Source organism: Sceloporus occidentalis, unplaced genomic scaffold (assembly GCF_023333645.1).
Source record: "Sceloporus occidentalis isolate IW3139 unplaced genomic scaffold, rSceOcc1.0.p SCAF_10, whole genome shotgun sequence".
NCBI classification, from domain to species: domain Eukaryota; kingdom Metazoa; phylum Chordata; class Lepidosauria; order Squamata; family Phrynosomatidae; genus Sceloporus; species Sceloporus occidentalis.
The window spans coordinates 4,660,686-4,730,278 of record NW_028316990.1 but is presented as its reverse complement, the minus strand read 5'-3'; the positions used below and the strand labels follow the sequence as shown (position 1 = coordinate 4,730,278).

The window sequence follows — 69,593 nt, the reverse complement described above, 5'->3', positions numbered from 1 at the left end:
GACTATCCAGCTGCTCTTGGCTCCCTGGAGAAGGGAAATATGTGTGAACCCTACTTTGAGAACACATTGTTACTTCTTTTCCCACCCTTGGACTATGACTCAAGAGGCCAGGGTTTGATTCCCAGCTTGGCCATGAAACCTACTGGATGATCTTGGGCAAGTCATGCTCAGTCAGCCTCAGGGGAAGGGAATGGCAAACCCTTGCTGCCCCCCACTCCTGGAACCTTCTTCCCCCACAAGCAAGAGCCATCACTTCTTTAACCAGCTTCAAAACTGAGTTGAAAACCATCCTGTTCAGAGTAGCCTTCCCAGGCATTGCATAATTGTCACTTGCTATTTGGTGTTCTTTTGTTGTCTGTTTATCAAACCATTTCCTGTATTGCTATGTACTGTATATGCATTATCCTACTTGAGAGTATGTATTTTCCCTGGATGAAGATTAACCTTCCATTATGAAGCCAAGCCCTCCCTCCAGTCCATCTGCCTTGGTCCAGGCCTCGGAGGTAGAGAGGAACTGCTGGACCTCTTACCCTTTCCCTCCACCACTCCCTCCTCCTTTTGTGTCATGTTTTTTTAGACTGTAAGCTCGAGGGCAGGGAACCATCTAACTAAAAAGATTGTATGTACAGCGCTGTGTAAATTTACAGCGCTTCATAAATAAAGGTTAATAACCCTCTCTGAATAAACCTTGCCAAGAATAGCCCATGACAGGTTTGCCTTAGGGTCAGCATAAATCAGAAATGACTTGAAGACACACACAACAATAACAACAACTGTCCAAGCTGAGAGCAGCTACTTCCCCATGGCAGAAATCATCTTCTGCCTCCTACTCTTTCTCACTCTGCTGATAAGCAACAACAGGAGGGTCCCCTCCCAATATAATAATAATAATAATAATAATAATAATAATAATAATAATATCCCACTTTCCCCCCAAAATTGGGACTCAGAGTGGCTTACAATTTAAAAGAACAGCACTGGCATTGGTGGTTTGGACATTGGACTATGACTCTGGAGACCAGGGTTCAGTTTCCAGCTCAGCTTTGAAACTCTCTGGGTGACCATGGAGAAGTCACACTCTCTCAGCCTCAGAGGAAGGCCTTGGCAAACTTCCTTGGAACAAATCTCACCAAGAAAACCCCATGCTAAGTTTGCCTTGGGGATGGCATAAGTTGGAAATGACTTGAAGACACACAAGAAGAAACCAATAAATATATACAAAGAGTGCAGAATGTGAAGGCGAGGGCTTTCACTGCTGGCATCCATGTTTTCTGTAGGGGTTTTTTGGGGCTATGTGGCCTTGTTCTGGAAGTCTTTATTCCTGACTTTTCTCCAGCTTCCTCTTAACCAAGGGTCACACAATATATATATCCCCCACTCACTTCCATGCCAGCATTCTCTGAAGATGCCAGCCATAGATGCTGGCAAAACATCAGGAATAAACTTGTCCAGAACATGGCCACATAGCTTGAAATACCCACAAAAAAAACCCTATAATCCCTGAATGTGGATCTCACCCACTGTATGCTTACCTAATTTCATCATTTTTTACATATATATTAACTATTGAAATTAATGTTGGAGAGAGAGAGTTTCATCTACAGTAGCGCAACACTGCAGTACATCCAGTGTGGTGTAGAGCTTTTTTAATGTTGAGTGTAAGATGCATCTACACTGTAGAAATAGTGCCGTTTGACACCACTTTAACTCCATCTTACTGAATCCTGGGATTTACAGTTTTATGAGGTGTCAGCACTCTTTGGCCGATAAGGTTAAATGCCTTGTAAAATTATAAATCTTGAAATGCCATAGGATGGAGTTAGAGCACTTAAACTGGTGTCAAATTGCATTATTTCTATAGTGTAGATGCACCCTAGGACTGTTCAAATCTCTGCTCAGGTATGGAAACCCATTGGGCAAGTCACACTCTCCAGGAGACCAGAGTTTGAATCTCAGCTATGCCATGGAACATGCCTGAGTTTCCCTTAGTCAAGTCACACTCTCTCAGCCTAAAGAAGGATAGCAGTCATAAACCTCCTCTGAGTAAATCTTGCCAGGAAAGCCCTAGAAAAGGATCACCAGAAGCCAGAACCAAACTCAAGGCACATTGCAACAGCTACAGTTTTGCTAAGCTTCAATACCAAATCCTACAAAGTCACTACTGATGCAAAATGATGTCCTGGAAAGTCACTGTTTAGTGCAAATTCATATATTTTCCTCTGAAGGAAAACCAGAGTATACCATTTAAAATAAGGCCTACGCTTAGTCTGCTTTCCAACAGCTCAGGTTTGGTGTATACATCTGGTGGTCAATGCACACAATGGTTTATCCTTGTATACTTTTGCATTCAGCTCAGGCTAATTCTCAAATATAAAGTGCTGTCGACAGTAATTCCCAAACTTTTGTCTTCCAGGTGTGTTGGACTTCAACTCCCATAAGCCCCAGTCAGCTTGGCCAACAGTCAGGAATTCTGGGAGCTGAAGTCCAAAACATCTGGAGGACCAAAGTTTGGAAACCACTGCCGTAGACTGACATCTTTTGGCTTGAAAGTGGATCTCCATCTAGTGGTTATGCTGAAGCAATACAACTGCACATAAAATGCGTAAGGCATGGTTATCAAACTATTTTTTCTTCTGAGTTTCCTGAAAGATCCACATGATCTGCAGTGTGAATAAGCTTCCGGATTGATTTGGATTGCTCTGTATCGTTCAAAGGGAAGTGGCTCCATTTTAACCCCAAACGATGGCATGTACGAATAACACAAGGGTTAAAATGTCTTAGAGAGATAAGCCAAACCAAAACATAATGGGAACAACAATCCTGATATCCATCAGTGCAGTGATCCACATCTCCTCAGGACAAATAAATAAATAAAATGAGTGTGGATGCCCCCCTTGTATTTATTTTACTTCCAGGATTTATATCCTGCCTTTCTCCACAATGGGATTCAAGGCGGGTTACAATATTTTAACCCCCCTTTACATCTGCATATGGATGTGGATCCTCCTCCCACTTGATATACATGAATAATAATCATTGGTTTGTTTAGCGTGCATGATTTCATTTGCACATTCATGGTTAGTCATATTTTAACATTTTATAACATCAGTCGGTATTAATATTTAATATTAATAAAATTTAGTTATTTTTTTAAAAAAATTGTAATCATTGTTTTTCACTTCTGTCTTTTGAAATTATTGTAACCCCACCTTGAATCCCATTGTGGGAGAAAGGCGGGATAGAAATCCTTGAAATACATAAATACACTCAAAACATAATAGATGTATTTCAATAAATCCAAGATTTAACTCAACACATGTGTAAATTTTACACATAAAGTAAGTTTGGGGAGAGGAGGAATGAGGGATTAGGGCCTCCAAGTTTGGGGCTTCCTTGGAGCAAGTCTTACAGTCCACCCCAGGGGTGCCACCCCACTGTTTGTGGACCACTGTCTCACCTCACTAACCCCATTTCTTTAGCAGTTTAAAGAGATGAGGGTGAAGGCCACAGCCCTTTCTGCCAAGGAAAATGTTTAGGGAGCACTGGTGTCACCCCAGCTTAGAGTGTCACTTGGTGTGGTAGCACACACCCCACACTCTTGTAGTGATGCTCCCGATCAGGAGGGATGAGGAAGATGTTCACCTGCCTACTTCAGTTGCCTCTATGAATACCATGACCTTTGAAACTACAGAAGCCAGTCTTTTACAAAGCTGATAACTTCCACTTGCCCATTCAAGGTCGAGCCATACCAAAATGTTTTGCATGGCAGCAGGCGTAGCCCACATTAATGTACTGTAGCTGGGAAAGTCCATTTCTCACTTTTTTCTACTGTGAAAACTGTAACCAAGAGGTCCAGAGTAAACCAGGAAATGTGATGCTGGAATCACCTCTGCTGATCAAAAGGTCCCAATGGTTCTATCCCTATGTGCCCTGGATCTAGCAGTACTCTTGGGCTGGAAGGGCAGGTGAGCCTGTGATCTTTGTTGATATTAACTACTCTCAAGTAGACCCTAACTCATGGTGACCCTGTGGATTAGACATTTCCAAAAAAAACCTTTGTTCCTGCAAATCCATGCCTGTGACTTTTCTGATTGAGTCTATCCATCTGACATATGATCTTCTTTTCTACTTCCCTCTACCTTTCCTAGTATTTTTGGCTTTTTATAGAATCATAGAGCTGGAAGAGACCACAAGGGCCCTCCAGTCCAGCCCCATTCTGCCATGCAGGAAATCACAATCAAAGCATCCCTGACAGATGGCCATCCAGCCTCTGTTTAAAGACCTCCAAAGTAGGAGACTCCACTACACTCCGAAGGAGTTTCTTCCACTGTCGAACAGCTCTTACTGTCAGGACATTCCTTCTAATGTTGAGGTGGAATCTCTTTTCCTGCAACTTGCATCCATTGTTCTGTGTTCCAGTCTCTGGAGCAGCAGAAAACAAGCTTACTCCCTCCTCAATATGACACTCCTTCAGCTACCTAAACAGAGCTATCGTATCACCTCTTAACCATCTCTTTTCCAAGCTAATCATACCCAGCTAACTCTTTCCTCAAAAGGTGAGGTTTCCAAGCCCTTCATCTTTCTAATGGGTTGTGTCTGCCCATGATGCAATCAAAGTACAACATCCTCAGTTTGATCATCTTGGCTTCCAAGGAGATTTTGAACTTAATTGTTTGTTCTTTTAGCTGTCCACAGTATCCTTGGCAATCTTCTCCAGCATCATATATCAAATGAGTTGATTTTCTTCTTATCTGCTTTCTTCACTGTCCAGCTCTTGCATGGTGATGGAGAATACCATCGTAGAATTAGCTTGGCTAATTATAACATTAGTGCTCATTTGTATATTTTTACTCTGTATGATCTTATGTAGTCCTTTTGTGGCTGCCCTTCCCATTCCTAGTATTCTTCTGTTTTCTTGATTGCAGTCTCCATTCTGATCGATGTTTGATCCAAGGTATGGGAACTCTTTATTAAGGAAGATCAAGGAAGAAAGTGCAAACTCAGGCTTACTGTTGAACATAAAGAAAACAAAAATAATGACCACTGAGAATCTACACAGATTCAACCTAGACACTGAAGAAATAGAAATAGTAAAAGAGTTCTCATACCTGGGATCAAACATGGATAGGAACAGGGACTGCAGCCAGGAAATCAGAAGATTAAGAATGGGAAGGGTGGCTATGAAAGAACTGGAAAAGATCCTAAAATGTAAAGAATACAGTGCACCCTTGTTTTACTCAGGGGATCTGTTCTGGACCCACCACATAAAACAACACCATGGATGCGCACGCCATTGTTTCTTATGGTGCACAGTGCTGGAAGAAGTGGCGTATGCGGAAAGCAGTGTATGATGCAGGTGCACTGTACAACTGAGCACAAAAGTTAGAATCATACAAGTCATTGTATTACCTATTACCATGTATGAATGCAAGAGCTGGAAAATTAAGAAACAAGATAGGAAGAAAATGAATTCATTTGACATACGGTGCTGGAAAAGAGTGCTGAGGATCCCATGGATGGCCAAAAAGACAAATAAATGGGTCCTAGAGCAGATCAAGTCAGAAATCTTCCTGGAACCCAAGATAACAAAACATAGGCTGTTGTACTTTTGACACATCATGAGAAGACACAACTCACTGGAGAAAAACCAATGATGCTAGGAAAGGTGGAGGGAAGTAGAAAGAGAGGAAGGCCACATGTTAGATGGATGAACTCTATTGAGGAGGTTACAGATATGAATGTACAGGAGCTAAGCAGAGGAGTGGAGGACAGAGGGTCATGGAGATGTCTCATCCATAGGGTCGCCATGAGTTGAGATTGCCTTGAGGGCAGTTAACAACAACAAACCAAAATTATCTAGGTAGAATTTATGTATATCGCAGAATAGCCTAGAAAAAGGCTATTCTGACAATGAATAAACACACATCATCCAGCAAAGCAAAGTGGTGGACTTTTATCTGGCCAGAAGATGGTGCTGTTCGTTCATTTACTGGGCTATGTCAGCCCAGTTATTCCTGTCTCTAGAAAGATCCCATATCATTCTTGTCTTCTGGATACAGCCATATGATAGCTTCCCTTCACAAAAACATTAGGGTTATCACTTCTTTCCCTTCCTTCTTTGACAGATTCCTCGTCTTTAAAATACATATCAAAGGCAATTACTGCATGCTAGTAAGAGCTACCTGGTCAAATTTTGTCCCGTGCAGATGGCTGAGCATTTTGTCTGGAACATTTTGCTTTAATTATAGCTTGCCGAGATCTGTAAATTTCTTCGCTGGGTTATAGAAAAAAACATGAATGCAAAATAAGGAACAACTGACCCATCAGTCCATTGCTACACTGTCCTGTTGATCCCTCAGCAACATTTTCCTTATCCTCCTTACTCTTAGACTCAGCTCTGTAATATTTGCAGACACAACCACAGAAAGGTTTTTAAATACCTGTTTCATGAAAGCAATAGACCTCCTCTGAGTTAGAACAATTACATTGTCACGTTGCCAGAGTCTTGGCAAATGGGCATTAACATTAATTCTTTGTTAAAAACTGGGGTTTATTTTGGCTCCGTTGGCAGTGCCTTCATAGCCAAGCAAGTTAGTCACTGTCTGGAATGGACTATTTTCCCCACCAAGAATGTCCTCAGGGCATGGAACTGAACAAGTCTGTGCTGCTAGACAATTCCCGGAAGTTGTGTTCAATTTTATTGGTTTATTGGGCTTTAAAAGTGAAAAGAGGATGGTGGCTTGCTTTGCTTCCCTGTCCTTCTCATTTTTGGATCCTATGTCTTCTGTATTCATTAACAGAAATGAAATAAGGTACGGAATGGCATTCTATAGTGAATGACAATAGCAAGAGAGCCAGCGAAGTGTAGTGGTTTGAACACTAGACTACGACTCTGGAGACGTGGGTTTGAATCCTTGCTCGGCCACGAAAACCCACTGAGTGACCTTGGAAAAGTCACACTCTCTCAGCCTGAGGAGGTGGCAATGGCCAAAAAAACCCCAAAAACTCTCTGAAGAAACTGACCAAGAGAACCTCATGATAGGGTTGCCGTAAATTGGAAATGACTTGAAGGCAGACAAGACACACACATTCAGTTTACGCTATTGTAATCCACTTTTTTGGTAATTGTGGAAGTTGGTATTCTTTACTGAGCATGCAATCACCAAATTCCTCCACAATCCAACTTGTAAATGATAACCCACCCCCAATATAGTTGTTTATGTGTTTTTGGAGAGTGTGGGGAACAGTGGAGACACGTCCAGCTGTTTTCTTGTAGTTGCATGAGCTGAGAAGATGTCATCTGCAGGGACCTCCAGAGATCCTCCTGAGGTCCCTCAAGATGCCTATAGCAGCACATACCCATGCGTTTTTCTGCAGAGGGAAATCCTCGATAACATTTTGAAACGTTCAAATGTGGAGAGAAACTAGCAAAAAATATTTGCTTTCTCCCACAGCAAGAGAAAACTATTGCTATTAGAAAACTAATAATGTGTCCTTGCATAAAAGTACTGTATAAGTTATTCAAGAATTTGCATCCTAACTCTTTGGGACATCTTTTTTGAGTTCATCAATGAAATCTCACATCTCAGGTTGGTCGATACTGGGTTGATACTTTTATGTACATGACTCCTGGGATCAGGAACGTAGCCAGCATTTTGAGAAGGGGGGCTTGGGTGTGGTGGTGGCGCGCACACCATTCATTATATTCCAGTGCAGCTTGTCGAAGGGGGGGTCCGGACGCCACGGGCACCCCCCCCCCTTGGCTATGTCACTGCTGGGATGTTGAGCCTTTGTATGCTAATACTACATTCCCTAACTGTCCTAGCAAGGCTAAGAAAGTCCCAAATAACCCTCAGTCATCTCATGTTGTCACCTGCCTTTAAAACATCCCATGTGTCTTTCTTTCCTTCGCCCACCTCTCATCCCTTTCTCCTCAGCTTACTTTAGTTGATGGAAACTAAGTTCAGAGCGCAAAAGCAATTTGCTCTCAATTCACTCAGCAGTGGGGAGAGTAAAGGAGGCGGCACAATCTGGAATGACCTTCCGGATGAGATTCGCAATATAACATCTTTGGAGACCTTTAAGAAGGCAATAAAAAATGGATCCCTTCCGGCAGGCCTTCCCAAATTGATCTCCTGAGAATTTTCACTCTTCATTTGTTTAGCTGTACTCAACGGACTTTGATCTCAATCTGTTTTATTAACCATTTTATTGGGAATTGTTTTTTTAATGGTATTTTAGAGTGGAAGGGAGATTGGAGAACTACAATCAAATATGTCCTGTTATGCTTTTATCTATTGATATTCATATTTGATTTTATTGTTCTTGTATGTTGTTACCCGCCTCCATCCAATACAGGGAGAGGTGGGATACAAATAATAATAATAATAATAATAATAATAATAATAATAATAATAATTATCCTTCCCAGTGGGTTCAGGCAAAAGCAAACAGTTGCAACCTTTCTTAGCTTTAGTGTCCTTACGCATTACAGTGGGCCCTTCCCTTACATGGGGGATCCATTCCAGATTCCCCCCCCCCCCATGTAAGAAGAATTCTGTGTATGCTTGAGACCAATTCAAAAGAATGGGTCCTGTGCCCACAGTGTGGCACACGCACCATTACCCTTTCTGGAGCACGCCAAGCCTTCTTCTGGTGCAACTTTCAGTGTATGCTGAAATCTGTGTAAGTCACGCCTGTGTATAATGCGGGCACACTGTACTAACTCCTGCCATCTTAACCACACTATGATGTCTTTCAGCCACATGTCTCCTAGTCTTCATCTATGAACTGTTGGAGAGTATTTAGTACTTACAACTTCGAGTTGAGCCTAGTGGCTCACCACCTATCATTGCAATGTTTTCACAATATTGCAGGCATTTTGCTGATCTTTCTACCTATCAGAGAGGAAACAGATGTATTAGTTGGATGCCTTAAAAACACAAATCATTTAAGGAACGGAGCATGACCAGAAATGAGAGTTATTTTTGTTCTTTATTTATACCACTGACATTTCACATACGTTATTTTATTTTCCCTTTACAAAGAATCCTCTGTGTGAAGACAAATATTCCATCAGGTTGTATGGTGAAAACATTGCCCAATGCTTTCCAACTAAAAAAAGTAGAGAGGGAAAGAGAAGAAGAGAAGAAACTACATTGATATAACACAGAACAGGAAAAAAGTTAAACATTCAGACATGGCATTTCTGTATAACACATTAACTTCAAACAAACTGGGGTTGTTGTTGTTGTTTTTTAAATGATGTTGTGATGGGTAACAAAGTGCATGAAACAGATTGCTAACTTTAAGTAAAGGAATTCAAATAATGAAAAGAGATGGTTAAAAAGAATACTTTTCATACATGTTTCTTCCCCTGCTTTATTATGTCCAGACGCTTATGGCAAAAGACTTGGGCAACCTGTGCCTCTTTTGTCAGTCTTTCCATGTTAATGTGTAAAGATGAAACAGGAACAAGGGACACAATCCTCAAAAAAAATGACCAAGCTAGTGCTAATCTCTTTCAGGGAAAGAATGCAGGATGCTTCATTTTTAGCTCAACAGAACAAAAGCTGATAAAGACTCACTTGAAACTCAGGCCAGGACTGTGTTGGGACATTTTGTAGTTGTTAACTGCTCTCAAGTTGACCCTGACTCATGGCAACGTTGTGGATGGGACATCTCCAAGACCTCCTATCCTCCACTACTCTGCTTAGGTCTTGCAAATCCATGCTTGTGACCTCTCTGATTGACTCTGTCCATCTAGTATGGTCTTCCTCTGTTTCTACTATCATCTACCATTCCTAGCATTACTATCTTTTCTAATGTGTATGCCTTCTCATGATGTGTCCAAAGTATGGCAGACTCAACTTGATCATCTTGGCATCCAGGGAGATTTCAAGCTTGTTCTGTTCAAGGACCCATTTGTCTTTTTGGCTGTCCATGGTATCCTCTGCATTCTTCTCCAACACCACATCTCAGATGAATTGATATTCTTCTTATCGACTTCCTTCACTGTCCAGCTCTCACATCCATTCATGGTGATGGGGAATGCAATGGATTGGACAATTCTAACTTTAGTGTCATATATTAATTTAGGGTAAAAGCATTTGCATTTTGTCAGAAATGGCATAAGCATGGTTTCTCACACAAAAAGGGCAAGCAAATCCTTCTGCAGATTCTCTCAGTCACTTTTGATTTGATGGCTGGGGTGAACCACATTATGTGTTGCATAAGAGGTGTGCTCAAAATCTTGGTGCCCATAACATAAATAGTTGGGCAGCTATGGGATCCAGTATACCATACACCCCAACTGTCCTGTTTTGGCAAAGAGGGCCAGAATAAATCCTCAGTTGTCCCACTTTTTAAGCCACTTTTAAAATGTCCCAGTTTCTCTGTCCACTCCTACTTTCCTGCTTTCTCCTCTTACTTCAACTGCTTCAAACTGAGCTGTGAGTGCAAAAGTAGTTTGCATTGAATTAACTCAGCAGGCAGCAAAGTAAGGGGATCTTGCCAAGTAAGATGCTGCAGTCTCTTCTGGCTTGTCTGTTCCTCCTCCTTAATTACTTTTGCTATGTTTACCATACTTTGATGGTGCTTGGCCACATGTATCTTGGTTTTCGTCTGTGAAATGTTGGAAGGTATAGTATACTTACGTCTGTGTATATTTAAGCTATGCTAAATGTGTGCAAGACCTTGGTGCATGTATGCACAAAGGCCAGATTCTAAAGATAATTTTAAATTAAATCACAGTTTTTAAAGGTCCTCTTTGAAAGAAACATATATGGACACATATAATAAGATAGCACCAGTCAAGGGCACCTAAATTTGAGGATAGCAAGCACATTTTATGTGGGCATTGGAGATTTGGAATTTTGAAGCTCAAACCTGCACTTTCAAACATTTGAGGAACGGAACAGAATTCTAATTTCTGCAACAACCAAAAACACAGATTAAAATGGCATAGATTGGATTTACATCCTCACACCTCTCTTACAAAATGCCAACTCTCATATTTGCTCCATAGACACTTATTTCAGGAAAACCAGAGGCATTTCCATACTATTAAAGCATTATGATCCTGCTTTTACTGCTATGGCTGAATCCTATGAAATCCTGGAGTCTGTACTTTGGGAGCCCCTAGAACTCTCTGGCAGATGATTCTAAATGCCCTTCCCTATAAAATAAAATCTGGTATTCTATATATCAGGACCATGATAGTTAAAAGGGGAACCATGGTGCAATGCGAAAGGGCCCCAGTAAAGCAGGGAATCGCAGGATGCTGTTTATTTTTCGAGCACCAACCAATGTAGAAAATATATAACTTATATAGCCACAACACAGGCTAGATAAGTGAATGTTTCTTGTTCCAATGTCTTAAATTAATTGAAGGAGGGGGGGGAGAGAAAGAGAAGAAAGAAAGAAAGAAAGAAAGAAAGAAAGAAAGAAAGAAAGAAGAAGGAGGAGGAGGAGAAAGCAAAGTCCTGGTGTACCCAGTATTCCCAAGCCAAAATGCGACAAGTCTGAAGCAGAACTCATGATTTCGATGGAACATCCTCCTAAATAAATGTGCTTGGTCAAATGATCTAACAAAAGAATTGTGTCAAGTAGTGGTACTTAGTGATATGGTTCCAGTTCCAGACTGGCCCTTGAATTAGCATACAGATCTATCTCTAATTACAAGTATGACATAGGACTTTTACAAATAAAAAAAGTATAAATGGGGTTTTGAGGGGGTGGGGGGGTTGGCTTTTGGTTACTAAAAGATCACGCAGCTCAGCAACCCAGCCAGTCGGATTTCACGTTGCCAACTTTGACTATCTTTAGGCTCTGATCTTCCAGTTTGAGATAGTACCAGTCCTTGAAGAAGTAGCTGTGACCTGTAAGGAAGAAGAAATAAGCCTTGATATATTTACGTGAAGTAACACTCTCTGATCATAGCACAAATGGAATGGTTTGGGGGCTGAGATGTCAGGTGACTTCCCTGTCAGTGGCGCAGTGAGAGTGTTGTGGGTTCTAGATTCAATGTTCAAGGTGCCAGTGAAGATGCTAACACCTGTCCTTCAAAATAGCTTGTGTACCATTGAAATCCAGAGTTGGTTCACTGACCTACTGAGCATTTTTAAAAGCTGGAGATGGATTATTTAGACAGCATGGCAAAGTTCATGAAAGGTTACCTTTCCTGAATTTCATTGCAGCAATACAACATTTTAAGTAGAGAGAAAAGTTTGTGATGGCTACAGGCTTTGGTGACCGTCACCAAAAAAGCATGTCTCCAAGGAATCAGATATTAGTAGACTGAAGCAGCTGATCTCAGAGGAGCAACAACTTTAAATTATTGTGACCCACCTTGAATCCCGTTGTGGGAGAAAGGTGGGATATAAATCCTTGAAATAAAATAAAATCAAATAAATAATTAAATAAAGTAACCACAACCAGCCCTTTGAATCAGATGGCCACTTACCACTTCCGCTCACATCCAACACAGCATCTAAGTTGTCTGGAACACCATTCCAAGCATCTGCAATTAATTTAGGGAAGCCAGGATCCATTTTCTTCTTTACTTCATTGTATCTACAAAACATGATTTATATTAAATACATGAAAAAAATCAGCAAGATATTACAGATGAAGATATTAACATTAAACCCAGAACTCTTCTTACTAAACATGACTTATAATACAGAAAAGGATGTGGAAAAAATACAAAAGAATATTGCTATATATGATAACAGTAGCAAGAATCATCTATGGCAAATACTGGAAAAATGCAATAATTCCATCAAGTGGAGAATGGATGATAAAGCTAAAAGAGGCTATAGATACGGACATTTTAACATCTTTAATGAACGATAAATCAATAGACAAAATAGAAAAAGAATGGGAACCGGTATAGAAATATTGGATAATAAAATGGCCGGGTTTGAATAATGCTAAACTATAATTGGCGTGAAGCAACAAATTAAACCTAGAAATTGGTTCCAAATTCCAAGTTACAAATGGTATGTGTGCATTTTATTTCTCCAAAATGCCCTGCGGTTGTAAAACTCAAGGGATGTTCCAGTTTATCTCACATCAAGCCTCAGGAGGAGGACAAAGGATGCTTATTATGACATTGTTTCTAAAATATATTCCACTTGGTTAGCAATCTTGATGCTTTATTTTGAACCAACCTATGTAATCTTCAAAGGCAGACCCATGTACAAAACTTTGCAGTAGTCTAAATGACTTTTCATTCCTTTCCAGTTAGAAAAGAGCAATCTAACCACAAAGGGCTGTTTTTCTGTTTGTAATCCCAAACGTAACGGATTATAAACCTTACTTAGCATTACGGCACTTCATCCTTGGCTTACCTGCTGAGAAAGCAATTATGTCTCACCTCCAAAATTTGTCCCCTGCAAAAATGTAGGTCTTCTTATTTTTGCTCCAGTTAAAAGCTGCATTGACACGTTGCACATCGGGAGGTAGACCCAGACTGGTAAGCCTCTTTGGATAACCTCTTTCCAAAGTGCTGGCTGAGTAAACCCAGTATTCGTTTCCTATAAGAAAATAAAGCCTTGAGTTCGAGTCATCTCACTTACAAATGAGGTTAACAGGAAATGGCCTGGGGAAAGGGGCTATTTCAATCAGAGGTTCTCAGATTTCACCAGCTAAAGGGAAAATAGAGGAGGCAAGGAATATAAGTTTGTGTTGAAGCTTTCACAGCGGACAACTGAAGGACACTGGAACCTCTTGGTCTGGAGGTGGAGAAACTCCCTACTCATATCAGAGGCTGGTGGTGACGGAGATACTATAGGTGTAATACCCTCCAACATTTCACCGAGGAAAACTGGGACCTATGTGGCTAAACAACATCAGAATGTGGCCAAGATGGCAAAAATTACTAATGAAGCTGCAGCAGTTTGCTTTTGCCTAACTAAAGCAAGGGTTCCCAACCTGGGATGTCCACACCTCCAGAGGGTACAAGATGGGATTTTAGGAGGTACTTCCAAGTTTGTGTCCTTGAGTGACATGTCACAATTCATCACTCAGTTTGCATTTGTGTTTTATGCACCGAGTTTAAAAAACTGCTGAAAAAGTGAGACAATAAAGGATTAAGCAGAACTGTCCCTGGCTGCAGTCGCACTCCAGTAATAATCCAGGTTGACATCACTGTAACTGCCAAGGCTCAATGCTATGGAAATCTGGGATTTGTAGTTTTGTGAGACATTTAACTTTCTCTGTCAGAGAGCCCTGGTGCCACATCAAACTACAATTCCCAGAATTCCATAGCATTGAGCCATGGCAGTTGAAGTGGGGTCAAGCTGGATGATTTGTGCAGTACATATGCAGCCCTTGCCAAATCAGGACACTTTTTGCATTTTTCCACTGTTGTTATCCATTTCACATTCTAGCTGTGCATCCATGCTATACACTTAAAACATTATTTATATCATTTAAACTGCCATGGCTCCATTCTATGAAATCTTAGAATCTGTGATTTGGGGAGGTAATATTACTCAGACATTTCGGCTGGAAAACGCAGTGCTACAGTTCAAAGGAGGGCATCTTTCACCAAACTACAGATACCAGGGTTCCATAGGAAGGAGCCATGGTATTTAAAGTGTAATCAAGCTGCTATAATTCTACAGTGTAAACACACCCCAGCACTTTGTATGTGTGTGTGTCTTCTGTCTTGGCCATTTTCTGCACCAAAAAACCCCTTGCTTTTCCCACAAAGGAAATCCTCACAAAGGAAATCTTTAAATGCAAGCCAACCTAATGTTTTATTTTGTCTTTTAAAATTGATTGGGATCTAAATTGTGGGTGTTATAGTTTGATAATATTGAGATCAATCAGGTTTGCTTTTTGAACTTTGAGCAATCTGCCAATTTGGATCATTTGTTGTTTTCCCTCCTTATAGCGAACTAATTGAATTTCTTTAGCAAACAGTATTGAATCCCTTCTTCGTCGTGCATTCCCCTGGAGTGCTGGTGGATGTAATGCTTGGACATAGACAAATGAGGTGTTTTGGCGACATCCAATTTATTGTGTAATACAAACTCAGCAATCATGCAGACATGTGGAGTTCATTACTGGACCTTTCCTTCCTTTGTACATCTGCATGTAACCAACCTGTTCCGCACCTTTTTATCATATTTGGAAATTTTGAGCCATGTTGAAGGATTGTTGTTTTGTTTTATGCTGGCTGGACTTTTTAAAACTACTGAAAACCTAGTCAACGCAGCTGGAACGGATGCATAGAATTACATATGCAGATACATGGAGATAAACAGTCAACGGGCAATTAGCTTTTCTCTATCTCTTTCTGCTCTCCTTGCCCTTCCAGCCAGTATAGCTGTTGAATTAGACGTTTGGAAGAGAGAACCTAGTATTTGGCTTTGGCAAGAAACACATGTATCAGTTTCAGCTCCAGTCCTTCAAATCGGGATCAGAGCTTCCAAAGGTTCCAAGTTATGGCTGGACTGCAATTATACAAAACACAACTGGCTTTTGGACTACAATTCCCAGAATCCCTGAGACAGCAAGATGGTGGATGATCAGCTGAAAAGTGGGATGGCAGAGGATTAATTGGAATTGTTCTGACACAACCAGAACAGCTCTCTGTGCGTGTGTGTGTGTGTGTGTGTGTGTATGAACTGTCCACACTGCAGAAACAATCCAGTTTGATACCACTTTAACTGCCATGGGTCAATGCTATGGAATTCTGGGAACTGTAGTTTTGAGAGACATTCAGGCTTCTCTGTAAGAGAGCTCTGGTGCCACAATAAACTATCGTCCCCAGAATTCCATAGCACTGAGCTGTGAAAACTACAGTCGCCCCTTGGAACTTGCAGGGGATCCGTTCAGGACACACACACACCCCTGAGTTCCAAATTTTTGTGCATATTCAAGCCCCATAGGCTTGAATGAGGTGCATGCCTCCAGGCGCATGCCCCATTAATGTTAATGGTGGTCGCCCCTCTACAGATTTTCAAGTCTGTGGATTTCAAGTGCACAGACTTGGATGGGCCACTGTATATTATTTCTACAGTGCGGATGCAGTCTGTGTGTATTTTACAGATCATTTATTTTGTCCCTGGCCTTGTGCACCTCTCCTTTGTGACCTCTGAGAAATTGAATCCAGCTCTCTGGTTGCAAAAGTTGATCACTCTTGCTCCAAATGGAGGTAGCAGGCAATAGGTGTAATATCCAAAAATATAAAAATAAAAATGGATGAACACTTTAGCATTCTGGCATGAGCAAAGGGTTAAAGACCCCCTTCCATCTCCAAATTTCCAAACTGGATGGCAGAGGTGTGGCACTTTGCTTTGAAATGTAAGAAGACCTTTCCCGCATTTCCTAACTGCATGGTCAACACTGCATGCTTTGTTGCCCCCTATGTTTAAGAAAACAGGCCAAAGGGAATGCTAAAGCAATGCAATGCTGACTTGTTTTCATCAGCACCTTACCTGAAAAAAAGACAGCCTTCTCTTCTTGAGGGGCTTCATAGACAGCATCAATTTTTTCCGGCACTTCAGACCAAAATGTAGCAACAAGCAAAGGACCCATAGGCCTGTTCCGTTGGTTTGCTGTCCTCCAGATGAATCTAGTCAGGGAGGGGGGGGGGAAATCACAGAGAGGGTTTACAAAGAGCTGATTCATTGCCACATCTGTTTCTCATCAGTGCTGGCAAAATGGCATGCATACATTTGTGCGTCTGTGCGTGTGTGTGTCTGTGTATACATCCACACACACTGGCACACAAAACTCATATCAGCAATATAAACATATAATTACTACATATTTTTAAAATAAAAATCACCAAAGAAAGGCAGTTATGCTTTTCTTTTATATCAATTTGAAAGAAAGAAAGAAAGAAAGAAAGAAAGAAAGAAAGGAGAAAGATGATATTCCTGAAATGTGGAATTTAACTGTTGGAACATGACTGACCCAACAGATTTACTTATTCATACTATAGCTAAAAGACTCACTTTCCCAAACTGGTAAGATATACAGTGGGCCCTTGGTATCCACTGGGGATTGGCTCCAGGACCCCCCCCCCCCCCCGAAGGATAACAAAATCCGTGGAAGCCCAAATCCCATTAAATACAATGGCTTGGTAAATGGTACTCCTTATATAAAATGGCAAAATCAAAGTGTGCTTTTTTGGGAATGTATATATTTTTGAACATTTTCAAGCTATGGATGCTTGAACCTGTGGATAAAGAATCAATAGGTACGGAGGGCTGAATGTATATTAAGCAGCCATTGTTCCAGGATCAAATAATCTTACTACTTTAGTTAGGCAAAAATATACATTTTTGGCAACGACAGCCCCTATTTTAAGGTATTTTGGCTTTGCGATTCATCAGTCAGGGCAGTGGGAAAGGGTTATTGGGTCCCCCAATATCTAGCATTGCAGAAAATGGACACTGAAAATTGTGTTTTTTGTTTGATTTCACCTCCCTCCCAGGGTTGGGGAGGAGGAAAATTTCTGCAGCGTCAGAGACAGAAAGTGCAAGTAGAACCCCAAAGTAACTTCTCACTGAGTCACTAGGAAAAGGGGTACATCAATAGGCGGTGACATCTCAGTTCATTTAGAGGATCTCAAGAGGTCCCATCCAGCTCAAAGAAGCTGGAGGGGGAGATAAGAGTCCTTGTGCCTAGAACTCTTATTTTTCCTTTTTTTGCATCCCTTTGGTCACTTTGCTTGTCGTGTGCCATCAAGCTGTTTATCACTTATGACCAAGCTGAGGTGAAAATATCACCGGGTTTTCTTGGCAAGATCTGTTCCCAGAAGGTTTGCCATTGACTCCCTCTAAGGCTAAGAGAATGTGATTTCACTGAGGTCACATAGTGGGTTTCAATAGCTAATGGTGATTTGAATCCTGGTTTCTCAGGCCTGGTACAGAAAGGTGGCTCCGTGCCACCCGTCTCTCCCCCTCATTGGTACTATAGCAGCCACACTGTGCAGCACCGATGCACTGCCAAAAAGAAGCTGCTCTAAGTGCTGTAAAGGAGAAAGGGTGCCGCCATGACGCCACTTCCTGGAAGTGACGTCTGGATGCTGCGCGTCATCGTCATCATCATGGTGGCTGCCATGTGGACAGGAGGCTGCCATGATGATGGAGTCTGTACGGACTAGGGTTCCGGAGTGTGTGGCTGGTGCGCGCTCCAGAACCCTAGAATCGGCATGGGCACACCGCTCCCTGCCTTCTGTACTGGGCCTCAGATTCGTAATCCAACACTCAAACCGAAACTCCACAGTCGCACCCTTTGCCTGTCCATTTTCTCTGGATACCCAACTACTCAAATGAAGTTTTAAATTACAGTAATGCTACAAATTTGGTGAATGAAAAAAAATCACTGTGGGGGGGATGCTTATTTGGGGGGCAACACCATCATTTTGCCCTCCTGTAGCTACATCCTTGTATTTCTGTCCAGCTGATCCCTTCATTTGCTATGCTCGGCCATTAACTGTTTTTAACATCTTTACCACTCATATTAATTCTCACTGCAGAACAAAAAGGGGAGGGAAAGCCTTTGCCACTTCAATTATCCCAGCAAATAAACCCATTTACAAGGCACTTAAAACTCTTTCAGCCATCCCCATTTCTGCACATCGAACAGATGGATATGCATTTGGCAAATGTCAACATTTGTATTGGGCACATTACTCCGGATGATTATGATTGTAGCAACTAAAAAGATCACATCTAATAATCATCTATCAAACAGCTTGGCTGTAAATGAAACCTGGAGCATTAAAAGCATTCATCAGAGAAATAAAGGGGGGTGATTGAGGAGCTCTTTTATGTAGAGGCGATATCCTCTTCCGATTTAAGAGCATATAAAAAAAACCTCTAGTTTAATTTCAGTGGGAAGGTTTAGGGCAGAAAGGGACAGAATGCTAACAGAGGCACTTTTCTCTCTCTCTCCATCTCTTCCCCTTTCAATCTCCATTTAATGAATGTGAACACTCCATTTTGTCCAAATCAGGGGAGAAAAAATAAGCTTACACTAGTCAGCCAATTCCACAAGCAACAGGTTTTCCAAGCCCCCCTGTGATGAAACAAAACTGCAATTTGGTCAACATCTAGCAAATTGATTGCCTTTCGAGCTTTTTATTAGCCTGAGCCAATTTTGTATTTTATGAAGCCGAAACAGGATCTTGGAAAGAATAAAAAAAGAACTTCGTTAGAGGCTATCACCGGAATGGGACCACATCACTGGAACAGGTCCACTGAAATGGCACTCCAAAGCATTGTGGGTGAAACATGGCCCCATTTGCTACATATCCAGTGCAGCTGTTGTGTGTGCATCCATTTCACAACTGGATGGCCAGAGGCAATCACAGTGGCATTTCGAATTTGGCTAGAACGATGACCAACCCATGCAGTGGGTTGTGATTCCTGCATTTTTATGTCCAGAGATCAGAAAAAGTTATTTTTAAAAAATATTACCAATCTTGGAATCTCCCAAAGAGCAAACTGATTTATGCATTCTGGGAACTCTAGTACAAAATGTAGTCTTTTACCCCCAGAAAGTCGGGGAAAACCAGCCTAACATTTCTTATTTTCTCACTGAGGAATCTTTGATGAATTTGAGAAGAACTCTGGAATTCCTTGGAGCGAAGCCTGAAAGCCATTGTTTGAACTTTCATTGTTTCATTGTTTGAAATATTTTGTATATTTCATTTTATGAACACCGCCTAATTATCATCTTCCAGGTTCTGTTTTCTTCCAATTCCAATTAAGTTTTATCAAACAAACCCATTTCTCTCACTTACCGGTCTTTGAAGAAGAAGATCTCCCCTCTGAGTTGAGCGACAGCATCAAATACAATGTCTTGACCACACAGTTCAGGAGTAACTGGCCCAAGGGTTGGACTTGGACCTGGACCAACATCTGTAGAACCCCCTGGAAATAAAAGAAAGATGGAATCAAGGAACTTTGCAGAGTGTACTTTCCTTTACATATTGCAATGTCAACAACAGGAATAAAATAAATTAAACTTAATTCCACATTTATATCTGAAGGAATTAGAGAAGTGACTTAAGAACACTTCATTCAATATCTTTCAGAATAGTTGTTGCAGTTGTGGTGCAGCCCAAAATATACTTGAAGTGCTTTGGACTACGGATATAATTTGTTCCTAATTTTCTTCTCAAAGGAATCAAGGAATTATTTTCTAACAGCTGTGAGAAAAACTACAAAAGCCTATTCACAATTCGGGACTTATTCAACGAAAAATTCACATGTGGTAGTTTTTGCGCAGCATTTTCTGCATCAGAAACATTTTTTTCTTCACAGGGAATGATATTTCTGCATAGAAATATGAGTTTCTACATAGAAAAAATAGTTTTATTTCTTTTGCAGAAAATCCTGTTTTCTGCATGAAACTGATTTTGTGCAGAACAGATCTCAAACTGTGAAGATTCTCATCAGCCCATTATTCTTCCAGTCAGTGTTTCTTGATATGCTAAAAACCTGTTTTTCCAAATTTTTTTGACTGATTTCAAATATTCTTTCCATCCCTACTTTGGACAAATAGAAATCATTACCATAGAGCTCCTGGATTCCTTGAATGTCATCTTGGGAAAGCCGGAAGTGCTTAGTGTAGGTATAGATGGGAGCCATGAGGGCTCCAGGATCTTCGGAGTGTTCGAGTCCCATGGCATGGCCAAATTCATGAGCAGCAACCAAGAAAAGGCTGTAGCCTGGAAGAAAAATAAGTTTTATAACCCATCTATGCATCTATCTATGATGTCAACTTCACAGCTAAGAGCTCCATCACTCGGGGCTGAAAGAGATGTGGCTTCATTATATTGCAATCAGACTTCCATATCTATTGGCTAAACCTTTGAGGTGCTATGGAATATTTACAAATATTATTTGTAATTATAGCAACGATGACCCAGAACAGATGATAATCCTTGCTACTACAGTGGAGCCTTGTTTTACGTGGGGGATCTGTTCCAGACTCCCCCACGTAAGACAAAACCTGCGTAAGCTCGAGCTCCATTCCATGTAATGGGGCTCATACTTCTGGCAGCGCGACATGCACATGCTGCAGGTGCATGCACCATTCATTTAATGGTGATGCGGCTTCTGCGTAAACTGGAATAGGGAGCCCACAGTGGGTGCACTGTACCACAAAGGGATTCCACAACTGTCCATTGATGGTTAAGATTGTTATTCTGGATTTGGGTGTAGGATGGATAATCAGGTAGGGAACGTCTTTCACTCCAAAGGCCTAATTCGCTTTCAGAGAAGTTCTGGGGCCAAAAGTACAAAATACCAGCATGTTTTAGCAAAACTCTTAATGTCTTAGGAGAGGCTTTTCAATCTTTTAAAATTGGGACTGGAGAAAGGATGTATTAAAAACTAAAAAAACAGCAAGTGAGGAAGGAGGCATGGTCATTTGAGAATCACTAGAGTAGCGGTTCTCAACCTGTGGGTCACGACCACTTTGGGGGTCGAACGGCCCTTTCACAGGGATTGCCTAAGACCATTGGAAAACACATATTTGCATGTAGCAACAAAAATAATTTTATGGTTGGGGGGTCACCACAACATGAGGAATTGTATTAAACCGTCGCAACATTAGGAAGGTTGAGAACCACTGCACTAGAGAGACAGATAGGAAGCCTAGAAAGGCTAGATTCAGCCTTAGGGCCTGAAGTTCCCCGACCCTGTTCAAAACACAGCCTCCCCAACCTTTACATGGGTCATCAGGACTACTAACTCTTAGGACAATCAATGATATGGTAAGGTGCATGTTTGCTTTGGTACTGGATTGTTCAAAATGCTGATATATGAGCTGCCATGAAATTAAATGCACTGCTGTCTTCAATCCACCTTCCATTCTTTAACTCCAAACTGGGAAAGTTTCCCTTCAGGTGGTAATGCATGTCCAATGCCTCATGTCTTTTGTTTTGTGGCAACAGGCAAGCACAACTCACCATTCCCCCAAAAGACAACCACCACCACCCTTGGATATGTATACTTATGAGAAGGACTACCTTGGTCTGGACAAAATCCCCACTTGCGGTCTTCATCATAGTTGCTAGTTGTGGAACACCACATCTTTCCATCTTGACGTCCTGAACTGGTGCAGGTCTCATACTTATTCCCCAGAAAGATGAAAGGAAAAACACAGGGTGCACCTTCTGAGTTCCCACCAACAGTGGACATTGCTGTGAGGACACATGCATGTGTACAATAATTATTTTCAAATTGTATACTTTAGTCCACACCATTCAGCTGATGTATTGTTTTGAGAGTTCACGCTGTCTAGGTTGTGCTATTCTAAAACTCTAGAACCAGAATAATTTCTTTTTTAAAATAAAGAAATAAAAATGAATACATCTAGAATTGGTACATGCACTAGTTGGTGTGGTTTCATTTGCTTCCATTTCTTTGCATCCTTTTCACCCTGCACATTATCAGTATCTATGTCTGGAATCTGGTTGTGGAGCTACAGTAACATAAGAGCCATTGTACAAATGGCTGCAGTTTTTCCAGAGGTCATGTAAGTGCAGTTCCTAACACAACCCATCATTCCACAAATGAACAGGCAAGCTTATCTTTCATTTTTGCCTTGGTGAGTATGGACCTAATTTCCCATTGCACAATGAGTGAGTATATGGCTATGGTACCCATTGTGCAAGTCATACATTAGTGGTATCCATGAGTATGGTGTAGTGGTTTGAGCATTGGCCTATGACTCTGGAGACCAGGGTTCAAATCCCAGCTCATCCATATAAACCCAATGGGTGACCTTGGACAAGTCAAACTCTCTAAGACTTAGATGGTGGCAATGACAAACCCTCTCTGATCAAACTTGCCAAGAAAACCCCATGATAGGTTTGTCTTGGGCTCACCATCTGTTGGAAACGACTTGAAGGCACACAACAACAACAACAACAACAACAACAACAACAACATAACTGTGCTGACATATATTAGTTGCTATTATATGCCTTCAAGATGTGCCCTTAATTTCTATTTATGCTGAAAGAGTGTGACTTGACCAAGGTTATCTATTTGTCATGCTGGGAGGGGATTTGAATCCTAATCTCAATTCTCAAAGCCATACAGCACACCAACATTATATGTAGGCAGAGTTATTCTACCTGTCTCTGGGCAAAATCCAAATTTCTTGTCTCGGTCATAGTCTTCAGTGGTTCCACACCACCTGTATCCATCTGTTCTTCCTTCGGTTGTACAGCTGTCATAGGTGTTACCTTGGAATTTGAAGGGGAACTTACAGGGCTGCCCATCAGAATTCCCAGCCATTGTGAAAAGTGCTAGGGAACAAAGAAGAATAAAAGTGAAGTAGTGGGAAAGCATTTGTGCATTCACCTATTGTATATTCAGTTCATGAGCAGACAGCATTCTATGTAAATGAGACATGCATCTCTTTTGGAATAATACACATTTGATGTACGGCTTGCAAACAAAACAAAATAGAAACTCTTCAGCCAAAAGGTAAGCATTGATATGAAATGATCCACCATGTAAACCCACTTTTGGGCAAGTCACCCTCACCCTCAGAGGATGGCAATGGCACCCTCCCCTAAAGAAACTTGCAAAGAAAATGCCACGATAGGTTCTCCTTAGGGTCTCCATAAGTTGGAAACGACTGGAAGGCACACAACAATGGTGTTGGGTTGGACTAGGCCTTTAGGAGACCATGGTTTGAATCCATTTCAACAATGGAAAACCACGAGGAGACCTTGGGCAAGTTACACTCTCTCAGCTTCAGAAGAAAGTAATGGTAAAATCCTCCTGAATAAATCTTGCAAAGAAAACCCTAGGATAGGATCTCCACAATGTGGTGCCAACTTGAAGGTACATGACAACAACGAAGCATTGAAATATAGGCCCATGACAGATGAGCCAAAAGCGGTGTGCCACCACTAATATTAGTAACTGCATGCTCCTGAACCCTAGTGTATAACAACGGCGGCATCATGGCGGTGTCCCATTCACATGGGCACCGCCATGATGATGTAAGCGAAGCACACCATACAGATGTCGCTGCATGTCACTTACATCACTGGTGTGCCAATGGTTCACTCGTGACATGTACTGGGCACCTTAAAAAGAACCCATTTTTCCAGGCTCTTTTTGGGGCAGAGGAATACTGAGCAGTTTGGCTGCTGCGGCATCCCTCCAGAGGAAAACCGGATGCCTCCAGCCCTCTGTTTTGGGATGGTATATACCACACCATACTCCAAAGTAGTGATCTAATGACTATATTCAGACATAATATTCAGTGAGTTGAACAATGGCTAACTCGAGGGCTATCATAGCATTCAAATTAAGCAATAGCTGATGCTCTGGCTTGTTTTCCCCTGATTAATAACTAACAATGTAGGTCAAGATAGTGCTGACAGAAGACATATTATAGTAGCCCATTTCAAATCCTTTCCTCATGAAGACTCTCCACTGAAAATCAAAGAAATAATTTTGTGGTGGGGAGGCTGCAATGAGTCATTCACTTGCTCCTTAAGCTGTGTCCAGCTGTAGGTCTGGCAGCCGCCATGTTTTAATGGGGTATTTTATTATCTGAATCACAGTGCAGTTGCAAAGGGGGGAAAAACACATATGGAAACTCATGCAAAATTGCTTCATACTGGAATAATCACTGCCAAAAGGAGAGGCTTTTTTGTTCTTTGCACAGAGAGACAAAAAAGGGAAAAAACTTTGCTAATAAGCCAGAACTAAATGCAAGATTGCCCCAGTTCCATGATGCTATGAACCTATTTTTTCCCTTGTTTCTCTTTTCAGGATTCCTTCCAAATCTCTGAGAGAAGTGTTCTGTGACTTTTGGCTTTATATATCCACAGCTCACAAAGTGAGCAACCAAAACTAACTGCCTTTTGCCAGGTTCCATAAGTAGCATTCTCTATATCCCTGGCCAAAACGATGGAACTGGATACAGAATTTCTTGGATGTGTCTATATGGTTAAGGCTTTCTCTGCTTAAAAACTAAGCATTTTGTAAAAGACTTGTAAGAAAGAAAGAAAGGAAAACACAACAACTCCAAAGCAGATTATACTGCAAAAATATATTCTAAACATACCCCAAGGTGGATTGCAAACATTGTTTTTCTCCTCTGAGAATGTGAATCTCCTTTAATAACACCATGAGATGGGATAAAGGCAGCTAAAATTTAAGGTCCCTAACTCATTTCTCGTATCACCTATAATGTAAAGTTCATCTTTACATTATAAGTGATACATATGACTTCTTTAAATGTACATATGGCTTCCTTAAATGTTGTAATAGGCAGAAATAATGTAGTTTGACAACACCAACTGCCATGGCTCCGTCCTATGGAATCCTGGGATTTGTAGTTTGTTGTGGCACCAGAGCTCTCCGACAGAGAAGGGTTAATACGCCACAAAAGTAATTTCCAGAATTCCTTAGCATGGAGCCATGACAGTTAAAGTGGTGTCAAACTGCATTATTTCTGCAGTGTGGATATAGCATTGCACACACAGCTAGTTGGCTCTCCACATTTGCGGCTTTGACTTTGTGGATTTGATTATTTGCAGTTTCGATTAGTACATTCTCTCTAGGACTCTCTAGGTCCTCCAGCGCAACTCTGCCAGAAGTTGACCATAGAGTTGCAATGAAGACCTTGAAATTCCTAGAGGTAACACTTCTCTGGGCATTTGTAGGCCCTCCAGAATTATTCTATGATCAAATTCTGGCAGATGTTGACCACAGAGTTGGCACTGGATCTGGAGATTCCTAGAGAGTTGTTCTTTCAATTTAAAAGAACAGCAGTTTTTTATTTGTGGGTTTTCCATATCCACAGGGATCCTTCATCCCTAACCCCAGCAAATGTGAAAGGACCACTGCATATTTGAACATCTGCCAGTAGTCACACATCCCCACTTAGGAAATCCAATGCACATGGATCTACCAATTGATCCAACATGGAGACTAAAAATCTAGGCTGTTCATTTATTCATGCCACACAAACAAACCTCACAACACATTCTCAAACACATTCTTCTTAAAGACAACAGTGCTATCATTGCTATGCAACTTACATTCATGGGGGCAGAATCCATATTTGCCATCCGTGTCAAAGTTGTACGTTGTCGAACACCAAAGAAAGCCATCACTGCGCCCTGCGTCCGTGCAGCTGTTGTATTCTTTATCATTGAACAAGAATGGGAATTTGCAGAACTCTCCGTCTGCGTTGCCGTACTTCACCCGAACAACTTGAAAGTAAATGAGAGAGAATCTGTCAATAATGGTCACAGTCAAAACATGGCCTTTCTCGACAGAATTTGTAGACTGGAACTTCAAAACAAGAACTTGACTGCAAGAAGAGCTAGCACAGAAATCAGAAGAAGAAAAAAATCCAGCTGGAAATGCTACTCAATGCAAGATCTTTCACAATCAGTGGAACAATATCTGACTCGGCAAGGACCCAAGGTATATATATTGCTAACTCCTTGATAGGGATGATAGTTTGAGTGCTACAGGCACAAAAGCCCAGTTTTAAGCCCCTGAATCCAGAGTTACAGAAGACCCAAGAAATATTTTGTCCTGATATTTTGTCACCTGTCTATGGTGAATCTTCTGTATGGATTTTATTAACAAGGTTTGTTCAGAGGAGGTTTACCCTTGCTTTTCTCTAAAGCTGAGATAGTGAGCCTTGGGTTTCCATGGCTGAGAGTAAGATTCGAACTCTCATCTCTAGTGTCCTAGTCCGGCACTGAAACCACTGTAAGAGGCTGGCTCCCATCTATTAGTCACAATAAATTTACCATCCCACCTCTCAAATCCTGCAATCTTTTAAAAAAGAGACATGATCTCCCATAGCTTAGAAGTAACTAGTTACAGGAATGGATTTAGGAAGTCATTTTATAGCTTGTCACAACATTTGTTCATCTAATGGACAGCAGCTTTCCAGACTTTCAGGCAATATTTTTTTCCTTATTCTTCTTAGACAACCTCAGTATTTCCTGGTGGTCTCCCATCCAAGGCCTGACCAGCTCTGACCTTGCTTAGCTTCCAAAATCAGAGAAAATTGGAGAATTGTATGGTGACAATGAAGTAATTAGTAATTTGTAATTAATTCTCTTTTCCAGTAATGAAGGTTTAATGAAATCATGTTGTAACAAGACCTTGGGATGATGATGATGATGATGATGATGATGATGATGATGATGATGATGATGATGGTGATGATGATGTCAACTAAATTCAACTGGATGAATCAGCATGAAATCCATGAGACTCACCTGACCCATATCTAGCCACAATTGATATTTCAACATATTTTAAACAAGGTCTGAAAACATTATTATTCTTTCTACCATATTAATGTTAAATCATAACAGAACATTAATAAGTTGATAATAAAAAATATAACAATTACTGCAGTGTTTGATTTGTTAATTAATTTTGGTTTCAGCAGTTCAATTAAAAATTCCATTAAACATTACTAAAATGATCAGCAACGAATTCAGGAAATGGGAACTGTGTTGACTGTTACTCAAAAGTGATGCTGTTGACATTTTATGATTAAAATAATGAATGCTTGTTTCCCCCGACTGTTTTCCAACTGCTGTTTAAAACTGAAATGGAGTAAGGGTGGTATATTAATTTTTAAGGAGTGATGTCCAAGCATATCAATGGCTGGAATACCTTGTCCTTCGCCCAAAGTCCAGAGTTCATCATCATCAAAATGTGAGTCTCCTCCCACACCTGGGCCAGGTGCAAACGCATGAGCTAGGAGTCCATCCTTGCCATCGAAAGGGTAACCATCACCATGCTCTGCAAAAAGAAAGAGTCAACTGATACGGCATCCAACAGAGTGAAACATAACCTCTAAATGAGAAAAGCAGCATTGATTTATTAGTTGTAGCATCTTTCTAGTAAAACAGGGGACCTGTAATTCTGTAAGAAGGAATAGTGATCCTCTGGTCTTCTTCCAGACTAACATGGCAAGGTCTCTAAAATACAGCTTGATGATATACTATCATGTTTAACAACCAGCCAAAGAGATGTTCTCAACTGCTACCTTAGATCCAGCTGACTTTAATTTGTTGTTGGATAAGATTAAAGTTCCTCTGGCCTTGACCAAATAACATTAAAAAATGGACTCCTTTCCCATCTCCAATGCCACCCTGGTTGATTTCCCCCAACATCCACATGTCTTTAAATGTGGATATATGAATCCGCCCATGTCTCTTTTGCCTTGAGTTTCTCCGAGTCTTGTTTTACTTCATGGGTGAAGGCCAGTTCTTGGCTTCCCCTGTTTATTTCCCTGAAAACATTTCATGGAAAAGAAACATTCTGGCAAGGGCATAACCTTGTTATTCATCACTTTCTCATTTCTGGCCTAGCTGCCAGTGCTGCCCATGGTTGCTTTGGCATCACCAAGTGCTTTCTTGGTTTGAGATGTTGCCACTTGAAACAAACCCCAGACACTTGAAACTTAGCCCTTCATTTGGCTCTGTGAACTCTGAGTTAGATGGACATGATAGGAAGGCAGGGGTGAAAACAGTAGCCCTTTCTTATCTTGGGTTACCAACCAGAAACCAAAAAATAAGGTTGGCTAATCTCTATTTTTCCTCCTTTTACTGGAAGATTGAAATAAAGGTTGGGCTGCTTTTCTTCTCTCCTGGCAGTCATGTTTTATTAATCTAAATCATCTAGAGATAGTTGTAGCGGAGCCAGGGATCACAGGATCACACCTCTGGGACTTTTGGATGAGTAGAAACAATGACAATACACTGAGTACTGAGGTTGCCTAGAGGGGCCTTTGAATTGCAAAAGTGGGACCAAAACACAATGTGAGGGTGTGGAAGTGGGATAAGATGGCACATTCCAAGCCATGTCACTTTCTGCAATGGTGGAATTATCATCCGATGTATGGCAAGACGTTTTGTTAGCTCCCAGAGCATCCATCACTACCTGAATCATGCTTCTTCTCCTTTCCCAGAGGTGCTGAATCTCAGTTTGTAAGCCTTCATATGTAATTACTATGCTTATTTACCCCACCGTCCAAAATTGATCATGATATCGGCTTCCCCATCATGAATTCGGGAGAAACTCAGCGGTGTGACATCACTCCAGACTTTGAAGGCTCGGGCAAAGGCATCATCCACAGTTTCCGAGTCCAGATCTGGTGTGTACCCTAAGATCCTAAACAATGCGAAGCAAAGAAAAAAGTGATGATGAACAATATACACTTGCCCCTCCATATTCGCTACCGTTAGGAGCACAAGACCCCTGTGGAATATGGAAAAACTGCAAATAAAAAAAGACTATATTTTTATCTGTGAGGACACCTCTCTAGGAATCTCTAGGTCCTCCAGTGCAACTCTGTGGTCAGTGTCCAACAGACACTGACCATAGAACTGCATTGAAGGAGCTACAAATGCCTAGTAGAGTATTCTCTCTATGAATCTCTAGGTCTTTCAGTGCTACTTTTACTTAAAGTTGACCATAGAGTTGCACTGGAGGACCTAGAGATTTCTAGAGAGAACATATTAATCAAATCTGTGAATAATCAAATTCGCAAATATCAAAGCCACAATGAGTGTAATGAAAGGTCAGCTTACTGTGAAGTTTAGTTAACATTTAGTTAATGTTGCCAAGAATGTGTGCACTTTAATATGTTACTCCTACCAGCTTGGTGTAACGGATTGTGCCATTTCTGAAATAGGGCAGGATTATACTTCTACACACACACACACACACACACACCTTTTCAAGTGCTGCATCAAAAGTCATCAACAGATGGTTAACTTCCATGGCAATGGGACAGTAATTCTGCTCCAGGTTTTACTCTCAAGTTAAAAGGCACTCTGTATGGTAATGAACCAATGTTGGGGATAGGATTCAGCACTGGATAACTCTAAAGGACCCTACAAGTTAAAGCAAACTTACTTTCCCTCTGCTGCTACTGCTAAAGGTGTAGATGTCTGGGTAGAGGGAAGGAGCAGGGTGTATGTTAATTTCCCCCCTTTCAGGGAAACTGATGGGATCTAAACTTTTAAAAATAAACCTGGTGATAATTACATGCACAAATAACTATGTTGCATGGTATAAACCCTCCTTGTTATCTTAAGATTGCATTTCTTGGATAGAATTCAAAGATCTCATCCGTTCCTAGGCATGTGACTGAAATTTGTCTTGAGAATTCACCCATCAGTATCTCAAAGGCTGGACACCTAAGTAAGGTATGCTCCTAACTGTTGCAGGATCTGATATTGCAAACTTATAATGCATCTATATATAGTTTTTTGTGGGTTTTTCGGGCTATGTGGCCATGTTCTAGAAAAGTTTATTCCTGGCATCTATATAGTTGTATTTAATTGGAAGCGAGTTCCACACTGTGTTCACTGGGACTTACTCCTGAATAAGAGAGCTAAGATTTGTAGCCACTGACATGTTCTCTCTCTTCGGTTTCTTTCTTCTCCCTTATTTTTTTCCTTGCCTGCATTTGTACCATTATTCATTCCAGTCTTGCATCACCGTATCTAGGAGTTTTAGGAAAAGGAGGCACATATGCAGACACTAAACACTGAGCCCTGAGGCTTAAAGAGATATGGAAATCATTAAAAGACTCCCACTGTACGTCCTGCTCCTAAAACTGATTCAACCAGACTTTTAATGGATGATGAAGTGCTTGTTAAAATATGTGCTGCCCAAATCACACTGTAATTTCTGGTCTGCTTTGTTTCTGCAGACATAACATGGCTGTGGGGTTAATATCATCTCCAGCTAAAAGTGCCAGATCATTTTTAAAGGAGAGAGAGAGAGAGGGAGAGGCAGACACTGTGGAGCCTGCGGTGTTTTGTTCCATGAACGAGCAGAAGGATTTGGAAGAAAGGAATAACCATTATTATGCTTTTAGAAGTCACAGTGTTCTGGAATAATGGGACAATCCTTGAAATGAAGAAATGGTCTTGCTAATAAAGAATGCAAAACACTTAGGATTGCTCTAACTGCAGAAATACTGGATCATATCTTGGTGCTGAAATTTTGATTTGGGAAACCTGCATCATACCCATGCTTTGCCCCATACAAGTTTGTAGACTAGGTTGGGAAGCATCTGGCCTTCCAGATACACTGGACTGCAGCTGTAGCTAACATTGGCAGTGGTGAAAAATGTTGGGAGCTGCAGTCCAACAACATCTGGAAGTCCATATGATTTTCAAGTGACCCTTCAGATGTGGTTGAACTACAGTTCCCATTATCCCCATTTTGGTGTAATCAGTGGAGATGGAAAGTTGTAGTCCAACAACCTCTGTCCACTCCTGCTGTAGATCAAGTAACACTTTCAGCTATAGTTGGACTACAGTATCTATCAGCCTCATCTGGGATAGCCAATGGAGATGAAAAGGTGTAGTCCAACATCTAGCGGAACCACATCACCCGTTGTTGCTGTAGACATGGACCTATCCAATCCATATGGTGTGTCTGAGCCTCCCTCCCTACATCTCCATTTAGGACAAAATGCTAAATGCATGGATCCTATTGTTAATCTCAACTAGAGTAGACCCAATGAGCATATGGGATTTATCTATTACCAGTCAATAACTGAAGCAATGAGTCTAGCTGGGGCCAACCAAAACGATTCAGAGCACTATGTCCCTCTTCTTTCCTGCTCTCACAATAGTATCACCACAACTTTTCTAATGGTTGGTGTAATTGGAGATGGTCCTTGTTGGGCAACTCCTAAGACCTATGCACCTTGAGAAAATCCACTGATAGATTCAGAGGCAGGATCTATCCATGGATTTTCTCAAGGTGTATAGTTCTCAGGAGCTGCCCAACAAGGACCATCTCCAATTACACCAACCATTAGAAAAGTTATCATTAACGGTATACAGTTGGCCCTCTGCATTCACAGATTCTTTATTCACAGCTTGAAAATATTAATACCCACACAGATACACACTCCAAAAAACCCAAACCTTGATTTTACCATTGTATATAAGGGACACCATTTTACTTCTCCGTTGTATATAATGGGACTTGAACAGCCACAGATTTTGGTATCCATGGGTGGTCCTGGAATCAAAGCCGAGCAGATACCAAGGGACCAATGTACTAACCGTCATCCTGTATATTAACCTTAGATCATTCAAGAATGGATAAGAGTGAGAAGATGGACCAGCCTCTTACTGTCATCTTCCCCTGAACAACTGAGGTCTAATCCATACCGCCAAAGTAATGCAGTTTGACACAACTTGAATTACCATGGCTCAATGCTATGAAATTCTGGGATCTGTAGTTTGTTGTGGCACCAGACTGCTCTGACAGAGAAGGCTAAATCTCACAAAAATACAAATCCCAGAATTCCATAGCAGCCAGCCATGGCAGTTCAAGTGGTGTCAAATGGATTATTTCTGCAGTGCAGATAAGACCTGAATAGATTGGAAACAAAGAGTAAGGGCAAGTAAATGGGTAGCTGGGACAGAGTGGTGAAAAGGGTGAGGCCATATAGAGAGGGAGGCCTCACTGATGTCATTATGCTTTTTAAAACCTGGACGTAACAATGGGCATACTGGTTCAACTGGAAAAAAGAGACACTTCATTGCAAATAATTGCACACAATCAAGTTTGAGGACAATAAAGTACCCACACGACACATTTGTAGCACTCTGATACCAACTGAATTGTTGAGGAATCTTGGTATTTGTAGTTTCATTAAGTGGCACCAAAAAGCTCTAGTGTGGTAGTTCAAGGGAATGCACTACTATTCTAAATGCTTCAACAAACTACAATAGCCCAGTTTCCATAGGGTTGGCCCATGAGAGTTAAAATGGCATCCAGTTGCTATGCTTACTCAGTATTGAAATATACCTTGTGAGATTGTGATCTTCCTTCATGGCTACGTAGAATGAAGAGCGTGAGGAAAAACAAAACTTAGAAAAAGTTACTTTTTGGGCTAAATCTCCTAGAAATCCAACCTAGAATTGCAGGTGGCCATACTGACTTGGGATATCTGGAAGCAGTAGTCAAAAATAACTTTTCCAAGTTCTATGCCAAAACCATTAGAAAAAAATATTGTTTTTTAAAGCAACTGATTTAAACAGAAGACTTTGCATGACCATACCACATACCTGTATGTCACAAGATTTTTCTCCCATTTTGGTTTCCTAGGGAAGAAATTGTAGTTGGCCACATCTGGATTGCCACAACGAGGCTTCTTCATCGTTTCTATGGTGTTTTGATCCAGTTCTCCAGTCTCAGGAAGCCCAAAGAATTTCTGCATTTTCTTCAAAGTATCTTTCAGCACAAAGAGATTGCAATTGTCTTTGGGGCACCCATAGTACTTGTTGAGGTATTGCTTTAACAAGGAAGAAAACAAGACAGATGCAACTGAACAATGTTTTTCAGTTCGGATTGAAAACTCACCGGGTCAACTAGGGAGAGCATGAACATTTGATGGTTAGAATGGTGAGGTTGGAAAATGGAAGTGGTGAAGATGTTAAAGGTTCTTCATTCTTTTTTGAAACAACAACAACACAACATCTGGACAGGTGACTTGGATCGGGAAGCTGTGGGCTAGTTTTCAAGGCTGCTTCAAACAAAATACAGGCTGGGGCCAAAACACTGGGTGGGAGAAGAGGTTGGAGAAGATAGACACTAGTTTAGACTTGCATGTGCAGCTATCATTGACCCAGCATAGCTATCCTTCAAGGCCCAAGTATGATGGGGAGGGAGGATGGGAGGGAGGTTGTTTGGTTGATAAGAGATCTTGTAGCATCTTTTAGACTAAGGAGTTTATCGCACAGGGCTTGGATTATGCAACCGGAGCGGAACGGAAGGAAGTGAGATGGGAACGGAACAGAACGGGGGAAAACGCATATTATTTCACAGGAGAACACTACTGATGCTGCTGGATGTCCCCAATCCATTCCACATCCATCCCACAGCAGCCAAGACTATTCAGAATTGTTCTTGAAAATCGGCTGCTGTTGGACGGATGGAGAACGGATTGAGGACTTCCGGCGGCATTGTTGTGTTCTCCTGTGAGATAATATGCGTCCCCCCCCCCCCCAATTCTGTCCCCTTCCTACTCCCTTCTGTTCTGCTCCGGTTGTGTTCTCCAAGCCCTGTGTGATGAACTCCTAACTTAGCAGGGAGAGGAGAAGTTGTACCATAAGCTTTCGTAGACTTGGTCTACTTCCGTTAAAACATTATGCTACAACTGCTTTCGCACAGTCTCAAAGGTGCTACAAGATCCCTTTGCATATTGATATTCCAAACTAACATGGCTATGTCTCTGAATTCTATGCCCCAGGTGTGTGTGATAATTCAAGCTGAGAGACCTGGGCTAGGCTTAGGGTTCCCAGGCCTCAGGATGCTTCTTAGGAAATGACTCCAGTCCCCCAGAATCAGAAGATGTGTGTGGGGATGTTGCTACTACTGAGAGCATCTATGATGTAGTTCAGTTTGGCACTGTGGTTAGAATTCTGGACCAGAATGTGGAAGAGCCAGTTTGTACTCTCATTTCTAATGAGACTTCAAAGCCATGAAACTGACTGGGTAATTTTAGACCAACCCTTCTCTTTCCATCTCTCTTCCTGACTACCCCATGGTAGCACTTGGAGAAGAAACCAGGAGATTAAACGCCACACAAATCACCTTGAGTTCACCGAGTAAAAATAAAAGGCAAGTCTAGAATCATGTTTCTCACAATGGCCAGTTAGATGTCTTCAGGAAGTCCACAAGGATATTCTGGCTGAGATCTTGGGCCCTTTCACACTACACAGTTATAGCACTATGATTCCACTGCAACTGCAAAGCCTGCTGCCTCCTATCTTGGGGTGTGTAATACGGTGAGGCACTATATGTCTGTTCTTAAATTGCCAATCCCAGGATTCCATTCAGTGGAAGAACCATGGCAATTCAAGTGGAAACATAGGGCTATAATGTGAAAGAGCCCAGGATGTCTCAGCTTTCGAAAGAATGGGATGTACCCTAATATGTTACGCACAGCTTTTTTTAAAAGAGAGCTTTTCAAAAATGATGACCCACAGGCAAAGATAATCACAGCAACCACTCCAGTCTGCCTTCAACATCTGTTTATAATTAATGATAAATCCAGCCATCTGATGATCTGAACCACAAGTTTCCTGTGTTGCATAGTGAAGGTCATCATCAGTAAGGTTCTATGCTTTTGTCTTAGAGTGGATATTGACATTCTGGTGATTCCTGGTTGAGCAATATACAGTTCTGTTTATAAATGGAAATGACACATTGGTCCAAACCAGAGAGGAGAATCATGAAGTCCTCCAGATGTTGTTGGATTCTCAACCCCAGCATTCTTCACCATCCACAGTAATGTCTTGGACTGCTGGAGTTGTGTCCAACAATACATACCCACTTGATTCCCACTTTTTTATTCCCTTAAAGCTAGTTGTTAAGTGCAAGCTGGCAGACACCCACAGCTCATTGTTGAATCCAACAATTCCTTGTTGACGTAATAAAGTTCCTACTTGTTAAGCCACCTTTAGCTGGAATTAATCATTGAATTAGGTTCAGTGCATAATTAATAAAGGGAATACTTGGAGGGAGAGAAGGGAATAAACTCAACCCACCCCAGGCTACTAACCACCACAGTATTAGCTGACCAGGGCCTATGCAGCAGGGGTGTCTCAGCCAGTCACTTTTGAGTAAGGTTTCATTGTTATTAATTTGCATCCCCAAGCCCCCATCCTCCACTGCTCTGCTCAGCTCCTGTAGATTCATCCCCATGACCTCTCTGACTGAGTCTATCCACCTGGCATGTGCTCTACCTCTATTTCTACTGCCCTCCACTTTTCCTAGCATTAATGTTTTTTTGAGTGAGTCATGCCTTCTCATAGCATGGTCAAAATACAACAGCTTCAGCTTTGTCATCTTGGCTTCCACCTAGTTAACCATGGGCCTTCTGTAGGTTCATACGAAGATCTGAAAAGACCCTACACAAGTAAATATATGCACAGTGTCTTCATACAGCTGAGCAGGGCCCTGCAATTCCTAGAGTCATACTAGAGGTAGCCACATTATATCCCCAGATACTCTTTCTGAATGAATGAGGAGAATTGGGAACTAGCATGGTTTAGTGGATTGAGTGTTGGACTAGGACTTGGGGAGACTAAGTGTTGAATCCCTGCTCAGCCATGGAAACCCATTGGGTGACTTTGGAGAAGTCACATTATCTCAGCCTTAAGGAAGGACCTAATCTAGGCCTACATACCTTAAAGGCACCAGATTCTGACTTATCTTAGATGCTAACAGGGTCAGCCCTAGTTAATACTTGCAAGAGAGACTGCTAGTAAATACCTGGTGTTTTCTATATTTTCTGTAATGTTTCTATAATGTCATTTATTTCAGATGAAGGAATTGACAAAAGCACTATTTGGTATTCCTAACAAAACCCTATGAAATTCTTGGGGTCACCATAAGTTACCTTAAGTTGATAGGCGACTTGAAGGAACATATACACATGGCCTGTGAACCTCAGCAGGAGTTATTTTTGGGGAAACAAGGAGTTTTTGTGTTGTGCAGCAATGCTACGCATGGTTATGAGAGTAGCTCCCACTGAGCACAGGAGGAGTTTCTTCAGAGTAAACATTCCTAAGACTACGCTGGTCAACTTAGTATGTACATCTTACTTTCCCTAAACGTTTTTTTCTATAATGTCATTTTTAAAATCAAAGATGAAAAAAAATACATCTTAATGTAGCATCGTTTACAAATGTTACATTTTTAGGTATCATAGCTATTTCCAGTAACACTTAGAGAACATAGGTCTGGAATAACTTAGAGGCGCAGTTTACTGCTTAAGGCTGATCTGTGTTCAGACTAGCAATTATTCTTGCAGAAAAATGAAGCCAGATTTAAACTGTAAATGGCCCTTTAGGCTACACTTAAGTGATGCCTCATAAATTACAGGGATATCATTTGGGGAATGGTTTCAGCTAGCCATAAGTCAAAAACGACTTGAAGGTACACAACAACAGCAACGTTTTATGACAATTGAGCAAAATAAGAAAGCAAGCAAGCAAACAAACAAACCCCTTACTATAAAATGGCAATCTGAATGGAAACTTCTTAATCAATGTCCAGATCTTTCCTTTAAAACAACCACCATTTCAATATTTTTTATGCGGATGCACTCATTTTTTAAAAACTTAGATTAAAAAGAAACTCTTCAAAAGTTTTACAAGAAGAAATAGAACTATACATCTGAAGGCTGACCATTTTTCTTCTCTGTTCTGTTCCCCAAACCAATAATTTTGGAACTCAAAAGTGATTGTTATGATTCCAGATTTAACACTCAACAAGACAGACTGTGTTGTTTCTTCTCAGGGAAGTGGGATATATATATATAATAAGCAGAACTTACCAATGCCAATTCTTTGTCTGTTTTGGGAGAAATGTCACCTGGAAACTTAATAATGGGCGATGGTATCAGTTCTCGGCCTGCCGCATCTTCTGAAAGCCTAAATGTTGGTGGCGGAGGAGCTGAAGTTGGGTGAAAGATAGAGAGCTGGAGCAAAAGGACTTTGAAAATGCAACCAACACACTTGAAGGAAATGTGTACTTCCATTCTCTTTAAATTCCTATTTGTTTCCTATGTCCTCCTTTATCTTGGGAAGAGCGTTCCTGTTTTGCCAGTGACTTGAATTGTTGTAAAGTCCCATCAGTTGCTTATCAGCAGCACATCTTAACTTTCTGCAGGGCTCTCTGCTTTTGCTTGCTCCAGCAATTCCTTTGTATGTTTAAAACATCCAGATGCTCAGCCTCTAAAACCACCAAGAGGAAGTCTGAAAAACCAGTGGAAACATGAAGGGAGGGAGGGAAGGAGAGGGCAGTTACCAGATGTGTTTTGCTGGAATTTTAAGGTAGCAACAGACAGATGTGCATATGCACACACACATGCACATCTACACACTTCACATATGAAGAAAGAGAAGGGAGAAACCACTTGAGCCCTCTATACACATCTGATTCATTGGGTGATAACTGGAGAAACAGATTTTTTAAAATAAAAAAGTAGTTGTCCTTATAGGGGATTTACAGATGTTTCCAGGATTGAGGGAAAGGCTGAGCCTATAGACTTTAGTTACAAAGTTCCCCGGATTGTGACTTAAATCAGAGTCAATTTAATTTGTCAATGAGGTATATGCTAATTTTTATCTTCCTTGATGTGAAACTGGACAGAAGCACTGATAATGTTCAGGGTATCCTTAAATTCTTGAAGGCCTAATGAAAATAAGGAGAAGGGATTGTTCATTTGATCCTTTGCCATAGCTGGCTATTAGGCTTGAGTATGTGTGTGTATGTATGCACACACATGTGTGTGCTTGCATATGTGTTTGCATTTGTAGCTGCCTCATTTTCAAACTCTGGTTTGGAAAATGCCAGCCCTTGATGCTAAAAGACTTAGTGATGTTGAAGGGTTTCAGAGGGAAAGAATAGGACCGATATTTGAAACATAGGACACTTATAGCATACCCTCCCACTGTCTCAATTTGACAGGCGACAGTCCCAATCAGTCAAATGGAGAGAGTTCTTAGGTGCAAAGAACTTTTGTTGGACTCAACAGACTTGATAGAAGGAGCATTTTTGAACCTTCTAAAACTTTTCAGATATATAGGTTTTTCACACATTTTGACAGACTTGTATGGCGTTCTGTGCTATCCTCTCCCCAATTGTTTAAAAACATTGGGAAAGTAGATATGTTGCTGTATAACTGTGTCCTAGTTTGTATTCAGGTTTGGGTAATGTGCGTTTGGTAGGAAGTTCTTAAGCAGCCTGACAATGACAATTGGAACTTGGAAAACCTAAAATTATTTTACTCTTAAGGGCTGAAATTTTCTTTTCAAATTTTGAAAGCAAACAAATTTTGGTGATGGTAGTGATAATGATGATGATAGAGACAACATCTCGAAGATCTGTGATGTCATTGATGCTATGTTGGCCACTCTCCAGTTGTTTAACACTCAAGTTCATCTTAGGAATGTGGACCATAGATTAGTTAGAAAATCAGTCATTTCACTCGTGAGTCATAGAATCAATGAGTTGGAAGGGGCTTCATGGGTCATTGAGTCCAATCCCCTCTTCACTGTAGGATCTTCTGCTGAAGCATCCCCAGCCATCCACCCTGTTTTTCAAAATGTCCAGAGTAGGACATCTTTCTAGGTGAGTTCTTTGGACAACGCTCAGATGGATACCATCTGAACCTAATGATACCATCAATTCAGGTAGTACTAATGCAGATCACAATTATTCCACAGCATCATTGTGTTTATAGTTGTAGTGGTCAGTTCCTCCACTACTAATGGCCAACCTTGTCATAGTGGTGATGATACCAGCAGCTGTCTCAACAACAACAACATATCCCAAACACAGTCCTGGAAACCAGCCATAGGCTGCTTGCTACACAGCTGATAGTCAGTAGTTAACAAGCAAGCCGAGTCAGAGCAGATTACAGTTCAGCACTTACTTGATTTCAGTAAATATAAGCCTTAAGTCCCAAACAAAATTCAGTAATGTCCAAGTAAGGTACACAGTCCAGGTCAAACACAGAGTTGAGGGATATGACAAGGAGCCAGGTGAGCCCAATAATCTCCAACAGCTCCTGGAAAGCAGGGCTGAGAATTTATAGGTCAGAAGCTCAACCTAGATGCTGCTTAATTAATTGCTGCTTCCTAAATTCTCTGAGACCTCCTTAAGTCCTCTTTCTGTTGTCTCTGTTCGGTAAAGGTAAGTGGTCTTCTATATCTAAATGGGCAGGACTTTTTGCCAGAGCTGGTACTGCACTCTGGTCTGTCTCTGAGATATGTTCCTTTGGAAACTCCTCCTGCTTTGGTTTAAAACCATGTCCCAGCATGTCTGCCACTTCAGTCTCTGAATCCATGTCCATGTCCTGGAAGCAGGGTATGACACCATCAGAACAGGTCTGGGCAAATATGAAGAGCTGGAACTTATATTATTCTCCCGTCCATTTCCAGGCATTCATCTGAGATGGAGTTGGTGGAATGGCCCCTTTCCATAAAGGTGCCCCATATAGTCCTCCATTATTCCCCATTATGCTTCAGTCTGTATCCACAGGAGATGTGTTTTCTCAAACAATTGGAAATGTGATGCCATGCATGTCAGAACGATAGTTCTGCATGCCTTCCTCTAGCTGCCATCCTGCTGTGTGTCAATAGGCTCTCTGCGTATCCCTCTTGTCATTATAATGTTAGCACAAAGACACCAAGGAGGCTTTAATTAATGACTTTGAAGATCTGCTCTTTTATAATTCATGGCAGGGCTTTAATTAAAATCAAATGGAGAGCAGTTGAAATAGCAAAGGATTTAAGAGTGCTTTCTCTAAGATGGGAAAACCAATTCCCTCTGACCAATGGTGCTACTGGCAGCATGCAAATTATTCTTCATTAGAGCTGACTAGGAATGGGGAGGTTTGCTTTTTCATCTAGCAAACAGGCCCCTGTTGCTTTGGTCTCTGCGGTGTAAAATAAAAGAGTCCAAGAGACTCTTCATCATCATGATCTATTCTCTTCCAAGGGTTCACCAACAGGTGAAAAAACTAATCATCGAGAGAGATTGGCACATACTTGCTTTCACCTTTGGGTAGTTAGTGGAGTTTACATAATATGTGTGCAAATGATAATATAATGAGAACACGTATGTGGATAAAAGGAATATTTGTAATTTCTCTTTTGGAGAATGCAATTCCATCTGCTTGTTCCAAATGAGTTTGGGCAGGGCAAGAGTAGCAAAGATGCGTGGAACCACTGATGTGGAGTAGACTATGGTTGCTATTTTTACCTTATCAAAGAAAAAGAGGAATGCATCTCCAAAGTGGTCAAAGTGGTTACCAAGAGGACAAAGAGAAGAGTGGGGATCTGTGTCACATTTATATTTATTTGTTTAATTTATAATGAGATACCTTGGAGATGGAGCTGAAGTCTAAAATGAGATTTCTTTGTTTCATACACAACTTGTACACATAGCCTGCAAGGCCGCCATAAGTCAGAAACGACTTGAAAGCACACAACAACAACAAATGTAATTTGAAGTACAATACTTTAAATAATCTTCTGCATGGAACAAAGTTTGTAAACTTTAGCCATCAGAAAACAAAGCTAGGAATATAGGGCTTTAAGGGCCATCATCACTTTGAATTCGACTCAGAAACAGACCAGCAGCCACCGAAGCTATTTTGACAGGGAAGTTATATTTTCCTTGTAACCAGCCCTTTAAACAGACAGCAATGCTTTCAGAGGGGAAAAAGGGAGAATGTAAAAAGCAAAACAAAACTAAAAATACAAGTACCTCTCCCTCTCCCTGAAGCAATCAAAACAAGCAAGGCAAATAGCCTGAGACTGAAAGATGCAGCTGTAAATGGAAAACAATTGTCCCCAGCTGTGTGTATCAAGGCGAGCGCTAGAAATGCTTTATGAAATGAACAAATGTGTTGTGGCCTTTTAAAAAGTGAGTCATAATGGGAACGATCCAAAACTCCAAGGAGAAGATTCAAGGGTTTTTCCAGGAGTCTCTAGGCATGAATGGGGGGAAAAACAGAAGAGGTAAAAATCCATGAAATCGTTTCTGTTTTGCAAAAGTGATTCTTTCTCTTTGAGGAAGGGGCAAAATTAAACCCCAAGGTGAAATCTGGCCCAGATTCGGTAGGTACAGTTTGGAGCAGATTCGATAAGGAAAGTCGATGCCATGTGGTGCTCAATTTCCAGAGGTCCCTCACCAAGATCCATGAACAAAGAGTTTACAAGTGTGGTGCCAGTGTTCATGGATGTACATTGTGTGGATCCACATGCATATTTGTTTGTGCATTTGATTGCACATTTAGTTTCTTGGTTCAGTTGTGCAATGTTGCCATTCAAAACACGGAATGAGTAGCCCAATTAACAACAACAACAACAACTCTATAACTCTGTAGGCAGACATTTTCACTAAAAGACCCTAATGTAAGGTTTTGGCCATTGGCTCTGAATCATGGTGACTATATTATATTATATTAGAGCTAACCTAATAGAATAGAATAGAATAGAATAGAATAGTCCTTTCCTACGGGAAGAGATAGGATATAAATACAAATGTATTATTATTATTATTATTATTATTATTATTATTATTATTATTATTAGTCATGGTGGTGGTAAAATTATCAGACCTGCTCATGGCAGTAACAGAGCTTGCTGTTTAGAACACCTCTGAAAACCAGTGTCCATACCTCTGACTACCAGCTGCCAAAGGACGAGTTTGGGAGGATCCCATTGCCATCATGCCATTAAATTCGGGTGCATACTTAGAAGTCCATTTTTAGAAATGTGTGTGCATTGTTAGAAGTCCATAGGTGAATATGTTATCCAGATGGAAAGGACTTGTGAGTGAACCCATGTGAAACTAACACGGACCAGAAAATTGTCCCTCCATCCCTGCTATGATACTGACAACTTAACTTTGGCCAGAGAGTAACTTGTCCATCTCATCTTTTATGGAGCACACTGCGTTAGGTTTTTAAATTTTAATTCCAATATGTCTTGTTAAACACAAAGACCCAGAGAATCGTAGAGCCAAAGCCATCATTATGATATGCATGGAAAGTTATCCTCTGACTTCTTAGCTTCATCATTCATTAATGATGCACAGAGCTTTGTCATTTGTCGCTCTGATTCTTTTGACTTTGCTTTATTACTTATGAGTTATGACACAGAAAACTGCAACTGGGAGACTGTGTCTAGCTCAAATTGGTATTGAATATCATAAATAGACTGACTGGGGGAGAGGAATATTAATTTGGTTTACCAATTTGATTAATTGATTAAGAATCTTGTGATTAATTTACTAGCTGTTCCCAATAAGTTAGACAGCAGATATTTTAATCCAGGTACTAATAAAACCTGCAGATTGCAACATTTTAGAAGAGTCTTCTGCATTTGATTCAATAGATGGGGATGTTTCTTTCAGTCTGGTGGTTCTGTGACACACATAGAGATGCAATTGTTTGCTGATTTTATTTTCGAAGGGAGCAATAAGCAATTTTAGCAAATTTCTTTCTGCTAATGTGAAAGCCCATGAAAACCCTGCTTTATATATATTTATAAAAGACTATTCATAGTTATGGATTTATTCTGACCAAAATTCTCACATGAATTTTTGCACAGGAATCAGCATTTTCTGTGCAGGAAGTAATACTTGCGCATGGAGATATTATTTTCTCTGCAGAAAATCCAGTGTTATTCTCACTCATGCATTTTGACCCTATGTGGCTGGTGAGCTTTATCCCAGATGGAGTTCATTAGTTAGATAGAACCTAATCTGCCATCAGATCCTCCCCAAAACTGCACCCAGACTGCAGAAATACTCCAGGCTGAAACCACTGCAACTGCTAATGCTCAGTGCAATGAAATTCTGGGGACTGTAGTTTGTGAGACATTTAGCCTTCTCTGTCAGAGAGTTTTGGTGCCACGACAAACTACATATCCCATAATTCCATAGCATTGAGCCAATTCAGTTTAAAGAAGTATCAACTTGGATTATTTCTGCAGTGTGGATGCAGCCAGTGCATCACATTCTATTTGACACGGGTTTTCAGCAAAAGTCTTTTCCATTGTGCATGAACTGATACTTTGCACTGGAGATGCATGATACTGGACCTGTGATCTTCCACAGGCAAAGCCCAGTGCAATACCACTTCTCTTGCCTTGCCAGAACAGAATGTCCTAGGCCAAATGGAGCTGGCTGGCTGTTTTCTTATCTATGAGTGTATTTGTCTATCTGTGGACTCAATTGCTCTGAAGGCTTATGGTATTGAGCAAAACTGACCACTTTCATGCATTAGTTCTTAGTCAGCTTCCAGGAATGAGCAGCAGAAATGTGGCAGACATTCAAATCGGAAATCTAGAGCTCCTGGAAACTTTGCAGAGGGGAAGCAGGCAACCCTTCCCAGCTCCTTTATTTTCAGTATTGTACATAAGAAGAGAAAACTCAGTTTTTTTAAAAAAAAAAACTTTCAGTCCTTACAAAAGCAAAGCTTGCAAGCAATAAATCAAACAAAGAAAACGGCATCATCAGTGCCCCCCAAAAAAGTGTCAGGAGGTTTGTGGAAATATGAAAGTTTGTCAAAATACTTTTTTAAAAAAGACACACACATGAATGTTAAATGGTGGTTTGTGATCTCCCTGAACAGCTCTATGAGAACTGAGCATGTTCGGTGGTCATGAAATGCTGAGTGGCATTTGGAAGTTAATGGGAAAAGGTAGGTAGGAGGAAATGTCATAATGGAGTGTGGGGGAAGAAACTATGTTCTGTCCAATAAGGAGCTGTTGTATTTGGTTCAAGGCTATGGAAACAAAGTCAGACATGTGGTGCTAATGTACAGGGGTGCACATTGTGCATTACACACTGGTGCACACTTCACACAGATGCACATACACATCTGGTTGTGCATTCAATTGTGCGTTTGCCACCTTGCTTCACTTGTGCAGCATTGGTATAACACAAGAGCTCCATAGCACACTTAAAATGTAACTATATGTAGACATTTGCATTATGTCAGTGTAAGATGTTGAGAGCCAGCATGACATAGTGGTTTGAGCACTGGACTATTACTCTAAGGACCAAGGTTCAATTCTCCGCTTGGCCATGAAATCAACAGACTGACTATGGGTAAGCCACATTCTCTCAACCCCAAGAGAAGGCAATAGCAAACCTCCTCTGAACTAATCTTTCCAAGAAAATCCCATGATAATTTCACCTTAGGGTTGCCATTAGTCAGAAATGACTTGAAACACACAACAACAAAGAGCAACAAGACCTTAGCCATCACTTTTCTGGGCCAAAGGGTTTATTCTGCTGTTAGTTTTTCTCTACATCCTCCTGGACATAATTTTTGCACCTTGACCTACCTGCAAAACAGGTTCAGTACTATGGATAGTTCATTTTCCATTTAGATGAAAAGGTGGTGCAGGTCCATTGCTCTGTGGACTTTGCAGCCACCAACCATTGCTGCCTGTGCCTCTAACAAGACACCAAAGCTGATCTGGCAAGCCTATTTAGTCTTGCCTGTACTTGATCAAAAGCAATGCTGTATCTGCATCCCAGTTCTTGTGCCACAGAGAATTCCATATTCAGAAAGTGTCAGAATGGAAAACTGAGTTTTGGCAGGTCTGAAGTGGGGCGGGGGAAATCATTGCCCTCTTCGGAGATGAAAGAAATGAAGGTCATCTCAATGAATTCAGGGAAAGCATTATAACAAAGAGATGGATCAAAGCGTGGCAGAACTTCGTCTTGTTGGCATTTGTAAAATTCAGTCTTAAACTCATTCAACTTAAGGAATAAAAATTGACGAGTGCTCATATCAAGGACAGTAATTTCTCAAACAAAAGTCATGAAAACCACGCTTTCACAGGCTTTGATCAAACATTAACTGGACATATTTTCCCCTGTCTTTTTTATTAACAGGCATTTTTTAATTCATAGCATGCAGACTGGGTCTTTGACTATCCTATTTTAACTCCCTTCCCCATGTAAAGGGTCTCCAGATGACAATTCTAGCCATATTACCCCTTTAGAAACCTCGAAAGCAAACCTCCTACCCAAATCCTGGTTTTAACCCTTATTTTACATGTTAGCAATAGACCTTTTCCCCCTTGGGAAGGATTGTATTTCTCTCCTATTGATTAGAGCTAGAAATCTTTGTTAGTTACATTCTTGTAGGGAAGAACAAGCCATTTAATTGGTTTTCTCACTGCTGTTAGAAAGTCGTCAAAGATTTGGGCTTACTTTCGGTGTAGGAATAAAACATGGGAGGTTTGAACAGATAACATGATTTTCTGTGCAAGAAACCTCTTTTCCACAAAGGAAAAAAAATCTGCACAGGCCAAAAAAATGCCTACAAAAATTGCATTTTCCATGAAGGCGGGGATCACAATTTGGCATGGTCAAACTTTGTGCAGAAAAGTCCCAAACAATTAGTAAAAGTTTTACTAGTTTTTGGAGGTGGGATGAGATTTTGTTTGGGATTGTTGCTCACTCTGAGATCATAGCCTAAGTCAAGGCTGGAAAATGTGTGCCTCTCCAGATGCTCCTGGACTGTAACATCCAGCATCCATCACCACTAGCTACGCTTGATGAGAAATTCAGTCCAGCCATATCTGGAAGGCTACATTTTCCTTCCCCCAGCTTATTCCATGCAAACAGTTCAGTTTAACATGCTCTGGGTGTGAACTGCCTTGCATGTTCTTGGCAAGGTCAGTAATAATGGTGCACACAGAGCAGAAGGGGATTACAAACTGATGGTTTTGTTTACCAAAGGAGTCTGAGAACAGTTCTGGATTACATGTGTGAAAATTGCATATAGCAGGGCAAGCAAGATTTAATATCAAAGGGTTGCCAGCTCCTATGCTTTATGGTGCACCTTAGAAACCAGAAGGATGTCTCATTATGGGATATTAGAGAACAGTTTAGTCAAGAGAAAAATGAAGTGATAGGTCACCTCTCACCAGGACATCCATTCTGGGAGAAGGCTTGAAGACAAATCACCTGGCATTTGCAATTACATTCTGTTCCTATTTGCACCATGGTTTCAGTAATGTTGGGGCAGAAGCCAGCAAAAAGGAAATGGTCAGTGGTCTATGCCAGAGTGAAAATTCCTAGTTGCTTTGTGTGTAACAACTGAACAGTGGGCCATGTGCCAAGAAAGGGAGGTGTTATGAAACCTTGAATATGTGCAAAAATGTTTTATGTTGCTTCGAGGCACCTTTTTGGGCAAGCCAGCCTGATCTCCAAAGGTTGCTCTGAACATATTGATGTTTTGTTTCTCGTTTAAAAAAGGTCTCTCCGGTCAGGTTTTTGCACCACCTTCAGTCTGCGTGCATATTATTCCTGGCAGTTTGCCCCTTCAGCACTGCTTATTGGCATATTGAAGTCTACAACTCATGGGCCTCTGAGTCCTGCGGCTCTATTTATGGTGCAAGCTTTTACACTATAGCAACATGGAAAAGAAAGTATTCTGGATTGCGTTAGCATGCACTAATGAGCATACTGGAAATGACCAGCCACATCCTGGTGTGAAAGGAGTATGAATTGCTTTTATCCCCAGGCGAAATGGGATTGGACACTACTTCTGGCAAGAATGTTGGAAGAAATGGGGGAGACCCACAACACAGAAGAAAATAGCAACAAAGAACTACTTGTAATGCATCCCTTTGGAAACTGCATAGGAATGAATAAATTATGTTGTGTTGTTCCTAACTGCCATTGAGTTGACCTCAATCTTTGGTGACCCGAGGAAAGGTCAAGTCACCCTGTCACCAACAGCCCCACTCAGGTCTTGCAGACTCATGTCTTTTCTAGTGAATCTTCTCATGATATGTTCAAAGTACATCAGTCTTAGTTTAATCACCTTGGTTTCTTGGGACAGTTCAGGTTCTGGACCCCATAGCAAGCATGACGTAGAGGTTTGAGTGTTGGACTACGATGGTGACCAGGGTTCAATTCTCAGCTCGGTCATGAAACCCACTGGGTGACCTTGGGAAAGTTATATGCTCTTGGCCTCAGAGGAAGGCAATGGCAAACCTCTTCTGAACAAATTTGAATTGGATTTCCTGCATGGCAGGGGGTTGGACTGGATGGCCCTAGTGGTCTCTTCCAACTCTACGATTCTATGATTCTATGATTCTATGAAATCTTGACAAGAAAATCCTGTGATAGGTTCACCTTAGGGCCGCCATAAGTCAGAAACCACTTGAATAAAACTTGAAAAACACTCTTAAGAAAATGTATATTAAATTGACCTTTAATGGTAACTTGAGAAGGTAATCAGAAGTTGAAACCATAGAATCATAGAGCTTGAAGAGACCACAAAGGCCATCCAGTCCAACCCCATGCCATGCAGGAACTCTCAATCAAAGCAGCCCCGACAGATGGCCATCCAGCCTTTGCTTGAAGACCTCCAAGGTAGGAGACTCCATCTTCTATTGAGGGAGTGTGTTCCATTGTCAAACAGCCCTTACTGTCAGGAAGTTCCTCCTAATGTTGAGGTGTAAACTCTTTTCCTATAGCTTGCATCCATTGCTCCAGGTCCGAGTCTCTGGAGCAGCAGAAAACAAGCTTGCTCCCTCCTCAATATGACCTACCTTTAAGTATTTAAACAGGGCTATCATATCACCTCTTAACCTTCTCATAAAGTAACTTATTACATCACTTGTGAAATGTGGCTTCACTGTATTGTCATAACCTGAAAAATATATCTAGTTCGTTTAATGACATTCCTTGCAACTTCTTACTTTCAAGCTCTGGATAACATTAATTATTTTTTTAAAAGCAATTAATGTCTGCTTCACACCTGAAGGTAGCAGTTGTAGGACAGGCTGTGGGACACAGGTATCTCTGTCCTCCAACAATGGTCAATGCTCAAGAGGCTCAAAAAGACTGGTTGGAGCTATCACTCCTGTTTCCCAGCACCTGTCCTTTGAAGCCACTGCTTCAGCCTGCCTCATGCTAACCCATGGACTTGCCTATAAAAACATAAGCAATATAGAAATGGAGTTGTGCACAGCATATGCACCATCTGCAGAAACAGTAATACAGTATGACCCACACATCCACAGATTCTTTTCCCCACATCTGAAAAAAAGGAAAAAAAAGTTCTCTCTGGAGATTTCTATGGCCAACCTGTGGCCCAAGTATACTATAAAGATGTACCAGAGGACCGAGAAATGCCTAGAGAAGTGTTCTCTCTAGGCATTTGTAGGTCCTCCAGTGTGATTCTATGGTACGTTTGGGCTGGAAGTCATTTGTCTGAATGAAATAATAGGGTTCCCTATTATCAGCGGCAGGTCTTGGAATGCAAACACCATGGATACAGGGGGTTGTACTGTTATTCCTGTCTTTCTTTTTCCTCTCCATGCCTGCCTGCCTTTACTGCAGTAATTCAAATTGACAGCTTAGTATAAAGTGCCCCCTGGTGGCAGTTGTGATTTCTCTGGAGAGCCATAATCATAATTATTATCATTGGCTTCCCTGTTTTAATCAATTATTTGATTCCTTCTCCCAGTCACACACATTCAGCCAGAAATGTTCCGCTAAGAATTTGTACGAGGGTGCCAGCTGTTTAATATTTGCTTTAAGAGACAGTAAATAACTGTTTTAAATGCATAAACAGACCAATGTTGGAAAAGTTGGACAAATTCCTATACAACAAATAGATGCAGCTCGTAGCTTCCATGTCAATGGGGCCGTGCAAGTACTCTTGACTTTCATCTGAAAGTATCCAATATGCTAAAGCTGTTTTGAGATTGAATTCAGTGCCCTGAAGTTCAAACTAAACGTTAGAGCAGATTTACTATCTGATTGACATGGGAGTCACCAGAAATCATGGACATAAGATATCCCAATATTTTATGCTAGCACAGATTGACAGTACCTTTAGGGCCTTTTAGTGTCAATTGCAAGAGGACAAATAATATGGGAAATGGCTCTTCTTTTCCTCTTGTATGCCAACTGTTGATGGGATAAATGGAAATTTGGATTGCTTTCGGACTGCAAAAATAATCCAGTTTTACATCACTTTATCTGCCGTGGGTCAATGCTATCGAATTCTGGGAATTTTAGTTTATTATGGCACCAGAGCTCTCTGACGAAGAAGGCTAAACATCTCTACAATTTAGACTAGAGGGGATTCACTGCCTCCACTTTAACCTCCAGCCATTTTTGGTCCTAGACAATTTAGAGAGTTTAACGATCACTCGTTAATTTAATGCAGTTTGGAAAAACATTGCTGTTGAGTGTAGTCTCTTTGAAACCATTGCGTTCTGTTGTTTCCATATACTGTTCCCAGGAGCAATCTAGACATCACATTCTGCATTAGCTACAACTTCTTTGTCAACGAGGGCAGACCCACATCCAACATATTGCCATAGCTACATATAACATCTTGCAGGAATGAACTTGTTTTCTGTTGCTTTAGGGACTAGAACATGAACCAATGAATTTAAATTACAAGAAAAGGTAATCCACCAAAACATTAGGAAGAACATCTTTAAGTGCTGTTTGTCAATAGAATAGACTTCTTGAAGGATGGCAGTCTCTCCTTCTTTGGAGATCTTTAAAGTAATTGGATGGGAATCCTTTCAGGAGTGCTACAGTTATATATAGGAGCCAATGTGGCATTTTGGTTTGACTATGACTTTGGCAACCAGGGTTCAAATCCCCACTTGGTCATAGAAACCTACAAGTCACACACTCCTAGCCTCAGAAAATCCCATGATAGGTTTGCTTTAGGGCCACCATAAGTCAGAAACTACTTGAAGGCACACAACAACAGTAACAACATTTATACATTCCTGCCTGGCAGGTGATTGGATCAGATAACTTTTATAAACCCTTCCAACTCTTAAGATTTTTGGCCTCCCACTTGATGCTAAAATGTCTGGATTATCTTGATCTATCACAAACAAAAGCAAACTGAGTACAAGGTTAGGTTGTTTTATGGAGTCTTGGCTCTAGTTATATTCACTACCTTTTCTAGGAATGGATTGCACTTATGCAACCCTGTTTTTAAATCCAGGCTATTACTCACAAATGTTTGCCAATATTGTAGAGGAATTATCCATATTTTAAAAAAAGAAAGAAAGAAATGCCACAGAAAAGCCCAAAAGGAAATTGCCAGTGCATTACTTAATTTAAGCGTACAAGGTTTTCTGCTTGGCTTGGTAAGCTCCGGATCTTCTCAAGAAGAAATGAGAAAAGGAGCATCTGTGATTTCTATAACCCTTACCTGCTGAAGCCATTTGTATGGGTATCACTCTCAATTTGTAATAAGGAAAGGCCTTGGCAATGGATGAGCCACAGATGGGATTCAGGGTCAAGTTATACCTTCTACCCAGAAGTCTGGCCAACAGGAAACAAAGTAATACCCCAAGGGACAAATCTTTCTGAAAATACTCAGTTCTCGTGTATTATTCTTGATATTATACTGGAATGGGGATTATTGTTGTTTCAAGGTTTTGATGCTAAATCATTTTTACTGGCTGTATCTGCAGATCTTATCTGAAAAGGGCAATTGATGTCACAGATGTTTAGTTGTGTGGTGTAGTCCTACAGACAGTGGGCTGGATCCAGCTTTAGTTATGCTTAGAGTATTGAAATCAATGCCCAGTGGTAACAGTCTTGTTCTTAGGGAGTTCTTAGTCATTAAAAGTATTGCTTGATTAAAAATGTATCCCTCTTTCCCTTGGTAAACATCAAATAACTTTGGGTTGGATCTGGATGAAATCTTAGCCCAACATCAAGTAGGAACCCAGTTCATTTATATATTTCCATCAGTGTTCAGTGCGCCAGTGTTATACGCAGACATGAGTGTATGTGCTCAAGCCGCGGGGAGCGCGTGGGGTGCAAGGGGTGGCACGTCCCTTTCAAATGAATGGTGCACAAGCCTGTGGCACATGCGCACCACCACACCGCCACACGCATGAGCATAGGCAGAATTTGCCTTACGTGACGGGGGGGCAGAACGGATCCCCCGCGTAAGACAAGGGTCCACTGTGCTTAATGTTGGGAATGGGCCATGTTTGTTTTCTGGAGTGAACAAGGAAAAGCTTAGCAAAGCTCTCCATCAGACATTGATTGACAATAAGGGTGAGATGGGGAAGGAGGAGGAAAGAAGCCACCATTACTCACCAGACTACAGTGGAAGCTGTTCCTTGGTAACTCTGAACTAAGACAGAACCAGACAGATATGGCCTATTAGTGGCTGAGGAGGAGCTCTGTCTGGAAGCCTCCAGGAGTACTAATAAAAATAAAATAAAATTTTATTTATATCTCACCTCTCTATCAAAAATAATCGCGGCAGAAGCATTGCCAAGGCTTTCTGCAAGAAATACAGTATACCTTCTTTTGCACTTTCTTCACAAGCACTTATGGCGGTGTAAACAGGGTTTGAATCTCTCCTCAGCCATGGAAACGCACTGGATGACCTTGCACAAGTCACATTCTCTCAGCCTCAGGGGATGGCAAAGGAAACCCTCCTCTAAGGAAACTTGTCTAGAAACCCCCATTATAGGTACTCCTTAGGGTCGCCATAAGTTGGCAGTGACTTGGAAGGCACAGAACAACAACAAAGGATTCTGAAACAGACATATTTTCAGTCTCATTGATTTCAATAAATCTATAGTATGCATGTCTAGGGCTGTTGCCACACTGCAGAATTAATGCAATTTGATCTGACATAACTCCATATTATGGAATCCTGAAATTTGTAGTTTACTGTGACGCTGGAGCTGTCTGACAGAGAAAGCTAAATCTCTCACAAAACTACTAATCCCAGAATCCCATAGCATTGAGCCGTGACAGTTAAAGCTGTCTCAAAAAGCATACATTCTGCAGTGTAGATTCACCCTTATCTGAGCCAAACTATATATTATAGATTTTCCTCCTGTTTTCTCTCACCCCAAATGAGTACTACTTTGAAATCAACATTCAGAGAACATCTTATTGCTATTCTCTTCTCACCTCTTCAGATGATGCCTGCTCTGACACATGTACCCATGATCTAACAACAAAGGGGACATGCATCTTCTTTCAGACATATGGGTGCGATACATACCTTCATTTTGTAGCGTGGCAGTGGCGGCAGTAGGGTTAGGGAGCGTGCACCATTCACACGCTCCCTAACCCTAGTACATACCAGGCTAACCCTAGAATGTACTGGGAACGAAAAATGGCGGCGCCCTGTCTACATGGGTGCCGCCATTTTGTCATGATGGATGCCTAGTGTCCGCACGTCCCGGCGCGCTTGTGACTCTTTTGTGGGTTCTTTTTGCTCCGCGAGGGAGCCGTGCTGTTTGACCACTGCCGCTCCCTCATGGAGCAAACCAGGGCGGCCTGTATCCCGCCATTGTTTCATCTGATTGTAAATATATGCACATGCACTTGGAAGATTGCTGGATTTGTCAACTAAAACATCCCGGATTGGCTGAGTGGCCCAATTATTGAAAAAGTCATGATAATCCAAGTTCTAGCATATTTTAGATTGTTTTGTGTTGAAACCGGAAGTGGTTAGTCAATTTGCACTCGTGATTGGTTCACTTGCATCTCTTTACAAAGTTCCCCAGATCTGCTAGGCAATGAAGGTAGAAAAAGAGGTTTCCTCTTCATGATTAAAAAAAAAAGTGCCTTCCTTGCACCATCTAGTGGACACAAGTAAAACAGTAGAATACTTTGGGCAATTTCATTCCTTTTCATGGAAGCATCCCATGATGCCATTTCAGGTGTGCATTTAGAATCAGTGGCGAATCAAAAATCCACGTGGACTCTGTATTAAGCCATATTCAGAGGTTTGCTTCTTGCTGCATGTTCCACCTCCCCATTTCCCTCTAAGGGTGCATCTACCCTGGAGAAATAATGCAGTTGCTTGACACCACTTTAAGTGTTGTTGCTCTGTGCTATGGAATCCTTGGGTCTGTAGTTTTCCAAGGTCTTTGGCTTTCTCTGTCAATGAGTGCTGGTGCCCCACAAAATTGCAAATCCCAGGATTCTGTGTGATCAAGCCATGGCACTTAAAGTGGTGTCAAACTGCATTATTTCTAGAGTGTAGCTGCACCCTTAGTCATGATACTCACCTGGGCTCGGGCCAACTGATTCCTTTCTCATACCTAACCTACATTTCCTGGCTTATTCTGAATATAAGAGTGAGTCAGTGAGAGAACCAAGGAAACCAACTTGAGCTCTGGGGATGGAGATTTTTTTAAAAAATGAAATGAAATGAATGAATGAATGAATAAATAAATACTATTGAGGTATAGCTTCCATCCTTCCATCCTTCCTTCCCCTGCACAACTGGTTAGAATCTGGGGAGGTTAAAATTGTATTAAAATCTGCATTTTTCTTTGAAAATGTGATGGTTTATTATAAATCTTAATCTCTTAAAAGTTAACTTATCACAACAAAAGCTCTGCCTTCTTTTCCTCTTTCATTTTTCTCCTTTTATCTGAAGAGAAAGCCTCCTCCCCTCATTATCTCCACAGAGGCTCTGTTTATGGAGATACAAGCATCTCATCGAGCCTCCCAAATCGATTCCACGATCAACACTGTTTTGGCCAGGGCAACATTTTGGAATGCTTCGGTTCCTCTTCCAGTTGTTGAAATACTCCCTTAGTTGCTTTTGATCTCCCTTTCTGCCTTGCATGGGTCTCGGCTCTTTAATTCAGGGGAAGAAATATTTTGCCACAACTCCCCTTCCTTGGCTCTGCAGAACCAAACTCTGTCCAGGGTAGAGCTCTGGCTAGGAAGGGTTTTCCGTACTACTTGATGTGGCGCAAACCCTCAGGTCATGCCTTCATCTCCGTACGCAGATGGCAGAAGGCCCGTTGGAGAAACATGTGATTGGATTAGCTGCTTCTTTAGAAGGAGGCCTTCCAGAAATTTGTGTTGACAACAGGGAAGTTGGATCGGTGTCACCTCTGGAAGGGTTTGGCGGGCATTTTGGCTTGGATCCCTCTTGATACTACAAGATGTTCAGTGCTCTGGCATGGAAATGGCCAAGGCAGGAGGCCCTTTGGGAAGTGAGATGTGTGAGGGCTGATGGAGGTAAAGCACCAGCTGTTTGAAAGGGATAAGAACTCTGTGGAAGAGACCCAGAAGACAACAGCCAGATACAGATGGGAGGACTTGGTAGCAATGTTCTTAAAGTCATATAAACCCAGTGTTATATTCAATATGGCTGTAGTTTGGTGCAATTACCATGACTCAAAGAAAGCATTGACGAATGCAGGACTAGTGAATATATACTCCTCTGATTGGACTGAAACCCCCCACCAACCCTATCTTGGACTTAAAGGGCTAACATTTGGGCACCCTCAGTAACACAGGGCAATAATGTCATGTTGTTGTTATAGAATCATAGAATCATAGAATCGTAGAGTTGGAAGAGACCACTAGGGCCATCCAGTCCAACCCCCTGCCATGCAGGAAATCCAATTCAAAGCATCCCTGACAGATGGCCATCCAGCCTCTGTTTAAAGACCTCCAAGGAAGGAGACTCTATCACCTTCCGAGGAAGTGCATTCCACTGCCGAACAGCCCTTACTGTCAGGAAGTTCCTCCTAATGTTCAGGTGGAATCTCTTTTCCTGGAGCTTGCATCCATTGTTCCGGGTCCTGTTCTCTGGAGCAGCAGAAAACAAGCTTGCTCCCTCCTCAATATGACATCCTTTCAAATATTTAAACAGGGCTATCATATCACCTCTTAACCTTCTTTTCTCCAGGCTAAACATCCCCAGCTCCCTAAGTCGTTCCTCATAGGGCATGGTCTCCAGACCCTTCACCATTTTTGTCGCCCTCCTTTGGACACGCTCCAGTTTCTCAATGTCCTTTTTGAATTGTGGTGCCCAGAACTGGACACAATATTCTAGGTGGGGCCTGACCAAGGCAGAGTTATGTGCTTTCAAGTCCATATTGACTTGCACATGCAGTCCCATTGCACGTATTTGTGTAGCTATGTAAGCGCTTCAACAACTGGATGCACATTACAGATGTGCATGTGCATTCAAGTTGTACACTCAGTTGCACAATGTTTTCATTCAAGTTCATACAGGGATTGCATAGCAACATCAATGTGTAACTCCCCATGTAGAGTTTTATACTGCGCAACAGTGATACGGGGCCAGGATACTGCACTGGGAGGCATATATGTAGTGTGTAGCTACATTTCTGTGTGCTACACAAACACAAAAAACCCTCACTTTGTCATCAGTGCTCTCTCACACACACAGCATGGTCATTTTTGTGTTGTCAGAGAGTTGGACATTGTGAAGTGGGTGGGGGACATATAGTTACATGAGTTGCAGCGGTGTACATCTCATGCCATCATCATTTGATAACAAGAATCCAGCCAGCATTTCACCCGTACTTCTTTAAACTATGTTTTAGCATAGTTTGTAACAAACAATCCCAAACCCAACCAGTTTCATTGATTATGGACAATACAAATGAAGTGAAGAAACTGAAAACTAAAATGATGCAGGCCTTTCTACAGATGCAAGACTGTCGACATTTGGGTAGTATGTCAAGTACAGATAGACTTGGAAAGTATATCAGATACAACTGGGATACCAGAGGATTGCTAATCCGTCAGCCTTACTTCAGAAGCAAGACCTCTACCCAATCTCTGACATTTTAGAGGAATTTGGAAACAGAGAAGAGGAAAGGATTCTCAAAGGCCTTCAGCTGTGGAGTAGCAGAATCCGAGGATCAAAATACTACCACTACAGGGCCAATGTGACACGGAGCTTGGATAAGTTAATTTTTTTGGACCTCCGTTTGCAGAATTCCTGAGAATGTAGAAGGATTCTGGGAGTTTTCATCCAAAAAGTAGATATTTTCCCAACCTGTGGTTTGACATTTCTGAGGATATGCATGACTTTATCTGCAGGGAGTGACTTTTGGGTGCCAGCTACTGGCTTCAGGCGAATTGCTAGAAGAAACCATTTCATATCCACACAGATTTCAGTCAACAAGCGCTTGCTCCAACATCTGGTTATGTGGTCCACATTTGATTTCCTTTTATCACTGGTGCTCCTTATTATGGCTCTGGCATGATGTAGATTACAGTCCAAGCCTCGCATTCCTCTCCAGCGATGTTTTGTAAGTCTTTTGCTTTGATATCCTGCCTGTTTTAACGAAGAACAGGGTGCGCCGATGGTGTATTACTTATGGAAGGGCTTTGACAAGAAGCCTCAATTATAGCAAAATCAGAGAAAGAGAGTAAATAAAGCTCTTCACATGGCATCAGCTGTTTTGCAAAATAAGCATGTGAATGCTATCATTCAGATTAAGGGTCTCTCTTATTTTTCCTGGAAAAAAAGGAGATCATAATAAGGTGGGCATGTGGCAGTTTCAGAAACTACGTACATTTGGTAAAGAGCTTAGGAACAAACAGTGTCAAATCTCATATTGAATCCAGCTGCCAGCTCTTACCATATATATATTTTTTTAATGTCAGGCTTACTTCCTGCAGATATGCATCAAATTAAATTCTCTGCTAAGCTTACAATGCTGTTTCCCCCCCTTTAAGCAGAAAGGCAATGCTCACCTGAATGAAATATTATCTCTCCTTAATGGGTTTCAAGAGAAAAGTCACATTTTACAGTGAACAAGGTACCCAGGGTTTACTGCCTGGGCTTAGAAGGGTGGAAGAAAGGCTCACCATAGATGTGAATTGGGTTAGTTTGGAAATTTTCATTATGGCACTGATAGCAGAACACCAACAAAAATAGGGTTTGGAATCCTGTTCTATTTTGGGGCCATTTTTGGGGCACCGTGGGCCAGCGTTGTACAGATCAGGGTTCAATTCCCCGCTCAAGCATAAAAACCCACTGGGTGACCATGGGCAAGTCACAGTCTCTCAGCCTCAAAGGATGGCAATTGCAAACTCCCTCTGAAGAAACATGCCAAGGAAACTCCATGATATGTTCGCCTTAGGATCACCATGCATCAGTGACTTGGAGGCACACAACAAGAATAGCCTCACTGTTTACATCAGTGGTCCACAACCTTCCTAATGCTGTGACCCACAGGTTGAGATCTGCAAAGGGGCCGTCACCCACAGGCTGAGACTTGCTGCACTAGAGTATTATAGATTATGGCACCAAACCTGGGTTGTAGGCGACCCCTGTGAAAGGGTCGTTCAACCTCCCTCCCCAAAATGGGTCATGACCCATAGGTTGAGAACTGCTGGTTTACATACATTTTTGTTGTGTAAACAGAGTTTTATGAGTGTGGCCACTGCACATACAGCTGTACATTCCTGGATGGTATAAAACTACTCATCAGTTTCTTAATTCATTAACATAATGGAAATAACACTGATGCTAGCCAATGTGCAATTTTGTAGATAACATATTCAGTAGAATTTCGTTTCTGCACTGAATAGCATGCACAGAAAAATGTGTTTTCTGTGCAGAATGCAATATTTCTGGGTAGAAAGAACATTTTCTAAACAGGAAAAAAAAATCATGCACAAAATAACCACGTGTGAATTTTGCATAAAATAAGTCTCATATTATGAATATTTTCACCAATTATTCTTCTTGCTAGAGTTTCTTGATACTGAAGAAACAAGGGTTGTGAGTGTGTGATGTGTCATAGGGAGTCAGGGAAAACCTTTTTTAGGTGGATCAATCAAACTATTGCTGCAAAATGATATGTAAAGCTGCTGAAAACTCAAGAAAGGGGTCACAGAAGCAGAGTATGGATATAGAGAAGGTACAAACAGGTGTAAAATATACTAATTCCTCCATAAAGATGCACTATGTTTGCACAGAAAACACATGCATGAAAATGACAAATGTGCAGATGTATTTGTGTAAATGTTGTACATTTATGCAAACTGTACAAAATTAGACACTTTATCTATTAATTTTTATTATCACCTTGTTCCCAATATTGGAACTCTGTGTGGTTTATACAAATTTTTAAAAGTCCCCAACATAATTCAGTTTGTGCAAATGCATCGATTTCTGCCCAGAGAAACCATATGTAGTTTTCCAAGCATGTGTTTTCTATCTAAAAATATTGCTTTCTGTGCAAGAATTTCTGCACTTTCCACAAAATATACTGTCTCCTATGCAATAATAAAATAAAATAAAATAAAATGCTAGCATTTGAATCACTCTAATTTTGAAAAAATTATATCAACACCAGCAGTACACAACATGAACACCAATAGTTGGCTATGTTTTAGTGTGTGGGCATGTATACGTGTGTTAAGTATGTGATAGGACAGGGATATAAGTTCAAGGAACAGACTAGCTTTTTAAAAGGTGGATTGATGAAGCAGTGTTTGCCCAACAATTTCTAGCTAACTGCCTGTGCATAAGACCATTGAATTAAATGGGACCTATCGTTGCATAAATATGTACAGGATTGTGTGGCTATTTTCACAGCATGTGTTCACTATGTACTTTTATTTCCCCTGTGGAGGAAGGATGTATTCTTTAAAAAGATGTTTTCCACTGCCCCGCTGTGGCGTTTCCATATGAAATACCAAGCATAGGCTGACTGTGAAACCTGATTTACAGTTTTGGGCCACTCTCTTCTTTATGTTATTTTATACAAAGCAACCGCTATTGATACCCGTCCAACGCTTTGACTCATCTTGGAAATGTGTGCAAAACATCTCTGCCAACACTCCCTGGGAGACCCAGTCTAGCGATGACTTAATCCTCTCTAATCCTTGCATGAAAAATTACACAGATCCTGCAAACTTTGAAGAAAGAATCTCTGAAATGGGAGGCGAGAGTTAGGATATACCAACATGTGTGTTTCCAAGGTCAACGGGCCAGGTTTTAAAGGAGTAGCTTCATGGGGGCATGATGCCAGTTTTACTACCTTGTATATGGTCTAGTTCCACAGACATAAAAGGCCTGCCAAAAGAATGCACAAGCTCTATTTTCCCTTCAACCAGGAGAGAGAAATGAGAGGGGGAAAGATACTGTTTTAGATGCAGGCAAGCCTAGAGTGAGATTGATTTCAGTCAACAGAGAGTTTGTGTGTTGGCCAGTGGCAGCTGCCAGAAAGCCAGGAGGGAAATGTATTCATCTGCTAGCTGCAAGAATGGAGAATAAACAGAACATAGGAAAAAGGGTGCTGCCTTGTACCAAGTCAAACCACTGGCACGTTTTGCCCAGTATTGTCAAGACGGACTAGTAGTACTAGTAGTACTCTCTGGGATTTGAGGAAGGGTTCCACTACAGGGAGCACATATCTCCATTGTTAAAACAGCTTTGCACACTGGCTACCTGTTTGTTTCTGGGCACAATTCAAAGTGATGGTCATGACCTACAAAGCGCCATACGGCTTAAGTCCAGACGATCTGTTTTGTGAGATAATTCACTATCTCTGGCAGAGAGCTCAGGTGTCACAGCAACTACAAATCCCAAGATTCTACAGCATTGAGCCATAGCAGTTAAAGCGGTGTCAAACTGCACTGTTTCTGTGGTGCAGATGCCAATTTCAGTGGGAGTGGACCAGATATGTGAAAAATTGCTGGTGTCTGGCAGCTCCCATATATAGGTTACACTCTGTATTTTATTGTGGATATTAAAATTGTGAGCATCCAAGGTGCTGAACTCACCTACTTTTGAGATAGTGTATAGTAGGAATGGGAGGAATATCAAACACGTTTAAAAACTGGCTGAAAATTATGTTTCTCAAGTATTGAGATACTCTGTCATGACTGGCAAGGATATTTGCAGTTTGGGACTTATTCTGCACAAAATTCATGTGTAATTCTTTGGTGCAGAAAACAGTCGTTTCCCCCATGTATAACATGATATTTCCTCACATAAATATTATTTTTTGCACAGAAGGATAACATTTCAGTGCAGAAACATTGTTTTCTGTGCCAAAAATGTTCTCTCCTGTGCAGAAAATGTTGCTTTCTGCACCATGGGACGGGAATGCTGCACAGGAAAGTCTTGAACTGCAAACAGACTTTGAAAACTGCACAGTTTTCTATGGGTTTCTCATAGTGAGAGGATCACTGATGAAGTTACTTGTTGCTTCCTTTGAGAGGAAAATGAGCAAAGAATTGCATCCCTACAGTCCAGCACCTTTAATGTTTTCAATGGAACCCAAAGCAGATTTGTTGAATTCCTTCTTCATACATATCTCAAAGACACCAATCACGGTGGAATATAAATTCTTCTCCTGTATTTAGAAAGTCCTCCAGCATACAAGAGTAATGTATTCTACAGCCTGAAAATGGGTCAGATTTTTGCATCAAGTACTTGGAGAGATGTTCTCCACTGCCATTGTCATTTCTGCTTGAAAAGCTCCAGTTGCAACAGCTGCCGATGATGTACAAAGCCCTGGCGCACAGTTACATTTTCAATCCTGCCTCTTTTGTGACTCGGACTCCATTGTCAGTAATAATAAGGTCTGCAAAAGGGACGTTGGAGAAAATCCAAACCCTTATTTGGCCTTTAGGCTTTGATAGCACACTGGCAGCTGGGTGATCTTTGTTGAATTCCAAAATGCAAAAATGCAGCTTGTTCCTATGAATCGGTTGAGACGACTGAGCCAGATGCCTGACAGAATGGCATCTAGTGAGCCATGACACCCATGTAAATGGAGAGTCCTCTCCTACCGCCCGCCATTCCAAATATTATATTGACACAGACACTCGATCCCTGGGCAGTTTAATTAAGTTGGGATTCATCAGAGTTATATAAATGTGACATTGTCGGAGTCCGTTGAGAATAGGCTCTAAAAATGTTTCCACCATAAGAGACAGAATAACCCTTCTTTGCAAGTCTGTTTTGAAATCCAAGAGTGTGGTAGATAAATATGCTCTGATGGGGTTAATCTCTCAGGAAAATGAATGTGCTTTGCTAAATGTCACACAGTCCCCTGGGATGTTGGGTTGCTGTATAGTTTCGGTTAATTATGTTCACTAAATTTCTACCCATGTTTTGTGCTGTCTGTTCACTGAATGGTCTAAAATTCAAGGCCATCCATGGTAGAGTCAATGTCCTTTGTGGATGAACTGCTGAGGGCTTTCCATGTCTTTGTAATTTGTTTGTTTATGGATAAACAAGTTGAACATGGGATGCAACAGAAAACACACAAATAGTTCCTGGTTGTTGTTTTTTTACAGCTGTTGCAGTTAACTTTTGTCCAAAAGTGCTTTGTTGAAGCAATGTGATGTTAAAAATGGACAATTGTTTAGGATGCACAATATTTTTTATATTTATAATATTATTATATATACAATATTTATGGCAGAATATAAGCCATCACTTGGACCATGTGATATTCCTTCTCCAGCATTGTGGAGAGACTACTGTTACCATACCCAACATCATTCTCATTGAATATGGGGTTTCATATTTAATATCTGATGTAAGGCGTATTTTTAAGAAGTCACTGTGACCTAAGAGGCCTAGTGACATAGGTCACTATGACCCAGGACACTAGAAAGTTTCACATAGGAAAGGCACATTGGCCCAAAGACATATGAAAGACCTAGCTGTTACTAAAATAAATGGTAAATGGGTTTGTGATTACATACTCCTTACATACCCCTCGTAGGTGTCAAACAGGATATAAACATGCACCCTAAACATCACCAGTTCACTGCTACAGACCAAGGCTCTGTTCTGAAGACTAGAGCTACTCTCTCTGTATAGCCCTCCAATTCTGTCTGACCTGCTCTCCATCTTCCATGGAAATCTTTCTTCAGGACTGGTAATCACCCATTCCAATTCCTGATTTCTTGCTATCCAACCTTTCAAACCTTTCTTTCTGTTAGCCTTGTACAATTCTTAAGAGTGCATTGAATTTGTGTGTTTTTGTCTACATTTTCACATTCCTAAATAAAACTGTGTTATTCATTGAAACCAGAGTCTCTGCAGTTAGTACTAGTATACAAAGGTGGAGAGATCCCCGTAAGTTACACACCCTTCACAGGTCTCCTTTCTCCTAATAATCCCTCCCCCCACAGAAATGCCATGAAGATGCTGACATGGTTAGTGGGGACTCCAAGTCCCCCCTCAACAGTTTTGGGCGACACTACTGAGAAGGAAACATGTGTTGGTCCTCCTCCACCATTCAGTGAGGCCACATCACCATAACTGTCCAAATAACTGGGAAAGTAATACTGCAAAAATTAACTTTCTTGAATTTACAATTGGATAGTAATGAAGCCATACCTTCATATGGGGGTGAAAAGAGTATTAATGATAAGTGGCTCATTATCGGTAATTAATTATTCCCAAGTTCTGGTTTTCAGACTGCCATATAGCTGTGTAGAGATTTTGGATCTTAGTCCTCACAGAAACATGGTCCCAATGCAACAGAGTGTGCCCAGTATATTAGTCAGTTGATACACAAATGTGAGGCTGTAATTACAGCTACAGAACACTGTTCACTAGGGAGTACAGACTGGATGCAAAAGATTTGCCTGCCATGTGCAGAATTTATTTGGAAAGGATAGAAACTGTGGGAAATGTTGCCAGTATTTAGATACAGGGGCCCTTTGGTCCTCCTCTTCCTTCTTTTTCATCCTTTAGCTCTTTCTAATTCAACTGATCTTTGCCAGCTATCTTTGGGATCTGGCTTCTTTAATCTGATAGAATTCTACTGCTTTGTCACAAGTTGGATGCCTCCTTTCTTTGTCTTGGCTTTTTATGATATTCAAAGTCTTCCCTACCCAGAGAACACATTGGCTTTCCTTTTATTACATGTGTCCAACTTAGGCTGATGTTTAGGACCTTGGGCTTCTTGACAAATGGTAATATCACAAGCTGCTTGATTCTGGCTGGTTCCCAGATTTGATGTACCCACCAAGCCCCAACTAGCTGAGATATTATTGGCATCGTAATAGTGAGAGGCTGGAGGCTGGCTGTGAACACATTGCTATTGGCAGAAAGCATGCTGAACCAAGCTTAGGAATGACATCTTGGGTCATTTCCAATGCTTAACTAGATTCACTGGGTTTCCAGGAAACCAGGGAATCTGAACCAAGTTTAGTGTGGAGTCTCATGCAGTGGCGGGTGGTTGTTATCATGTCAATGGAATAGTGAATCTGCTTCAGGTTTTCAGCTGGACTTTAGGGAAGGTATTCCAGGTGCTGGTCTTTTGTGTGGGGATAGAATCCTATTTTCAATACATTGGACTTCAAGTTCCAACCAAAAATCAGAATGGATTCACTGCACCAGTGATGTGGGAGCCACCAACCACCAGTGATCTGGTATGGTCAAATGTATTAACTGATAGTAGCTGATACATGAAAAATACAGGAAGATGCCAGCCACAGATGCTGGCAAAACGTCAGGAATAAACTCTTCTAGAACATAGCCACATAGCCTGAAAAACCCACAAAAAAACTATTCTTCAAATCCATTGTATGGAATCAGAAATAGTGACAAAAAGTACATGCCAAGCCGCTATGAGATGCAGGACAGCAAGAATAAGCCTAAATTTCTCCCTCCATCTCTCCCTCCCTTGTTCTCTTTTTCTTCCTCTGTAAGAAATAGTACTTAGGGTCAGCTTGTGAAAGGAATCAGCAGTAAATATGGGAAAGGAATATTTCTAGATTGAGGAATTTTATGGCCAGAATGCAACATTGCATTTTAACAGCATTAAAGACATTGGTCTACCTTTCCTCCCTTTCCTTCCCTTCCCATTATAGCCCACCATGGTGCTAAAAAAACTGGCCGCAGAGGGTTTTCCATCTCTAAAAAAGAGTATTTTTGGTTGCATGATGGGTGGAGGGACAAATATAGAACTGAGAAGGTATCACTGATTCTGAAAAATGCAATGGGATCTGATGGAGGTACACCAATGAATTTTGTCTAGAGAAGTATAGCATCCCATTCCATTCCGGATGAATGGTGGGGTATAGATCCAATGAATGAATGTATGAATATTTCTGTTTTAAAGGACATCCCAGTTTACAGAGTATTACAGCAATCCAGCCTCAAGATTATAAAAGCTGGAATGTCTGCTCCATGCATGAGTGCGAATGACTTTTTATTTTTAAGGGAGCTGATGTGAGGATGCCATGTTGTGGCATTTGATTTCTCAATCGCCTTTTGACTTGAAGAAGACCCATATGTTTTGAAGATGCAAGAAAACCGGCAGCTCAAAGAAATGAATGTTGCTGCGGGATCAGATTTTCTTGGTAGTTCCAAGTCTAATCTTCTTGGAAGACAAATCATATTTTCCATTGCATAAAGAGAAGATATTAATATTTGTTCATATTTGCCTAATTTTTCTTGTCTGACCATCTGTATGGCAATGTCTTAGCCAGATTAATCTTGTGATATTGGAAATCCAGACAGGATGTCTTTGCCTGAAAGACATATGAATAACTTGAACTTGTATCAAGCTATAATCCAGAACATTGATGTGCATTATATCAGTTTTGGAGAATCCCTTTTCTTTGTATAGGAGTTGTGTTTTATCATGTTCGGTGAATGCATCGAGGCGAGTGGCTGTAGCCCCATAAAATTAGGCACTGGGGAAAGCTATTGAGAGTTGTTTTTCTTTTTCTTTTTGCAGTGTAGAATGCTAAATCATTTAAGAATTGGTGCCTATCCAAAATGCATCTGTTGACCCAGATTCATCCCTCTAGTAACAAGGCTGAAGTGATTATTTTTCCAAGAACCCGATAGATTTTATCCACATTAGCATGTGTGCCAATATATGCTTGCCATGTGCCTTGGAAAGCATTGCACATCCCGATCAACATGTTTGTGTAATCCTTCTTCTGCTCATACCTCCCTTTGCTCAAAGCTATGCCCTCTTTTTGCTTTCATTTTTGTTATTGTGTTATTTGTTTTTGTCCTTTTCTCTCCCCTCCCCTGTTATTGACATTGAGCTAAATTGTTCTTATCAACACTAAATGTTTGTTGAGCCTAAGACTGCTGCCACACTGAAAAATTAATACAATTTGATCCCACTTTAACTATGGAATCCTGGGATTTATAGTTTGTTATGGCACCAGAGGTCTCTGACTCAGAAGGCTCAACATCTCACAAAACTGGAAATCCCAGAATTCCATAGCATGGAGCCATGACAGTTAAAGTGGTGTCTAGCTGCATTAATTCTACAGTGCCTGTTAAGCCTCAACCACCTTGGTTGCATCCACACTGCAGAAATAATCCAGTTTGACACTCTTTAAACAGAGGCTGGATGGCCATCTGTCAGGGATGCTTTGATTTGGATTTCCTGCATGGCAGGGGGTTGGACTGGATGGCCCTAGTGGTCTCTTCCAACTCTACGATTCTATGATTCTATGATTCTATGTTTTAACTGTTATGACTCAAATGCTGTTAAATTCTGGGAATTATGGTTTTGTAAGGCATTTAGCCTTCTCTGTCAGGGAGCTCTTGTGCCACAACAAACTACAATTCCTGGAATCCCATAGCATTGAGCTTTGGCAGTTAAATTGGTGAATTATTTTTGCCATGTAGATGCAGCCCTTCTCTTCCTTTTGATACTTTCTTTTGTATCCTGTGAAACTATATGGTAATGAGTGATTGGTAATGGCACTGGTGTGAATAGGATCAAAGTGTGCCATGAATATACAAACATTGATGGATTGGGTTCCCTGTTGTCAGTGTGATGATGGTATCATCAAACCAAATCAGAGTGAGGGCAATATTTCCTACTCTCACTCTGAAATTTGGTAGCAATTTTTTTAAAAGATAAGTAACTACATTCTTCAGCAGTAACAACTACCAAGAATCATGTGTTCTGCTGCTGTCATGACCATAAAACCATCAGTGGTATCAAAACAAATGAATAGAGGGGCAGTTTACTCTACCCTAAACTCTAGACCAGTGGTTGTGCAAGTTTGGTCCTTGAGATATTTTGGACCTCATCGCCTAGAATTCTTGTCAGTTGGGCAAAATGGCTAGGGCCTCTGGGAGATGAAGTCCAAAGCACCTGATGGACCAACGTTTGGCAACCACCGCTCTAGACACAAATGGCTGGGCTTGACCCCTGCTTTCCAAGTAGGACAAAGACCTTTAACAAATTATCTTCAAGCACTTAACAGAGAAATGCAATATGGTTTGTCTCCACTGCTGATTTAGCCAATGACATCTCATATTAAAATATCAGCATAATATTCGCTAATAAACTCAGGTGGGGAAAAGCAAGGATGAACATGGGATTCTCGAGATTACAATTTTTCCTCCCGGCAGGGTAGTCTTTCCTTGATCTCAAGAGTACTCTGTGGAGTACTGATATTAGCAGACAGCTTTCACCTCTGCAGATAGCAGATCTCTGTGGGAGCTGATGAACAAGGGGAAATTGGTGTGGGGTTTATGTATGCATGTGCAATGCATGCAGATACCAATGTGCCTTTATGTCCTCTGTTATGATATCCAAAGAATGGGGTGTTGCAACATTTTACTTTTTCACAGAGGGAGATGCATTTTGACTCCCCATCAAAGGCATGCATAATGAGAATGCCAGATGTTTGCCTTTTTGTGGACAGAATTTGCACTATCTTGACTTCCAAACTGCCAGTTTAGGTCCTGGGACTCCTGCGGTGGGCGACTTCCGCACTCGGAGCAAAACAAATAGACGTGGAAATGGGAGAACTTGCCCTGTTCTCTTTTTAATTCTGGACCTCTTGTGACGTGCATATACAAATTTCTGTGGGGTATGGTAAAGCAACAAAGAGATGAAAAGAGGAATGTATGCTCCATGTTCTTGCCACTAAAAACATCATTGAAAATTGAAGGTCAGGAAACAGGCCAGAGGGAGCTAGGAATGGAGCCAAGGGGACTTTCCCCATCTTATGAATAAGGTTGGAGAAAACAGTGCTTGGTTGATCAGATACCCCTGAGATGTCACTGGCCATGAAGCTTGTATTTAAAATGTATAAGAAGTATATTAAAAAGTTATGTTAGTGTTATTCTGTTGCTCTGTTATTTGGGATATTGTAATTGAGGTGTGTGCTCATTGAACTTGGAAACTAAAGGGGGATACAGACCGGCACTTTGTGCTGGTCTGTGGGTGGCATCATGCTGTAGTGTCCACATGCTTGATGCCATTACACCGTCCCCATTGTGCCATTTTGGCATATGCCCATTTACACAGCGTGTGCCATGTTGACGCCACTGTGGTGCAGTGCCCAATTGGTGCAGCGCAGAAGGGGCATTATCATGGCATGCCAGCGTGCCTATGAAGCCCCTTCCAGGGAGCAGGAAGAACCCGCTTTTTGTGGCTTCTTTTTGCTCCCTGTAGAGGCTGAAGCATGTGGTTTGCATGACTCCAATCTGGGTGAAAAGAGGCAGCATGCCACCACCCATCTGTACAGCCCCTAAGTAGGATCAGCCCTGGTTTATACTTAGATAGGAGACCATCAATGAATACCAAGAGCTGTAGGCTATATTTAAGAGGGAGGAACTGGCAAAACCACCTCAGAGTATCCCATACTTAGGAAAACCTTATGAAATTCATGGGACCACCATACGTTGAGAAGTGACTTGAAGGCCAACAGGATTTATTCTGTTGTTGTTGTTGTTGTTGTTGTTGTTGTTGTTGTGTGCCTTCAAATCATTTCTGACTTATGGAGACCCTAGGGTGGAACTATCATTGTGTTTTCTTGGCAAGATTTGTTCAGGGGAGGTTTGCCACTGCCTTCTTCTGAGGCTGAGAGAGTGTGACTTGCCCAAGGTCTTCCAAGGGGTTTACATGGCATCATGTAAACCCCCTGGAGGACCTTGGGCAAGTCACACACCTCTTTTCACCAAGATTGGGGTCATGCAAACCACACGCTGTCAAGGCAGGATTCAAACCCTGGTCTCCAGAGTCATAGTTCACCACTCAAACCACTACAAATCAGTGGGTAGAGTGAACATAATTACTGGATTGTTAAAATGTTGGGGACATTTTAGTGAGCTGATAAAGGTATCGCTCAAGTCTGAATTTGTTTCCACTCTTGGCTCACACCACTTTTTTGTTGTTGTATTGTTTTAGTACAATGAATCCCTGTGTGTGTGTGTGTGTGTGTGTGTGTGTGTGTAGAGGAACTGACATGCTGATTTTCTACAAATGTCTTCAGCCTTCCTTATTAGGTGCGCTGGCATCCATTAGAAAGAAACCTGTGTTCTCATCCCCTTTCCTGCCCTCACCCCCCAAAAAGACAAGCAGAGTTCACAAGTCAGCATGTCTAGGTAGTTTCCTTGAAGGGCCTTTAAAGAATACGAAACTGCCTTGCATCGCATGCTTCATTTCGGCACCGATAAAGAAACCCTTCTCAGCTTGCTCAGTGGTCTGCCTTTAATTAGGCTAAGTTATTAGGAGCATGTGTTGACCGAATAAAAGAGTTGATTCTCTCTCCCCTCAAAAGGTGACAAGGAAATCAAGAAGGCAGCCATCAGAGGCATTTTTATTAATATTTTATTATATTTTCTAAAAACAATTTCCCCCTGCTGGATTTCCTCATACCAACCTTTTTTCCCCAGGTAGAAATCACACACCTGATATACTGATCATTGCCAGCATCCAATGAAGCAGCTTTTTCTCTGGAAGAGTGTGAACAGAGTCGAGGAAGCTTTCAATACTTGGGTTTGGTTTGGGGTTTTGTTGGAACTGGACAGAATAGTTGAAACCATTGGTGACGTAAATTAGAGGGCTGGTATAATGGGTTTCAGGTCCTGGACGTTTGTATATTGCCTCAAGGACCCTCAAGTCTTTGTGTGTGTGGGCCACACTGTCCTTGCCACCCACAACCACCTTCCTTCCTCCAACCACCTTCCCAACTTCACTATTTCATCTATACTCATAGGATGCCCACTCCTATATCATGCATCCCTTGGTGGTCAATCGGGTCCAGCCAAAAGATGTTGCAAAGCTGATCTTTGAGGCAGAAGACTTTGGGCCCATTTGTACTTCAAAAATTATACTATGGAATTTATCACATGGGGCTTGGGGAACATGACCAGAGTGGAACGAAAGAGGGTGGGAAGGGAATGGAATGGGGAAAGGATACATATTACCACATGGGAGAACGCCACCAATGCTGCCGGAAGTTCCCAATCCATTCCATGGCTACCAGATCTCTTTACAT

At 41.2% G+C, this 69,593-nt stretch overlaps 1 protein-coding gene across 1 annotated transcript; it reads right to left on the bottom strand.

Moving 5' to 3' along the window:
- Nucleotides 1-8,997: 8,997 nt before the first annotated feature.
- MMP2 (matrix metallopeptidase 2) lies at nucleotides 8,998-37,578 on the bottom strand. Its single transcript, XM_089539863.1, has 13 exons — nucleotides 37,375-37,578; nucleotides 33,098-33,324; nucleotides 29,017-29,165; nucleotides 27,663-27,791; nucleotides 26,054-26,227; nucleotides 23,120-23,293; nucleotides 22,007-22,180; nucleotides 20,546-20,701; nucleotides 19,772-19,901; nucleotides 16,452-16,588; nucleotides 13,379-13,538; nucleotides 12,464-12,573; nucleotides 8,998-11,879 (listed from the first exon to the last, which is right to left on the bottom strand). The coding sequence occupies exons 1-13, from the start codon at nucleotides 37,576-37,578 to the stop codon at nucleotides 11,776-11,778; spliced, it is 2,028 nt and encodes a 675-aa protein (XP_089395989.1). The 3' UTR covers nucleotides 8,998-11,775.
- Between the last annotated feature and the right edge of the window lie 32,015 nt (nucleotides 37,579-69,593).

Bases quoted from the DNA above. Each gene is read 5' to 3' on its own strand.
- MMP2 (XM_089539863.1), bottom strand. From the start codon at position 37,578: ATGGAAGTACACATTTCCTTCAAGTGTGTTGGTTGCATTTTCAAAGTC. The intron at 23,294-26,053 runs GTAAGTTGCATA...TTTGTTCCCTAG, and splicing joins TGGATTCTGCCCCCATGAAT to CACTTTTCACAATGGCTGGG. The intron at 12,574-13,378 runs GTGAGACATAAT...CATGTTTTGTAG, and splicing joins GCAGGGGACAAATTTTGGAG to ATACAATGAAGTAAAGAAGA.